At 43.4% G+C, this 72,089-nt stretch overlaps 1 protein-coding gene across 1 annotated transcript; it reads left to right on the plus strand.

The window, feature by feature from the left end:
- Positions 1-14,117: 14,117 nt before the first annotated feature.
- On the plus strand, positions 14,118-56,198 carry LOC115463788 (RE1-silencing transcription factor-like). The gene is made up of 4 exons (XM_030194558.1): positions 14,118-14,259; positions 18,865-19,793; positions 41,752-41,835; positions 52,606-56,198. Exons 2-4 carry the CDS (start codon positions 18,875-18,877, stop codon positions 54,879-54,881), a joined length of 3,279 nt encoding a protein of 1,092 aa, XP_030050418.1. The 5' UTR covers positions 14,118-14,259; positions 18,865-18,874; the 3' UTR covers positions 54,882-56,198.
- Positions 56,199-72,089: the final 15,891 nt, after the last annotated feature.

Raw genomic sequence — 72,089 nt, forward strand, 5'->3', positions numbered from 1 at the left:
ACTCACAACAAGAAGCAAAGAAAAGGATTTGACTTAAGTCAGAAAGGCAATGACTGAGAAGATTTTAAAACTGGTGGGATAAAACTATGGAAGGGGAGGATCATTAAACATGATGCTGGGATCTAGAAAGGTTATGAAGGCCAAGATAAGGAAAACTAAGCAAGAGTGAGTTACAGGCAGAATTAATTGTAGCGAAGCAACGTAAGTGAAGCAATTAGCCAGTGGGTGGAGGAATATCTGATCAAACAGGCCAGGGTTCTAACCCTTCTCCTACTTTTTAAAACTTAGAACAAGTCACTCCGCCCTCTATTGCTAAGGACGTCAACTAACTGATACATGCCATTAATACGTTAATGCACAAGAACAGGTGTTAATTTAAGTTAACTGCATATTAGTAAATAAACCCCATTGTCAATAATGGGGCTTGCTTTATTTAATGCAGGGGTGTCCAGCTTCGGTCCTCAAGGTCTTCAACCCAGTCGGGTTTTCAAGATTTCCCCAATGACTATGCATGAGATCTATTTGTGTGCAGTGCCTCCACTGTATGCAGATAGATCTCAAGCATATTCATTGTGGAAAACCTGACTGGGCGAAGGCTGAGGTTGGACACTCCTGATTGAATGTATGTCAAAACATGTTAATGTATTTAAATAAATTAGACTGCAAGACTCCTTGGAAAGGGGTCAATTGTTTACGAATTACAACTTTGAGTTCAAATTTGGACTAAGGATTTAAATATAAACTCCAGATCAAACGTTGGTGCAATACTGTAATCTGATACTAAACCGACACTGGGACAGATCAACATTTCAAGTCCATTTAGTGCAGTTCTCTTGAATTCTAGGCAATCACCTAGAAACAATGAATAAGATGTACAGTGGGGGAAATAAGTATTTGATCCCTTGCTGATTTTGTAAGTTTGCCCACTGACAAAGACATGAGCAGCCCATAATTGAAGGGTAGGTTATTGGTAACAGTGAGAGATAGCACATCACAAATTAAATCCGGAAAATCACATTGTGGAAAGTATATGAATTTATTTGCATTCTGCAGAGGGAAATAAGTATTTGATCCCCCACCAACCAGTAAGAGATCTGGCCCCTACAGACCAGGTAGATGCTCCAAATCAACTCGTTACCTGCATGACAGACAGCTGTCGGCAATGGTCACCTGTATGAAAGACACCTGTCCACAGACTCAGTGAATCAGTCAGACTCTAACCTCTACAAAATGGCCAAGAGCAAGGAGCTGTCTAAGGATGTCAGGGACAAGATCATACACCTGCACAAGGCTGGAATGGGCTACAAAACCATCAGTAAGACGCTGGGCGAGAAGGAGACAACTGTTGGTGCCATAGTAAGAAAATGGAAGAAGTACAAAATGACTGTCAATCGACAAAGATCTGGGGCTCCACGCAAAATCTCACCTCGTGGGGTATCCTTGATCATGAGGAAGGTTAGAAATCAGCCTACAACTACAAGGGGGGAACTTGTCAATGATCTCAAGGCAGCTGGGACCACTGTCACCACGAAAACCATTGGTAACACATTACGACATAACGGATTGCAATCCTGCAGTGCCCGCAAGGTCCCCCTGCTCCGGAAGGCACATGTGACGGCCCGTCTGAAGTTTGCCAGTGAACACCTGGATGATGCCGAGAGTGATTGGGAGAAGGTGCTGTGGTCAGATGAGACAAAAATTGAGCTCTTTGGCATGAACTCAACTCGCCGTGTTTGGAGGAAGAGAAATGCTGCCTATGACCCAAAGAACACCGTCCCCACTGTCAAGCATGGAGGTGGAAATGTTATGTTTGGGGGTGTTTCTCTGCTAAGGGCACAGGACTACTTCACCGCATCAATGGGAGAATGGATGGGGCCATGTACCGTACAATTCTGAGTGACAACCTCCTTCCCTCCGCCAGGGCCTTAAAAATGGGTCGTGGCTGGGTCTTCCAGCACGACAATGACCCAAAACATACAGCCAAGGCAACAAAGGAGTGGCTCAGGAAGAAGCACATTAGGGTCATGGAGTGGCCTAGCCAGTCACCAGACCTTAATCCCATTGAAAACTTATGGAGGGAGCTGAAGCTGCGAGTTGCCAAGCGACAGCCCAGAACTCTTAATGATTTAGAGATGATCTGCAAAGAGGAGTGGACCAAAATTCCTCCTGACATGTGTGCAAACCTCATCATCAACTACAGAAGACGTCTGACCGCTGTGCTTGCCAACAAGGGTTTTGCCACCAAGTATTAGGTCTTGTTTGCCAGAGGGATTAAATACTTATTTCCCTCTGCAGAATGCAAATAAATTCATATACTTTCCACAATGTGATTTTCCGGATTTAATTTGTGATGTGCTATCTCTCACTGTTACCAATAACCTACCCTTCAATTATGGGCTGCTCATGTCTTTGTCAGTGGGCAAACTTACAAAATCAGCAAGGGATCAAATACTTATTTCCCCCACTGTATCCTTTTAAAGGCTACTAAACAGTTGGGGTTTAACTGAGGACAGGGGTCCTCAGAAAAAGGGGCAAGAAATACTGCCTCTGTTCACAAAACATCCATATAAGAAAGCTAGGCAGTGGGGTGAATGAGATTTTAAAGAGTGCACATCACAAGAGTGGAGGACTAGCCTAGTGGTAGTGCAGTGGACTTTGAACCTGGGGAACTGAGTTTGATTCCCACTGCAGCTCCCTGTGACTCTGAGCAAGTCACTTAACCCTCCATTGCCCCTAGTACAAAATAAGTACCTGAATATATGTAAACCACTTTGAATGTAGTTGGAAAAACCTCAGCAAGGCAGTATATCAAGTTCCATTTCCCTTTTCCTTCCTTACACAGCAAAGAAAGGCAGTTAACACTTCCACCAGCTCAAGCCAATCTCTCCTCCACTCCTTCCAAGCCAGCCCTGCATTCAAATGCTAATTCATTTAACAACCATGGATAGCTTACAGCTAAATAGACACAAAAATATTACACACAGGCTGGTGCCACTGTTAGAGAGGAACCAATTTATTGCAGCAGAAACTTTTGAAGACAAGTATCCCCTTCCTCCTGTTGTCCTGGAAAGCTCATACCTCAATAAACTGGTCAGTCAGGTGCCACCAATCATTGTTGTTACTAACACAATTACCCCTGTGGAAATTTTCATCAAAAATGTTATTCTAGCACACGTGCCAACAATAATCTGAGTAAGAAAAGTTGATTTTCCTGCAGTCAAAGCCCTACATCATCTATGTTCCCAGGGTATAAGCTATTAGACCAATGGTTCCCAAACCTGGGCCTGGAAGCACCCCAGGCTAGTCAGATTTTCAGGATACCCACGATGGATATTCATGAGAGAGATTTGCATATAGTAGAGGTAGTGCATGCAAATCTCTCTCATGAATATTTATTGTGGATATCCTGAAAACCTGATTGGCTTGGGTGCCTCCAGGGCTAGGTTTGAGAATCACCGTATTAGACTTTATTTAAATATAATACTAAGAAATCTTGGTCGGGGGTAGGGTGGAGATATGTTGATTTTACTATATGCTTACATGTACAGCCCTGGTAATCTAAAATATTTAGCACAAAGTAGAACAGAAACAATCCTATGGAATGAAGACCAATCCAACAGAAAGAAGGAATGGGTGATGACAATTACAGAACCATACAAGGCCAACAAGGATGCCAGAATGACAGTTTATTCAGAAAACACCAACAAAAAAAGTACTACTGCTACTACTAATAAAAATATTTTAAAAATATATTTTTATTTATAATCGATGAGAATCCACAAGGTATACCAGTAACAATCCAATTTTAAAAAATGTAACTGACATCAAGTTGCAAACCTTGCTCTGTGTATTGATGCTAATATACGTTGCTGTTTAATTTTTGTGAATTACTACCCCCTTGATAAACTCCATATCCCCCTCCCCCTCCCTCACCTTCCCTCCCATCCTGTCCAGCATTTGGTCTAATACAAACAGGCTTATTTTCGAAAGAGAAGGGCACCCATCTTTTGACACAAATCGGGAGATGGGCGTCCTTCTTTCAGGGTCGCCCAAATCAGCATAATCAAAAGCCGATTTTGGGTGTCCTCAACTGTTTCCCATCGCAGGGACGACCAAAGTTCCCGGGGGCATGTAGGAGGCGGGACTGGGGCGTGCCTAACAGATGGGCATCCTCGAGCGATAATGGAAAAAAGAAGGGCGTCCCTGACAAGCACTTGGCCGACTTTACTTGGTCCATTTTTTTCTTACAACCAAGCCTCAAAAAGGTGCCCGAACTGACCAGATGACCACCGGAGGGAATCGGGGATGACCTCCCCTGACTCCCTCAGTGGTGACTAACCCCCACCCTGAAAAAAATATCATACTAAGGTCCATCGCAGCAGTATGCAGGTCCCGGGGGGGGGGGGGGAGTTGTGTGTGTGTCAGTGGAGGTATAGCGAAGGTGTGGATGTCCTGAACTGCCACCCCCCCCCCCCCAACAGGGATGGCCAAATTTCAAGGGCATGGAGGAGTGGCCTAGTGGTTAGAGCACTGGTCTTACAACCCAGAGATGGGTGGTTCAAATCCCACTGCTGCTGCTTGTGATCCAAAATCCAAATAAATAAATAAATAAAAGGGGTGTCAAAGGCAGGGACATCCTTCTCACAGAAACATCCACATTTTGGACGTCCTCAACTGCCCCGTCAGAGGCATGACGTCCCTGACGAGCACTTGGATGTTTTCACCTGGACTTGTGTTTTTTTTAAGGTTGTAGACGGCTATTATACCCGCAGCTTGTCTGCGTGTATGAAGCCGTCTTTGGCATGCACAGAGCAGCCACCCATAATGCTTGGCTGCTTTGCACTGGCTTCCCCTCCTTAGGAAGGAAATCGTGTGCAAATGAGCTAACAGCGAGCAGCTCATTTGCATGCGATTTCCTTCATGTATGCCCGTTCCTTTCCGAATCGCTAAGGGATCGGTAAGGGAAGGGCTTTTCCATTCAGTTAGTGCATCAGTTAGTCCACTGCAGTGCCCCCTAGGGTGCTCGGTTGGTGTCCTGGCATGTCAGGGGGACCAGTGCACTACGAATGCTGGCTCCTCCCATGACCAAATGAGTTGAATTTGGTCGTTTTTGAGATGGGCATCCTCGGTTTCCATTATCGCCGAAAACCGGGGACGACCATCTCAACATTTATGTCGACCATCTCTAAGGCCGACCTAAATGTTGAGATTTGGGCGTCCCCGACCGTATTATCGAAACAAAAGATGAACGCCCATCTTGTTTCAATAATATGGGTTTCCTCACCCCTTCGCGGGGACATCCTGCAAGGACGCCCTCAGGAAAACTTGGGCGCCCCGTTCGATCATGCCCCTCCACGTGTCCTCAGCCATTCAGCACTCTACTTCAAGCCAGGGGAGTCAAAGTGTCCCAGAAGGGTGTCCACATCTGTATAAACGGATCACCTTGTATGTCTCTACGCTCAAGCGACTAAGTCAATCATTAATGCACGTCATTGCACTAGTGTTGGTGCATCAGGTGTAAGCCAGCAGCTAAGGATAACCTTTTTACCTATCAATACTACTCATCGCAGAAAGGCTTTCATACCTGCAGGCGCAGGGCCCCTTGAAATAAAGACGTCAAACAATAATAAGGGGATGGTTTTCCAAGCAGTGTGCCAAAAGCTAGATACATGCGCACGGAGCAGTGCCCAAAAATAGTATACTGGGGATCAACTCCAGAATATGTGGCCCAAGTGCGCACCCTCACCTGCACATTTAGGACAATCATCCGTAGGGCGTAATGTGGACCTATAGGCTCTGTGTGGAGATATTGTAAAGGGGTGGGGTGTCCGCTTCCTCCTCTTGGGTGGAGCCAGCAAGCTTGCGGGGCTCCCAGGGTTCCAGGACAGAATGCTGCTGATACTGGGACTCAGGGCCAAAGTATTTTATTATCAAGGCAATTTCATACCAGAAATCATAATATATTCTTCAAAACAAAAGGTACAGCCCTCTTAATATAGTCTTCAAAAGAAAAAGGTACAGTCCTCATAAGATAATCTTCAAAAGAAAAAAAGGTACAGTTCAGGTCCCAAAATCCCTCAGCAAACCCTCATGTCTTCTATTAGGGCATTAGCTTTCCCTTCCCCCTCCTTCAGAAGGGTTTAGTAAGAGTTCAGCACACTTCCAATATAGCACAACAGTTCAGAACAAATCTTCATTGACAGTCTTTGCACATCAAACCAATACCACAAATCACCTGCCTTTTCACAGCACAGAGTAGAGAGGTGTGGTAGCCTCCGTGTTAGTCCACTCTTAAAGGTTAACAATAGAAATCAAACAAAATAAAACATGGAAAAGAAAATAAGATGATACCTTTTTTATTGGACATAACTTAATACATTTCTTGATTAGCTTTCGAAGGTTGCCCTTCTTCGTCAGATCAGAAATAAGCAAATGTGGTAGCAGATAGTATACAGTGGTGGAAATAAGTATTTGATCCCTTGCTGATTTTGTAAGTTTGCCCACTGACAAAGACATGAGCAGCCCATAATTGAAGGGTAGGTTATTGGTAACAGTGAGAGATAGCACATCACAAATTAAATCCGGAAAATCACATTGTGGAAAGTATATGAATTTATTTGCATTCTGCAGAGGGAAATAAGTATTTAATCCCTCTGGCAAACAAGACCTAATACTTGGTGGCAAAACCCTTGTTGGCAAGCACAGCGGTCAGATGTCTTCTGTAGTTGATGATGAGGTTTGCACACATGTCAGGAGGAATTTTGGTCCACTCCTCTTTGCAGATCATCTCTAAATCATTAAGAGTTCTGGGCTGTCGCTTGGCAACTCGCAGCTTCAGCTCCCTCCATAAGTTTTCAATGGGATTAAGGTCTGGTGACTGGCTAGGCCACTCCATGACCCTAATGTGCTTCTTCCTGAGCCACTCCTTTGTTGCCTTGGCTGTATGTTTTGGGTCATTGTCGTGCTGGAAGACCCAGCCACGACCCATTTTTAAGGCCCTGGCGGAGGGAAGGAGGTTGTCACTCAGAATTGTACGGTACATGGCCCCATCCATTCTCCCATTGATGCGGTGAAGTAGTCCTGTGCCCTTAGCAGAGAAACACCCCCAAAACATAACATTTCCACCTCCATGCTTGACAGTGGGGACGGTGTTCTTTGGGTCATAGGCAGCATTTCTCTTCCTCCAAACACGGCGAGTTGAGTTCATGCCAAAGAGCTCAATTTTTGTCTCATCTGACCACAGCACCTTCTCCCAATCACTCTCGGCATCATCCAGGTGTTCACTGGCAAACTTCAGACGGGCCGTCACATGTGCCTTCCGGAGCAGGGGGACCTTGCGGGCACTGCAGGATTGCAATCCGTTATGTCGTAATGTGTTACCAATGGTTTTCGTGGTGACAGTGGTCCCAGCTGCCTTGAGATCATTGACAAGTTCTCCCCTTGTAGTTGTAGGCTGATTTCTAACCTTCCTCATGATCAAGGATACCCCACGAGGTGAGATTTTGCGTGGAGCCCCAGATCTTTGTCGATTGACAGTCATTTTGTACTTCTTCCATTTTCTTACTATGGCACCAACAGTTGTCTCCTTCTCGCCCAGCGTCTTACTGATGGTTTTGTAGCCCATTCCAGCCTTGTGCAGGTGTATGATCTTGTCCCTGACATCCTTAGACAGCTCCTTGCTCTTGGCCATTTTGTAGAGGTTAGAGTCTGACTGATTCACTGAGTCTGTGGACAGGTGTCTTTCATACAGGTGACCATTGCCGACAGCTGTCTGTCATGCAGGTAACGAGTTGATTTGGAGCATCTACCTGGTCTGTAGGGGCCAGATCTCTTACTGGTTGGTGGGGGATCAAATACTTATTTCCCTCTGCAGAATGCAAATAAATTCATATACTTTCCACAATGTGATTTTCCGGATTTAATTTGTGATGTGCTATCTCTCACTGTTACCAATAACCTACCCTTCAATTATGGGCTGCTCATGTCTTTGTCAGTGGGCAAACTTACAAAATCAGCAAGGGATCAAATACTTATTTCCACCACTGTATATAAGAGAAACATCAAAGCATTACTTTGACAGTCTGACAGAGTGGGAGGGTGGGGGTATGCATGGGGACATCAAAGCATTTCATTGATATTCTAACAGGATGGGTGTTGGTAGGTGAGAGGAGGGTAATAAACAGAGAAATAAACAGAGAAATACAACTTTATGGTTTATAATGGGTTAGAAAACCCAGATTCTTATTAAGTCCTGTCTGTTGGGTGTTAAAATATTCAATCATTTTTATTTCAAAGGTCTTACATTCCTGTATTGTTTTAAAATTACCTTTCAGTATTCTTACTGTGAAATCACTGGTGCAGTGTTCTGGTCTTGTAAAGTGTTGGCCTACAGGGGTGGGGGCTTGACTGGCACTGGCTATTTTCATGTGATGTCTGTGCAGATTGAATCTTGTCTTAAGCATCTGGCCTGTTTCTCCAATATAGCATCCTTCGTTACATTTTTTACACTGAATGATATATACCACATTCCCTTGTGAATGACTGTGGGGTCTTGTGAAATGTTTGGCAAAGCTTGCAGTTGGATGTGTTACAGGGAAACGTGCCCTTTTCTTTTTCAGTCTGTGTTGGGAGTTTACTTCTGATCAGCTTGTGTTTTAAGTTTGGTGGCTGTCGGAAGTAAACTCCCAACACAGACTGAAAAAGAAAAGGGCACGTTTCCCTGTAACACATCCAGCTGCAAGCTTTGCCAAAACATTTCACAAGACCCCACAGTCATTCACAAGGGAAAAATATTCAACATAAAGGACTATTTTACATGCTCATCTTCCAATGTGGTATATATCATTCAGTGTAAAAAATGTAACGAAGGATGCTATATTGGAGAAACAGGCCAGATGCTTAAGACAAGATTCAATCTGCACAGACATCACATGAAAATAGCCAGTGCCAGTCAAGCCCCCACCCCTGTGGGCCAACACTTTACAAGACCAGAACACTACACCAGTGATTTCACAGTAAGAATACTGAAAGGTAATTTTAAAACAATACAGGAACGTAAGACCTTTGAAATAAGAATGATTGAATATTTTAACACCCAACAGACAGGACTTAATAAGGATCTGGGTTTTCTAACCCATTATAAACCATAAAGTTGTATTTCTCTGTTTATTACCCTCCTCTCACCTACCAACACCCATCCTGTTAGAATATCAATGAAATGCTTTGATGTCCCCATACATACCCCCACCCTCCCACTCTGTCAGACTGTCAAAGTAATGCTTTGATGTTTCTCTTATATATACTATCTGCTACCACATTTGCTTATTTCCGATCTGACGAAGAAGGGCAACCTTCGAATACTAATCAAGAAATGTATTAAGTTATGTCCAATAAAAAAGGTATCATCTTATTTTCTTTTCCATGTTTTATTTTGTTTGATTTCTATTCACAGCACAGAGGGAACCCTGCAAGGAGCAGGGTTGGCAGTTTCTCCCACCTCTCAGCACCACACCCTGTGTGGCCTCCTCCACTGCCTTCAAGTGCTGGGCAGGGTAACCTTTGAATTCTCTCACTCCATGGTAGCTGGCTCCTCTCCCTTAGGCAGCCCTAGTGGCAGGCTACTTCCTTCCTCCACATACTCCATGGAATCTCTCTCTCCATTCGTCTTCCCTCTCTCCTGGTGACTGAGAGCCTCCAGGAAATCTGCTCTCCCCTTCTCACAGCTGGGGGGAATTATATACTGATGGTGAAGCCAGGGGAAACTGAGCTTCATCCTTCTCTCGCCCTCTAGTGGGGAAGGGAGTAACAGGCTCACCCTGCCTCGAGCCATTGCTCCCCCTGCTGGGACTGGGAATCCATCTTTTAGGACTACTCTCCTCACTCATCCTTGCAAGGACTTCTGAGACCTGTAGTTCTGGGCTCAACTGCGTCACTGGGGAGTCTCTGGGGCTTGCCTTGTCACAATATGTAAAAGCGTAAAAGAAATTTAAATTGGAGCTCCCAATGGGTTGCGCTTACTGTATAGGAATGGATAGTAAGTAGGCTGGCTTTGACCTGTGAGCCCCAGACAACAGACAACAACTCTGCAGACCATTTCTGTGCAAGCACATCGTATCTTATGGCTGTCAATCCTTCCCTCAACTGCCCATGATAACATTTGATGGGGATGGACAGTCGAGTGTCTAGACTCAGAAGTTCATTCAGGGTATCCCACACCTTTGTTGCATTTGCCGTATTGAAATCATTAGCGCAGCTTTTTAAAAGGAGCCTTTACTATGCTTTCCTATATAGAATAGGATCCTACCAGGCACACTCATGACACCTAATTATTTATTACATTTTTTTATAGGCACAAAGTTATAGAATTACACCCCACTGGATCTGATTCATGTTTTAAAAGCCATACAAATATGGAGATAATCACATCACAATCATAAATTATTGAGGCAGCAGAGATAGTTCAATGTAAAATGCATTTAGGAATGGTTACTGAATTTAGTATGTACACAGTTGATTTATTTCAGCATTGTATGGAAAGAACCTAACTTTCCAAAATGCAAAGGATGTAATTTAACACCTGCTCTAGGCATTGAGGGCTGTCTCTGTTTTCTTGTTTATATGGATTTAAAATACAAATGGGAAAAGTGAAATTTCATATGGAGCAAAACTTCATTGACTGATACACGAGCATGCTGAGCTTTTGGAGGACATTTCTTAACCATAGAAATAAAAAGGTACAATTTGACAAGCTCTCTTTTGGGCCTTTTATAGATTTGGAAGTTAATACTTAATGCTTTTGTTGGTGGAAGAAGAAATATTCGCTTTTCTTAAAATAAACTGGGGAACATCTGAAGGATTGAATAACTCATAACACATTATCTAGATGATATTTTTGGAGGACATTTGGGAGGCAACAGTTTGAAAGAAAAATATTGTCTGGGACTTGATAGTTCAGAGTTCACAAAGCAGGCAGTAGCCAAAGTGGGGGAGTGTGATGATAGATTAGTACACCTAGAACAAGTGGCAACTATGGGAAACTAGGTGGTGACAGGAGTGGCCTACTGTATGTTAAAGGTTGTCTTCCTTTGTGTAACAAGAGAGAGTCTATGGAGAACGTAAATAGAAATATGAATCTAAGTCTTATATTTTCTGCTTTTGGTCCCCTTAGAACTGTGGAAACTGTATTTACAGTGTAATTTGAAATAAACTAAACTTGAAGAGATTGGGGTTTGCACAATGTACCATCTACCATTGGGGAGAAGAACGGGGACTGGGAGTGAGGGTGGTGGATGGACTCCTTTGAGTCCACTGATAACTTGTTATCTAATTTCCGAGAATCCTCTTTTAATGCTGCTTCAACAAGGGTCACTTTGCTTTATGTTCAGAGAATGTCATAAGTTTCAGTTTTAGGAATTATTTTAAGCTTACAGATGATCTGTTTGTAGCCAAAGGGTGAACCTGCTTTCCAATAAGTTGGAAGTCCTTCCTTCAGCTGAAGCCAGGACCAGTGCGAGGGCATTAGGCACCCTAGACCAAGCCACAATGTCACACCCCACCCCCTCAAATTATCTTTTAGGCTCCTTAGACCCCCAACTATGAATAATCTGGGTAAAAGGGCTATTTGAAGACTTCTGTCCTCCCTGCTGGTAAAAGTACCTCCTTTTTTTTTTTTAGTTTGAGTGGTTGTCAGGAAGAAGTGGTTGTCAAGACCATGGGATGCTTTTCTGAGGGCTGCTGAGGAGAGATGGTATCCATCTAGCAAAGAAGTGAACAAGTGTTTTCAGCAGCTGATTGGTTAACCTACAGAAGAAGGCTTTAAACTAGAATAGTTGGGGCAGGGCAATCAAAGCCCCCAGGTAAGTATTACAAGCCCTCAGGTAAGTGAAACATAAAATATCTCTACACAAATGGGGAAAGGGGGCAATGTCTAGAAAGCAGTATATACTAATTTTTGAGGTATGGGAAATAAGGTTTTAGATCTTGAGGCTGTGGTGGAAGAGTCTGATTGAGATTTAGTGACAATCACAGAGCCATGGCTCACAGTTATACCAGGCTAAAATCTGTTCAGGAAGGCAGGGTAGGAAGGAGAGGAGTAGCATTATATGTTAAAGTTAATATTTGCTTGTTTCTCTTTGGGTAGAGGCAGGTCATCAATTAGAAACACTACGTTTTATAGTTCTTTATCAGGTGTGTGAGCGTCAGGGAGGTAATACACCCCAAAGGTTACACCATATGGAACAAAAGCTGATCTACTCTTTAAACACAGTTGAGCCTTATGGGCTTAATCAGGAAATAGAATGGGAAACTATAAGTTAATTGACTAATTTAAAGGTTTCTCCAGTATAAATTGGGTAACATCCCTTGTCAATATGCTTGCGTTAGCATTTTCTGAGGTCGGTCAAACAGAAGGAATACTTGGAGGTCTTCAAGTTGTGTCCTGCTACAAATGTTGAATTTCTTGTTATTTGGTGAGTTAACTTACTATAATGAAAACATTTCTTTTTATGTATTAGTGTTGTTATATTTTATAAATTGATGATTTTATGTGTACAGGTTGACAGCTCCTGAGGACGCCCTTGTGGCAAAACACAAATTTGTGTTCAGTTGGAGAATATCTTAAAGATCAAAGACACTTTCAAGAGCTGGAAAATATTTTATGGACTAGAGATGCTTTATAATAACTTACTGATCTTTGAAGAGTGGATTCATGGACTTCCATGTTAGAGATTATATTACATTTGCCAACTGGACAATTGGTTTTGACGCAATTAGGTGAAGTTTGCACATGTAATAATTGAAGGATAATACATGGAAGAACTCTTTAGGTTTTAGGACTTATTGTTTGATCTAATACATTTCCAACTTGTATATTAATAATTCCGAAGCCCACACCTTCTAAAAGATATAAATAGGATGGAATTGGTTCAGAGGGCAGCGACAAAAATGCTAAGTGATCTTCATCATAAAGCATATGGGGGTCAGACTTAAAGATATCAATATGTATACTTTGAAAGAAAGGCGGGAGAGGGGAGATATGATAGAGACATTTAAATATTTACACAGCATAAATGCAAAGGAGATTCTCTTTCAATTGAAAGGAAGCTGTAGAATGAGGGGACCTAGGATGAAGGTGAAAGGGGATAGACGGGACTGTCTCTGTTCGTGTTTGACTGTACAGCGCTGCGTAAGTCTGGTAGCGCTTTAGAAATGTTGAGTAGTAGTAGTAGACTCAGAAGTAATCTGAGGAAATACTTCTTCATGGAAAGGGTGATGATTTTGTGGAAAGGCCTACTGGTGTAAACGGTGGAGACAAAAACGGTATCTAAATTCAGGAGAGCTTGGGACTAGTACATAAGATCTCTAAAGGAGTGATAGGGAGAATAGATGGCATGGATGGACAAACTGCATAGGCCAAATGGTCGTTATCTGCCTACATGTTTCTATGTTTAAAGTGTCCTTCACAGGAAGTTGCTAAGCCAGGGAGGCTCTGGACAGCTCCTGCTCTACTGACTGCATTTCTTTTTCACCAGAGCAGGGGCACCTCCTCCTCTCTCAGCTCAGTAGTGCCGTGAGCAGGGCAGGGTGGAGATGGAGGGGGGGAGGCGTGTCTGCGAAGGATGCTTCCAGTTCCAGCCTTTTAGCTGGGCAGGACAGGGCACGATAGGGAGCGCGAGAGCAGGAGTGGGTGGAGATGGTGCCACCACCGCCCCCCAGTCCCCCACCTCGGAGAGCTCGCAAAGCAGAAATGCAGAATGCTATGCTAACAGAACAGCAGCTTGAAGTTGCATCGGGACGTGCGCGTTGCTTAAGTTAGACATACACAAGGCGTGTGAAAGGCAAAAATGAGCCGTAGTCGGTAGCTAGTGGTTATTATAGACGGGAAGTGGATGGGCGCGCGCATACTGACCCCCCTCCCCTTTACTGTATAACAGACACGTTAGCCGTGCTGGAAGCGAGTGAGGGAATGTGCGCGAGAACGCGCACAAATCGAACCTCTTGCATGCGTTTCGTTTGCTGAGATAGAGAGGGGCGGCGCTTGCCATTGGTTGGTCGGAACTTAGGGGGCAGGGCAACTGGTGTCTGAGGTCTGTGTTGGAATGCGGGCTCGGCTGCCTGCCGCCGCCAAGGGAGAACGAGCGCGAGGGGTCCGGTAGTAAACGCACCCCCCCTCCCTGCGCGCACGCGTGCCAAGCACGGAATCCTCTGCAGCGGCGTCCATCACAATAGCCACTTTAAGGAGCCGCTAACGTGCGCGCGGCGGTAAGTCTTCGTCCGCTTCCCTCCCCACCCCCCCAACCTAGCGGGGTGACTGTCTTCTTTTTTTTCTCCACTCTCGGTAGTTATTAGGTGGGTCTGGGGCTGTGTAGAGCGAGCGAGTGGTCAGTGGGTAGACAGAGAAAGAGCGAGAGGCGCTGTCCAGGGCTGCTCTGCCAGTCCCCGGGGAGGGAATGGGGGAGGGGAGCGGGATTGGGCTGGCGGGCGGCGCAGGATCAGCACCAAGGCTAAGGGGAGATGGGGGAGGGGCAGAGGCGCAAAGTCTGGGTTGCAGTCCCCGCTTCCCGGTGGAGCAGCTGGGAGAAGGGCGGCCGTCTCCTCTCTGCTTGGGAGAGGGGAGCTGATCCTCTCTCCGCAGTCCTGAAACTCGTGAAAAACTTTCTCCTCGCTCCGTGTCGCTGATTTCCGGCCCAGGCTCGGGGTGTGCGAGTGTCTCTCCACCAGCAGGGAGGGGCAGAGCTTGTATGAGCTGGACAGCGGCTTATTCCTCTCTGCAGTGCCTCGGGCGCGAGTCACCTTCCTCCTCTTCCCCCCCGACCACTCTCCTGAAAACGGAGAAGGAGAGGCCGTGGGGAGGGGTTGAAATTGAAAACAGTGATTAATTCTCTCTCTCCGGGCCGAGGCTGTAGGAGGGATTTTCTCTTCCCTCGGGTGCTGCTGACTTGCACTGTTTGACCTTGCGCTGAGCCGCGTTTCTTCTACTCTTCACCACCCCCCCCACCCAAAAAAAAAGAATGTTCTTTGCAATTCGATATGAAGTAAATGCAATTATTAGGGGAGAGAGAAGTCAAATTCTCTACTAGGTCTTTATCGTCTCCTCCCTTCCAATCCTTGCACTTTAATGTTTGTTTATCAAAAAAGTTGATATGCCCTCTTCTAGTAGAGCAAATCAGAACAAAAAGCAAACACAGTAGAAGAGTTCAGAGTTGGAGGCAGTTTGGGGCAAATAAAAGAGTTGATGAAGTGAAAATAGGAAGGCCATTAAAACTTTGATAGTTGGGGCTCAGCATGACGTCGCACGCACACCAACTCAACTGCAACGTCGTGGAGGGGGGATATTTGGAGGAGGGGACTTGAAAGTTAAGTCTGAAAATAGGGCGCCGTCGGGTTGTTTTTGTTTTGTTTTTGGTCTATTTTCACTTTACGACCTGGATCCAGGTTTTACTTTGAATATAGTGAAGTATGGCAGGAGAGGATTGGGAGGAGATCGCTATGGCTTGCTGAGCACTGCTTTGTGTTTGCTATTTGAGAAAATGGCCGCATGCCTGTTTGAGGAATGCAGAGGCAGTAGCAGTGGGTGCCACACACAGGAATGTTGCAGACAGTTGCTCGTTGAACCTTACTTTGTTCCTGCGAGCGCTTTTCATTTGGAGGTCTGGACACCGTTGATGATTTTTTTTTTGTTCTGTTTTTTTTTTTTAATTCGATAAAGCAGGTAGACTTCAACTTCATGTTCTGTTTACTTCTGTTCCCCAGGTTGTTAATTAAAGATTGATAGGATTACTGGTCTGATCATTCCTATAGCTATTAGACATAGGAATCACTGCCTCTTTATTTATTTCCATTTTAAGTGTCCCTTTATAATAAACTCAGTATAGTGTGCATCGTCAACAAGGAGCCCTTTTACTAAAGTGCAGTAAAATCTGGGCTTAATGCGGGACTTTCCAGGGTGCTAAATCCAGATTCAATGTGATACTTTTTATAGGACTTTTTCTTTTTTTTTTTTTTTATTTGCAGGTGGTGCACTAATGTCCCCTATTTAGGAGGTGCTAAATGCGCCCACATTATCTCTACAGTATCCAGTTGCACACACTAATCATAATACACTTGATAGATAATGCAGGAACACCTACTCTCTGCCTGTGACATACTCCCCAAAATATTTTTTTCTAAATAACTAATGTGCAGGTTAGAATATGCAAACGAGCAAAATACCACAAGATGTTTTAATGCGGTCTCCTGTCAGCAAGCACTAACTGCATGTTAACCGCCAAATTCTATAAATGGTGCCAAAAGTTAGACACGCATGTGGGTGCGCAGTTATAGAATAGGGTCAGTTATGTGTGTAACTTCATTTGCTAATTAGCGCTAAATTGGCAGTTAATTGGCCTTAAGCTCTAATTGACAATGATTTGTAGTTATGCACATAAGTGACTTACACCCCTGTTCTATGAACTTGAGTGCCTGATTGCTATGATTCACACCTCCACAGTGCCGTAGCGAGGGCGGCTGCCACCCGGGGCAGTTCGCCACTGTGCACCCCCCCCCCCCGGGTGCAGCACGGCGCACCCCCCCCCCCTCGGCGCGCATCCCCCCCCCCCCCGGAGTGCATTCTTACCAGTCGCGCGCGTAGGAAAGGGAGCGGGCAGGAGGGCCACCCCGCCCCGAGTGTACGTCGCTGGGAGCTGTGTCGGCTCCACTGGTTCCCTGCGCTCTCTGCCCCGGAACAGGAAGCAACCTGTTCCGGGGCAGAGGGAGTGGGGAACCAGCGGAGCCGACACCCCCCAGCGGCGTGCACCCGGGGTGGACTGCCCCTCCCTCCCTCCCTTTCCTACGCCACTGCACCTCCAAAAGGGGTGTGGACCTGGGGAGGGGAATGAGCAGGTTTGGGGCGTATCAAACAATTAGGCATGATGTCATAGAATACTGTCATTTATGTGCCTAACTGCCAGCACTTAGGAGTGAGCATTTAAACCAGCCTTTGAGCTGGCATAAATGCTCACAATTAAAATGCAGACACGGGCCCTTTTACTAAAGGGTGGTAGGGCTACTGCCAGCTTGGTGTGTGGCCAATCGGTCCTACTGCTAGGCTTGCTCAGGAGCCCGGCAGTAGTTCTGGGTCTCCCGCACGCCATTTCTGGCGTTAGAAAATAACCTTTTTATTTTCTAGCGCCGCTGGGTTACTGCTGGAGGAGGTAAGGGCTCCAGCAGTAAATGGCCAAATAGCAATTTTTTTTAATTAACACATGGCCATTTACTTGCCCTTTAAAAAAAAAAGGCCTTTTTACCAGCGGCAGTAACAGGTAGCCTCGGCGCATGGCAATGTAATGCGCCAAAGCCACTGCTGGCCACCTATTACTGCCATTTGGTAAAAAGGCCTCTTAAACTAGTATTCTGTAACAGTGGTTCCACGTGGAACTGCTGTTATAGAATTCACGATTGGTGCGCATTATTTTAGTACCATTTCTTGAATTTACCCGGTAGTGTTTAACACCCTTTAGTAAAAGGGTCCCTAATTGATTACAAACATAATAGAACAATATTTTCCTTAAAATATTGAATATGTGTATACTCCATAAGTGAAAATAGTTTTGACTGTACTTTATTCTTGAAGGCCAGTGGTTAACAATGATGTTTTTCTATGAAAAACATTTTTTTTCCAAAACATTATAGCTTATTCAGTTTAAGGAATAAAAGTTAACAGAAAATGCTTTATTTTCTATGATCATTTTTGTGTATATTTCTGTGCAGATGAGTTTTAATCAAATCATTAAAACAGACTAGTCTGATGCTTTTGGGGGATGGGATGTTGCTTGGAATAGATCTTTAAATACTTTATTTAATTGACTAGTAGCCACAGTTTTGCACGGTGATTTCCTGACTCTTATGTTGTGCCATCTCAACTAGGGCTTTCAGGCTGGCAGAGATCTAAATCATCATTTGTGTGCAGCTAAACAAGCTGCAGAATTTGTTACCTAGCCTGGAATCTAATGCTAGAGGACGCGGTCAAGGTGACTCAGCAGGGGTAGACTGAAAATGAGCTAAAGAAAGTTCATCTACTTTTTGGGAGTTCCCGGTTTGTTGTGACCTGGACTGGCCACTGTCCGAAAGGAAACGCCTGGCTCAGTCTGACTCAGCATGGTTTTTCTTCTGTTCTTGCAGAATCCTTAAACAGTTAAATTATTATTTCTATTTTTGAATTTTGAAGGACAGTTTCTGTCTCTAGTTGGTGTATTGAACCGAGAACCTGGAGACTTTAAATTTTTTTATGTGCCTTTTATGCTTGCTGAGACCCTAGGCAAGTCATTTTATTTTCTCATGCTCTTTAGTGTGAGGATCTAATTTGTTGTGGAGCTTCTTGGTTTAGGGTGCTATGGAAATGCCAAAATAAATGAGGCAGTGTGAACTTTAAAAAGAAAAGTCCTTTACAATTGGAACGTTTTTATTGTTCCTGGGAAACTACTTGTGTACTTTCAGTGATCTAAAAAAAAATAATGAGGATGCCAAAAAGCAGGTCTAGGGATAGTAAAAAAAAAAAAAAAAAAAAAGGTAGTGTCTGGAAATCCATCCCAGCATGATTCCTAGAGGAACAAAGAGGGCCCATCTCCAGTGAAACTCATTAGGTAGTATATAGGACAGGAGTAGAATACCAAATCCTGGATTTTAAATACTTTATTTTATAAATTTTCTTTATTTTCACTATGGGTTCAGCAATTTTCGTGTCATTGCTTAAATTCAATATTTCAATGAATTGTACTTGATTCAGTCTATAGTTCTTTGGGTTTTTTTTATAGGTTTTGAATGAGCAACAAGTAGAATACTTTTATTTGATATATTTGTGTTTGTTTGTTTTTTTTTATTTCTTTTCAGATTTACCATAATGGCTACACAGATTTTGGGTCAGCCTGGAGGCAACACGCTATTTCCTGGAAATTCTAATATGGGGATGGCACTTGCCAATGATATGTATGGTTTTCATGATATTTCCAAAGCTGAGCTGGTAGCCCCTCAGCTGATAATGCTTGCCAATGTTGCTTTGAATGGAGAGGTTGGAGGCAGCGGCTGTGATTATCAGGCTCAGGAAGAAAGACAAATGGCAGAACTGACTACTGTTGGCTATACCAGCCTTTTGGATGGTAAAGAAGAAGAAGAAGAGGAGGAGGAGGAAGGTTCAGTGGAGCTGGAGAGTGATTCTGATGGGTTTGAATACATGGAGTGGGAACTTTCAGAAGCTCCCAAAGGGGAGGCTCAGAAGGAAGCGACAAAAACATTTCAAAGTCCCAGTAATTGCAACCCGCAGCAAGATGTTCCGGTGGAAGACTCAGGGACTCCAGAGAGTGCAGATGACAAAAGCAAAGGTTTGAAGAGTAAACCATTTCGTTGCAAGCCATGCCAGTATGAGGCAGAGTCTGAAAAGGAGTTTGTCCATCACATCAAGGTCCACAGTGCCAAGAAGTTTATTGTGGGGGAAGATGCAGAAAAGCAATCACAGATAAAGGAATCTGACACTTGCACAGCAGAAGAGGCCGATTTCTCCAAAGGACCCATTCGCTGCAATAGGTGTGGATACAACACAAACAGATATGACCACTACCTGGCTCACTTAAAACACCACAATAAAGCAGGAGAAAGTGAGAGAGTTTATAAGTGTACTATCTGCACCTATACCACAGTCAGTGAATATCACTGGAAGAAACATCTGCGGAATCACTTCCCAAGGAAAGTGTACACTTGCTCACAGTGCTCATACTTTTCTGACAGAAAGAACAACTACATTCAGCATATACGGACGCATACAGGTCAGAAAGTGTTTGTTTACATTTGGTTTTGTTGTTATTTAGTATTATATGCAACAACTAGGTAATTGAGGACTTAGTCATTTTGGGGTCTGTTACTAAAGTGCACTAGCCCCCTGATTCTATAAAGGTTGCTCAAATTTGAGTGCAGATCTAAGATCAGTGCCCAAAATTATCACTTAATGGGCTCCAATGATTTAATTACTGGACTTAACAAGCACTTAATTGACACTAACTATGATTTTGGTACCGATCTGGCCACATGCTATTCTGTAACAATGCGTGCCTAAATTGGATGTGTAACTCAAAAAGGGGTGTGGCCGTGGGATTGGCATGGACGGGTCAGGGGCAAGTGTTACAGAATAGTAAATCCTCATGTCCAATGCTGTTCTATAAAGAGAGCTCATCCCGAAGCACCCTTTATAGAATAGCGTTGAACAACAAATTTTAATGGCACTGAATTTTTGGCAGCATTTATAGAATCTGGCTCTAGGTGTTTAATGTAGATTTTAACACAAATTAAAAAAAAAAACAGTTGATATTAAATATCTAGTGGAGAAATTCATATTAGGGGGCAGGAAAAGGGTGGAACATTTACCCTACAGTTAACATATTTTAACTACCAAGAGCAGATAACGCAGAACCGTTTATTACACCTCCAGAGTTGTACTTAATCTCTATCTGTGTTAGAGGTCATACTATTAATGTGCAGTAGGGACCATTGCTCCATGTTAGCAGTATGACTACCTTCCTCAATGTGCCTGGTTACTGTTTAGGTTTTGCAGCTGCTGTGGATTAGCCTTTGCTGTTAATGTGTGTTTCTTTCTTTGGAGTTAGCTCATACCTTATTCAGGTGAGCAATGTTTGTGTATGCTATGGATTTCCATATCCCTGGAGGGCTTACAATTTTTTTTTTTAATACCCGAGGAAATGGAGGATTAAGAGCCTGGTCCAAGATCACGACAAGGGCAATGGAATTTGAACCCTGGCTTCCATGGTTACTAGTCTGTTGATCTAACTATTGCTCCTGGGGGAATTCTGTGCAGATTGGCAATACAGAACGTGCAGAATTCTGCCGAGCTGCCACCATCAGATCTCTCCCTGGTCTGTCTCCTCCTCCTTCAGATGTTACTTAGCAGGAGGAGGAAGTGAACTGCTGCACTTTGGATCACTTCTTCCTCCACTGCAAGCATAGACCAGACTGTTTATATAAGCCAGCAGAGGAGGAGGAAGTGACCCCATGTGCAGCTGTTCACTTCCCATCCTTCTGCCCCCCAATCTCTGTGGAGGAGAGGGAGAGCCGGCATCATTTGCTCCAAGTGTACAACGAGGTGGGAGGGGTAGGCAGAAAAAGGTGAATGTGCCATTGGAGAAGGTTGGACTGGGGGGGGGGGTCAAACAAAGGTGAATGTGCCATTGGGATGGGTGGGGGGCATACAAAGGTGAACATGCCATTGGCAAACAGATGAATGTGTTATGTAGTTAGTGGGAGGGGGAGCGAACAAAGTTGAATGTGCCATTGGGGTGGGTGGGGAAGGGGAAACAGGTGAATCTGCTATGGAGGTGGTGAAGGGAGGAGCGACGAAGGTGAATGTGCCATTGAGGAAGGTGTGGCTGGGAGGCAAACAAAGGTGAATGTGCTATGGAGATGGTGGGAGAGGGGGAGTGGCAAAGGTTGAATGTGCCAAGGGGAGGGCGGGAGGGGGCAGAACCAGGCAAATGTGCCATAGAGGGGAGGCAGAGCAAGGTGAGAGTGTGCCATGGGGAGTGTTGAAGGGGAGGCAGAGCAAGGTGAATGTTCCATAGAGAGGGATGAGTGGAGCAGAGCAACAGAGCAAGGTGAGTGTGTGTGCTCTGGGGTTTGGGTGGGGTGGAGCAACAAAAGCTGAGAATGTGCAACTGGGATTTTTGAGAAGGAGCAGAAAAAGCTAAGGGTATACTGTGGTGATGGGAATGGGCAGAGAAATCTGGGTATGCACCAAGGGGATAGAAGAGACGGCAGCCAAAGCTGAGTGTGTGCCACAAGTGTAGGGAGAAATCAAGCTTGAGGGTGTGCCATGGGGAGGATGAGGGATAAATGATAGCTGGGGAGAGGAGAAGAAGGAATGAGAGGTGGGGATGTAGGCCTGGCAGGAGAAAGAATAAGAGGTAAGGGTGTGTGCTTAGGAGGGAGGGAGAATGAGAATTTGGGCACTGCATGTGGGAGAAGATGTTGGGGTCAGACTTGTAGGAGCCAGCTCTGTGGGTACTGTGAGTACCCCTGATGTTAAATAGACTCTTTGACTATGTCCAGCATAAGGGGAAAGGGAATGGGGCTTGATATACTGCCTTTTCTGTGGTTTTTGTAACTACATTCAAAGCAGTTTACATAGTATATACAGGACTTATTTGTACCTGGGGCAATGGAGGATTAATTGATTTGCCCAGTGTCACAAGGAACTGCAGTAGGAATCGAACCCGGTTCCCCAGGATCAGAGTCTGCTGCACTAACCACTAGGCTACTCCTCCACTCCTCCAGGGAATTGCCATAGAGTTTAGCTCAGCCAATAATTTTGAAAAGTTGTCTCCTATGGGTCTTACTGAGCGTTATAGGGAGAAAAAACTGCTGTTGGAGTGAGAGATGGAATTGCAGAGGCTGGAGTTTGAGGAGAGAAATGGGAGGAGGGAATTTCAGGCTTTGGGATGGGGAAATTCTGTACAAAAACACAATGGGGCCCTTTTACTAAGCAGCGCTAAAAAGTGTCCTGCACTATCCCCGGTGCGGGTCTTTACCCCACGCCAAGCCCACTTTTAGTACCACCAGAAAATGGCCGATTTTTGTATTTCAGCAATAATGGCCATGAGCTAATTTTTCTATTAGCATGTGGCCATTAGTGGGTTGGCGCTTACCAACACCTATTTGGGTGGCATTAGGTAAGGGCTCCCGCACTAATCGGCTAGCATGCAGCAGTGTAGCTGTGCTAACCCATTAGTTCAGAAGAAGCCTACTCTCTGCCCCCAGAGCTAAAACATAAAAACTATTTTTTAGCATGTGGGTAGCACACACACATGCAAAAGCTACCGTAGGATGCCTGAACATGAATCTGAGGCCTAGAATTTTAACTTGCGTTAAGCATGTGTTAGTACTTACTCCAGCTTAGTAAAAGAACCCCTATAAATAAATAGTGCAGAATTTTCAAATATTTTGCGCAGAATTCTCCCGGGAATAAACCATTAAGATTACTCCTCCTTAACTGCAAAATCTTAATGTGGTGTAGTAAATAGACCTCTAAATGTATTCTTATGTTAGAATATATCTTATTGATGAAATGTTTGTTTCTTTCATATTTACTGTACCGCCTCATCTGGGGAACAAGTCTAGGCGGCTTACATGCTAAAAACATAAAAGCCAAGAAAAAGAACTCCAGTTTCAGATAGGACAGTGGCAATCATTCCAAAGGAACAATGGCTTATTATGGGACCATTGTACTAACTTGTGGGATTTCCCACAGGTTTTCAACGCTTTTTTCTTGAAGTCTTACTACCCATGCTAGTAAACTGAATTGCAAACTTACAACTTACATAGGAACATAGTAAATGATGGCAGATAAAGACCTGAACCATCTAGTCTGCCCAACAGTTAGTAATTATCAACAGTCATGATTAAACCAACAATGATTTGATAATTGTGCTGATACAAAAAAAAGAAAAAAAAAAAGACAATTACACCTCAATGAGATGAAAACTGGCCAATGAACATATTTTTCCCTGCTATTCTTCAAAAGCTGTTAAATAATGAGCTGCTTTTTATAGCTTTTACATCTCAGCAGTTTTTTTTAATTTAAGCTTACTTTTTCAGATAGAAAACTATGCAAAAGTTTTCTGCAGAGCTGCAGTTTTCAAATTATTTTGTTAAAGGGTGTAGTACACAAAAAATGTGCAAAAGGCCAACCTTTTGACATTTTTTTGTTTGCTGTCATAGTGTCATTCTAAGAATATAAGTGTTGCCATACCGAAGGTCCATCAATCCCAGTATCTTGTTTCCAGCAGTGACCAATCTGGGTCACAAGTACCTGGCAAGATCCCAGAACAGTAAAACAGATTTTATGCTGCTTATCCTAGAAATAAGGAGTGGATTTTCCCAAGTCCATCTTAATAATGGCTTATGGACTTTTTTTTTTAACTAATCAAACCTGTTTTAAACCCTGCTAAGCTAACTACTTTTATCACATTCTCTGGCAACGAATTCCAGAGTTTAAACATTGAGTGAAGAAATATTTTCTTCGATTTGTTTTAAATTTACTACTTAGTAGCTTCATTGCATGCCTGCTAGTCCTAGTAGTTTTGGAAAGAGTAAACAAGCAATTCACATCTACCCGTTCCACTCCACACATTATTTTATAGACCTCTATCATATATCCCCTCAATCCTCTCTTCTCCAAGCTGAAGAGCCCTGTCCGCTTTAGCCTTTCCTCATAGAGAATTCATACCATCCCCTTTATCATTTTCGTCGCCCTTCTCTGTACCTTTTCTAATTCCATTATATCTTTCTTAAGATATGGTGACCAGAATTGTACACAGTATTCATGGTGTGGTCACACCATGGAGCGATACAAAGGCATTATAACATTCTCATTTTTGTTTTCCATTCCTTTTCTAATAATATCCAACATTCTATTTGCTTTCTTAGCTGCCGTTGCATACTGAGCAGAGGGTTTCAATGTATCAACAATGACACCTAGATCCTTTTCCTGGGTGGTGACTCCTAATGTGGAACCTTGCATCACGTAGCTATAGTTTGGGTTTCTCTTTTTCACATGCATCACTTTGCACTTGCTCACATTAAATGTCATCTGCCCTTTAGATGCCCAGTCTCGTAAGGTAAGTTTTCACAATCCTCTTGTGATTTAACAACTTTGAATAACTTTGTGTCATCAGCAAATTTAATTACCACAAAAACTATTCCCATATCTAGATCATTTATTAATATGTTTAAAAAATGGCAGTCCCAGAACAGACCCCTGGGGAATCCCACTATCTTACCCTTCTCCATTGAGAATACTGACCATTTAATCCTACTCTATTTTCTATCTAGTTTTTAATCCAGAATAGGACATTACCAACTATCCCATTGTTCTCTAATTTCCTCAGGAGTCTTTCATGAGCTGCTTCGTCAAATGCCTTTTGAAAATCCTGATACACAATATCGACCGGCTCACATATTCACCCCTTCAAAGAAAGGTAGTAGATTAGTGAGACAAGATTTCCCCTGGCTAAATCCATGTTGGTTTTGTCTCATTAATCAATGATTATGTATATGCTCAGTAATTTTGTTCTTTATAATAGTTTTCACCATTTTGCCTGGCACTGACGTCAGGCTCATCAGTCTATAATTTCCTGGATCACCTCTGGAACCCTTTTAAAAAATAGGCATTATATTGGCCACCCTCTAATCTTCCAGTACCATGCTTGATTTTAAAGATAAATTACATATTACTAACAGTAGCTCTGCAAGTTTATTTTTCAATTCTATCAGTTCTCTGGGATGTCTATCATTCGTATACCATCCGGTTCATTTGATTTGCTACAGTTCAGCTTGTCAGATTGCCCCATTACATCTTCCAGGTTTACAGAGATTTGTTTCAGTTTCTCTGACTTGTCAACATTGAATACCAATTCTGGTATTGGTATATCTCCCACATCTTCCTCGATGAAGACCAAAATAAATAATTCATTTAATCTCTCCACTATGGCTTTGTCTTCCTTGAGTGCCCCTTTTACCCCTTGGTCATCTAGTGGTCCAACTGATTCTTTTGCCGGCTTCTTGCTTCTAATATAACTAAAAAAGGTTTTTACTATGTGTTTTTGCCTTCAATGCAATCATTTCAAAGTTTCTCTTTCCTTCCTTATCAGTACTTTGCATTTGACTTGCCCTTCCTTAATCTGTTTCCTATTATTTTCAGTCAGATCCTTCTTCCATTTTCTGAAGAATTTTCTTTTAGCTCTAATATCTTCGTTCATCTCACTTTTTAACCATGCCAGCTGTCTTTTGGCCTTCCTTCCTCCTTTTATGACACATGGAATATATCTGGTTTGGGTTCCAGGATGGTATTTTTGAACAGCATCCATGTCTGATGTAAATTTTTGACCTTTGCAACTGTTCCTCTGAGTTTTATTTTCATCATTCTTCTCATTTTATCATAGTCTCCTTTTTGAAACTTAAATGGTAACGTATTGGATTTCCCGTGTGTACTTACTCCAGAGCTTATATCAAATCTGATCATGTTATGATCACTGTTATCAAGAGGTCCCAGCACTATTTTATCCTGCACCAGATAACGCACTGCACTAAGGACTAGGTCTAGAATTGTTCCCCCTCTTGTTGGTTTCTGGACCAGCTGTTCCATAAAGCAGGCCTTGATTTTGTCAAGAAATCGTACCTGCCTAGCATGCCCTGATGTTACATTTATCCAGTCAATAACAGGGTAATTGAAATTCTTCCCTTTTGCAAAAAGAAATTTGAATTTTAGTACATTGGCCTCAATTCTGGTTACTGTTATGTAATCACCATGCCATAAAGATATGTAAAATTATGGAATGTTATGCTTTTTAGCTGCTTGTTATAAGCTCTCAAAAGAACAGTATAATGCAAACTCACATTAATATGCAGCATTTATTCTGGAAGATAAACAGTAGGGTGGCCTTTGGTAAGGCATGCCAGTGGTTTGTGCAGAGTGGACAATTCTATAAGAATATCTGTGCACCAAGATGCCATTATAGAATGCTAGTGAAAACCTGAATTGGTGTCCCAGAATTTAGGCACAACCATTTATGCTATGAGCTGGCAGGTGTAAATGGGCATACCAAAGAGGGGCATAATCGAAAGGGACGCCCAAGTTTTGTTGACGACGTCCTCACAAAACGTCCCGACGGAGGGGTGGGGAAACCCGTATTATCGAAACAAGATGGACGCCCATCTTTCATTTCGATAATACAGTCGGGGACGCCCAAATCTTGAAATTTAGGTTGTCCTTAGAGATGGTCGTCCTTGATTTTCGGCGATAATGGAAATCAAGGACGCCCATCTCAGAAACGACCAAATGCAAGCCCTGAGGTCGTGGGAGGAGCCAGCATTCGTAGTGCACTGGTTACCCTGACATGCCAGGACACCAACCGGGCACCCTAGGGGGCACTGCAGTGGACTTCATAAATTGCTCCCAGGTACATAGCTCCCTTACCTTGTGTGCTAAACCCCCAAAAACCCACTACCCACAACTGTACACCACTACCATAGCCCTTACGGGTGAAGGGGGCATCTAGATGTGGGTACAGTGGGTTTTGGAGGGCTCACATTTACCACCACAAGTGTAACAGGTAGGGGGGGGGGGGGCCTGGGTCCGCCTGTCTGAAGTGCACTGCACCCACTAAAACTGCTCCAGGGACCTGCATACTGCTGTGATGCAGCTGAGTATGACATTTGAGGCTGGCACAAAATATTTTTAAAGATATTTTTTGAGGGTTGGTTGGGGGTTAGTGACCACTGGGGGAGTAAGGGGAGGTCATCCCTGATTCTCTCCGGTTGTCATCTGGTCAGTTCGGGCACCTTTTTGTGCCTTGGTCGTAAGAAAAACAGGACCAGGTAAAGTCATCCAAATGCTCATCAGGGACGCCCTTTTTTTTTCCATTATGGGTTGAGGACGCCCATGTGTTAGGCACGCCCCAGTTCCGCCTTCTCTACGCCTCCGACACGCCTCCATGAACTTTGGTCATCCCCACAACAGAAAGCAGTTGAGGACGCCCAAAATCGGCTTTCCATTATACCGATTTGGGTGACCCTTTGAGAAGGACGCCCATCTTCCAATTTGTGTCGAAAGATGGGCGTCCTTCTCTTTCGAAAATAAGCCTGATAGTATACTACTTACAATGTCAACACAATATGTAATAGAACATTTTAATTGACAGTGAAGGATATAAGCAAAGATGGAACATATGGATAGGTAAGAGAGTAATAAGAGTTAGAAAGCAAGGCGACGAATTTAAAGAAAGTTGCACATGAGGTCAGAGAGATGGTTAAATATTATGTCAGCTAGGGTAGGAGTGGATAAACATGTCCTGCTGCAGTATGTGCAGACGATGCCACTCCATTTGTGTGTGAGACTATCAAGTTAATTACTTCTTCCATTAAAGGCCTGGTTGAAGAGCCAAGCTTTCACCTGCTTCCTGAAGTAGAGATAGTCTTGTGTTAAGCGGATCCTTTCAGGTAGTGCATTCCAGAGTGTGGGGGCTATACCGGAGAAGGCTCACTTGCAGGTATCACATCCTGTAATGTCTTTTGGAGAGGGTGTGGTTAGTGATAGTCCTTGAGAGGGCCTTAGTGTCCTTGGCATTGTGTAGAGGATCATACTATTCTTCAGGTGCTTGAGGTCATTTCCTTTAAGGGCCTTGAAGATCAGACATAGAGTTTTAAATTTAGCCCTGTATTGTACTGGTAGCCAATGAAGTTTTTGCAGAAATGGTGTGATGTGGTCACATCGCTTGCAACCTTCTATTCTTGCTGCAGCATTCTGAATCAGTTGGAGCTGGTGCAGACCCTTTGTAGTCAGACCGTTGTATAGGGGCCCCTTTACTAACGCATGATTATTTTTGTTGATAAAATGTGGTTCAGAGTCTGATCGAATTTCAGTTTTGGATTTGTCTCCGAAACTGACTTGAAATCCGGGTTCGGTGTTTGGCTGACAATGCTTGTGCATTTTTGGTGGAAACCAAAACTGGCCTTCCTCTTCCCCCCCCCCCCCCCCCCCACCAGCCTTCCCCCTTCCCCTCAACGGAGATCCCAGGCCACCCCACTACCTCCTATCTGTAGGCCCTCTCCAGGCCTACTTTCTAAAAGGCCTCTAAATGGCATGAGCAGGAGCAACTGCGGATTTCTCCTGCCCATGCTGGTTTCAATCCCAAAATGGTGGCCGTGAGTTTCTGCGGCCGTCATTTTTACAACGCAGCCAGTGGGGGCAGTAGCAACTTGGGATGCTCCTGTCCCAAAGAGACCACTAGGGCTTTTAGAAGGTAGGCCCAAGGAGGGTCTACGGGTGGGGAAGACGGTTTCGATTCCAGCTGAAACCGAATGGCTAATTTCAGCGGCAGATTTGGTTTTGATTCACATCTAGCACAGTTAGTATAAACACTTAACATATGGTAAGTGCAAAGGCAGTGCAATGATTGTTGAGGGCATGCCCAGCATATCCTCTGCAGTTACTACATAGAAATATTTATTAGCACATGTTATATCCGGTTGCAGTTAGCACAGATCTACATAGCATCTCCTTTTGAGGAGGCAGTAAACAAACCCTTAACTGTACAAGTTCCAGTTAACATGCAATAAGTACCTTTCTCCACCCATGATCCGCTTGGTTCCCATCCCCTGACATAACATGCAGTTAACATACCAATTATTGCATTGTCATGCTACTGCATTAGCAGTTATTGCGCTTGTCCGGTAATAGATACCATGTGCTAATTCACCCATTAGCTGCTTAATGCGCAGAGTGCAGCTCTGAAAAATTTTATTGAATTAGAAAGTTGCACAAGGACAGATATTGCATCCAACCCCGCGTGACCCCACTGGAATCTAACCCATGCCCATCTGTTTCTGCTAAGATCTATTCCATCCCCACCCATCCCCACAATTAATCTCTTCCATCCACAACCATACCCACAAATACTTCCTTCAATACACTACCCAAACTTTCCTCTACCCCATTTCCTCCTGACCTTAACAGCCCTGCTTCCTTCCTGGAAACAACTTATGTGATTTTCTTTTTTTTTTTTGGGGGGGGGGGGGGGCAGTATTCACTATTCAACCAATGAGTGTTCCAAGCCTCAGACTGATATTCCAGTAGCCTCTCTGTGTGTTTCAAACCTTATTCTGGTGTCACCAGAGATTTTGACTACATTTCCACAGGAAACCCGCAGCAACTTCTTCCATCCCTGTGGGAATCCTGCAAACCGGAAGTCAGAACTGCAGGTTTCCCACAATCCTCATTCCCATGCAGCTCTCTACAATGAGAACTTCAGCATTTAAAAAATTTTAAGGTGTTTGATTATAATGATTCAAGATATTTTTTTGTGTGACTTATGAAGAGCAGTGTACCAAATTCTGTTAAATAAAGAGAAATGACAGTTTCAGAGTAAGAATTGCACAGAATAATTCATGTATAATTAACATGAAGCATTTTGTTTATAAGTAGTTACATACATTAATAGTAGTTTTAGCAAACTCTCAGGTTACTGCTTTTGTGGTATTAAGGGGTCTTAAAGAGGGACCAAATCTAGGTTTGGATGTTCAGACTGGGCTAGGAACCCTCAAGAGTCAGGAGCCACACTTGGTGGTAGACAGAAGCGTGGATATGGAACTTACAGGTAGTAAGAGCTGGAATGGAACTGGATTTGGTCCATGGCAACAGGTTTTGATTTGAAGTTAGTAGGCAAGTCATAAGACTGGAGCAGGAACTAGTAGCAAACAAAGAGGCCTGTTTCCTTAAAGTACTCTAAATGGCTCTCATAGTTCCAAATAAGGAGCCCATGGAGGTACTTCATAACCATACCACCATCATCGGTCAAAACACCTTAATTTTGTATATAAACTGTGACAATTTTGTATGTATGTAAACTTGTGACATATTCAAATTCTCAGTGCAAAATCACAATTACTTTACAATATCATTCATGTAGAAATACCCAAATAGTCATGAACACATATCTTATGAAACAAATCTGTTGCTATTAAGTTCAACGGAGCCGTCATCATCACAGTGTATATAAAAGCCAGACAGAAGAGCTGAAAAACACTGCAAACCAGCGCAACGATTATGTGCTCATGAAATCTAAAACACAAAGAAATAAATAATGACCACATGAAAGCTTTAAATACATATATATAGTTCTTAGACAGCAAAAGGTTTTAAAACAGTGATTACTTACATAGAATTGACTTCAAACAGCAAATTGCATGTTAAGGAATGTCATCTCTGAATGTAGAGAATGCTGCCCCGGAAGTTCCTTATACAGTGGTGGAAATAAGTATTTGATCCCTTGCTGATTTTGTAAGTTTGCCCACTGACAAAGACATGAGCAGCCCATAATTGAAGGGTAGGTTATTGGTAACAGTGAGAGATAGCACATCACAAATTAAATCCGGAAAATCACATTGTGGAAAGTATATGAATTTATTTGCATTCTGCAGAGGGAAATAAGTATTTAATCCCTCTGGCAAACAAGACCTAATACTTGGTGGCAAAACCCTTGTTGGCAAGCACAGCGGTCAGACGTCTTCTGTAGTTGATGATGAGGTTTGCACACATGTCAGGAGGAATTTTGGTCCACTCCTCTTTGCAGATCATCTCTAAATCATTAAGAGTTCTAGGCTGTCGCTTGGCAACTCGCAGCTTCAGCTCCCTCCATAAGTTTTCAATGGGATTAAGGTCTGGTGACTGGCTAGGCCACTCCATGACCCTAATGTGCTTCTTCCTGAGCCACTCCTTTGTTGCCTTGGCTGTATGTTTTGGGTCATTGTCATGCTGGAAGACCCAGCCACGACCCATTTTTAAGGCCCTGGCGGAGGGAAGGAGGTTGTCACTCAGAATTGTACGGTACATGGCCCCATCCATTCTCCCATTGATGCGGTGAAGTAGTCCTGTGCCCTTAGCAGAGAAACACCCCCAAAACATAACATTTCCACCTCCATGCTTGACAGTGGGGACGGTGTTCTTTGGGTCATAGGCAGCATTTCTCTTCCTCCAAACACGGCGAGTTGAGTTCATGCCAAAGAGCTCAATTTTTGTCTCATCTGACCACAGCACCTTCTCCCAATCACTCTCGGCATCATCCAGGTGTTCACTGGCAAACTTCAGACGGGCCGTCACATGTGCCTTCCGGAGCAGGGGGACCTTGTGGGCACTGCAGGATTGCAATCCGTTATGTCGTAATGTGTTACCAATGGTTTTCGTGGTGACAGTGGTCCCAGCTGCCTTGAGATCATTGACAAGTTCCCCCCTTGTAGTTGTAGGCTGATTTCTAACCTTCCTCATGATCAAGGATACCCCACGAGGTGAGATTTTGCGTGGAGCCCCAGATCTTTGTCGATTGACAGTCATTTTGTACTTCTTCCATTTTCTTACTATGGCACCAACAGTTGTCTCCTTCTCGCCCAGCGTCTTACTGATGGTTTTGTAGCCCATTCCAGCCTTGTGCAGGTGTATGATCTTGTCCCTGACATCCTTAGACAGCTCCTTGCTCTTGGCCATTTTGTAGAGGTTAGAGTCTGACTGATTCACTGAGTCTGTGGACAGGTGTCTTTCATACAGGTGACCATTGCCGACAGCTGTCTGTCATGCAGGTAACGAGTTGATTTGGAGCATCTACCTGGTCTGTAGGGGCCAGATCTCTTACTGGTTGGTGGGGGATCAAATACTTATTTCCCTCTGCAGAATGCAAATAAATTCATATACTTTCCACAATGTGATTTTCCGGATTTAATTTGTGATGTGCTATCTCTCACTGTTACCAATAACCTACCCTTCAATTATGGGCTGCTCATGTCTTTGTCAGTGGGCAAACTTACAAAATCAGCAAGGGATCAAATACTTATTTCCACCACTGTATACAACACTTACCAGAACTTAAAAAAAAATGTCTGCCATTCAACTACAGCATTAAGACCCTGCGGTTCAATGGTCTGTAATCTATTGATCCATCTCTCCCCAAGTTGATGTAATTTTTTACCCCAATTTCCACCCCTTACATTTGCCTGTTTTGTCTATAACAAAACATTTCAAATCAGCCATATTGTGCTTCATACTTAAACAATGCCTCACAATAGGAGCATGCAACTTTTGACAATTGAGACATGATTTGTGTTCAGCGATCCTGGTTTTGAATGTTCGCACAATCTTTCCAACATAAAGTTTTTGACAAGGACATCTGATAATATAAACCACGTGGAGGGGCATTTTCGAAAGGTCGTCCAAGTATGAATTAGGGCGTCCTTGCAAAGTTGGCCAAAATCAGGTAGGTATAATCGAAAAAATAGTATGGACGTCCTTAGACATTCCATTATCGCAGCGTGAAACGCCCAAATCAGGGACGCCCAAAGTATAATAAAAAAGGACACCCATCTTCCAGCACCACCAAAGGTCGTTGCCAACATTCACTGTACTTGCCAACATGTCATTTGAAGGTCTTTCGGCGGTTCTACGAGAAAGTCGTCCTTATTACTACACTTTGGACTTCTCTGATGTATCTGGTTGTTCCGCAAGTACAGTGCATGTAGTTGTGGACATCCAGGTAAGGGAAATATAAGGAATATTCGTAAGTGCAAAGTACAGTAACAAGGATATGTTTCTTGCAGAACTGCCAAAGGACGTCCATCTTACTAGGCCCGCCGTTATACGCTGGGGGTGCCCATCTCGTAACGGCGCCAATAACCCCCCCCCCCCCCCCCCCCGTGGGGACGACCATAGATGAGCGTCCTCGCGCTGAGGATGCCCTTACGGCCCTGTTTCGATTATTGGATTTGGGCAACCTTCTTTCACGGGGATGCCCATGTGCCTTTTGTGTCATTTTTTCGATGCCCTTCTCTTTCGAAAATGAGCCTGAAGGTCACTCAAATAATTAGTGCAAAACCGCAGTTTGTATACTTTCTGATTAACAGGTTTTCTAAATTGTGTAAGTTCTTCTGTGAGATCACATAAAGTACAATTGCCACATTTAGAATGACAGCCTTGGAAGATGCTTAAATTGAAAGAACGAACGTGATAGACTTAAAATTCCTTTCAAATTGCGTCCTCTGGCAAACGCTAATCGCAAATCAATATCAGAAAAAGAGGATAACTCTGAACTATATCCCAATATTTACGAAGTATGTTAGTGCACTGTCCACTTTTTGCACTAAATTTCAATACACGTCTGATATGAATCATCCATTCGGGCACCAGTATTACCTCTTAATAACAAATCCCTATTATAGAATTTTCCTCGTTTGTATGCTCGTTTGAGGTCCTGTAATTAAATCTTTAGATTTGTCCTTAAAATCTTCAACACACTCTTCTATATCGTAACATTTGTTAAAACGGAAGACTGGCTTTCAGGTTGTAAGGATGACAACTTTCAAAGTGCAACATAGAATTGGTGTCCATGGTTTTTTTGTAAATTTTAGTTTCAAGATCCATTTTACTTGCAAATATCAGGTGTAGCCATGGGTGCCACCTTTGCACCATCAGCTGCATGTCTTTAAATGACACAATTTGAATCTTTATGGTTATCGAAGGCACCGAATGCTGCATCTTTATTCAAATGAGTCCATTTCATAGATGATGGGTTTTTGTTGTGGAAAGGTTCTAACCAACAGCTAGAAGATTTTGTACAGTTTTTAAATATGTGTAAAATCCACACATTAAGTTTGTTTACTTTTCAATCATCTGTGGACTATATAAATGTTTTGGATGTTTTGGTGTTTCAATCAAAAGATCATTTTGAAACTAAAATTAACAAAAAAAACTACGGACACCAAGTCTGTTTTGCACAGAGGAGTTCCATGGTAACCTCGGCTCCTGTGCGCATGCGCCTGGCAAAACCCGAACATAAAGCACACATTGGCGTCTGTTTACTGGGGGCTAAATAGAAGTGTTTAAAAAATTTTTTTTTAGCTTGGATACTTGTATTTGAACACAGGAAACAGACGCCAGTGTGTGCTTTCACTTTTGGGACTGCTGTGATTTACGTGCTTAAGGGCTTGCACTGGCTTCTTTCTGCTTCCAAAAGCAATCAAAACTGGCAGATCTCAAAGAAAGAAGCATGAGAAATCCTCTTTTCCAACACCCTAACGCCTGCTCAGAACTGGCATTATTTTTTTACAGCGGTAAGGCAACTTTGTTTTGGGTGATCTTTTCTGAGCATTGGGGAGGAATACAAAATTACCTCATTTACGTGTGCTTGACTACATTAGCATACTACTTGTGCTGTTCGTTTGCACACTCATTCGTTCCTACACTCCGTGCCTCTGAGCATTCTGCGCAGGTAAATACAGGCACTAGTCCAGTGCTAATGGCCTCTAGCGCCCTCATTTACTTTTGAGCATCTTGGCACCAGTGCTTTTTTTTTCATGGAAAAAAACGATGCTGCTACTCACATACCGGGGTCAGCTTTTGAGGTTGGGTGAATGGTCACGGTTCCGACCCCATAGTGGCTTGCTGTCTGCAACCATATTTGGACATCAGCCGCTTAAAAATATTTGAAGTTTGAAGCTTGGTGTCAGCTCAGTCACATCTGCACAACTTCCCTTCAGGCCAACTGTGAGGTACATTATGAAGTGCTACAAATATTTGTCCATTCAGAGCCCATAGCAAACCTGCCATACTATAACAGCACTGTCAGGATTCAAACAGCACCAACCCTACCTATTGAAAGGCAGCATTGCAAATATTACATCAAGGTCTAGAACAGTACAGCGCCTACTGAGAACATAGGAGAAGCAGGACTGCCACAGGTTCTTACAAAGAAATTACAAAGTATCAGAATTTGTGTGCAGCAGGAAATCTCAGTCTTAAATCATGCTTCGTCCCAGCATAGTGGAAGAGAGCCCACACCTCCTTGTTTTTTTATATAAAGCATGGCAAATTAATTCTCCATATGTATTAAGACTGATTGATCCTGAAGAAGATGAGCAAATACCTTGAGAGAGTAGAATATTGCCCTGGGCTTCAGATGATTGAAACATTTGTTTGGGTGGTGTTGGCACCATCTGTTGTGAGGACGGAATAATGCTCAGGTTGATATCTGGCATCCAGTACTATTGGTCCTGCTGCACCATCCTGTGAGCCTCCCTGGAAGACTTTGGTTCAAGGTATTCATTGAGTTCTCTGCTTCTCTCTCTGGTGGTGTTCTAAAAGAAATAAATAACATTTTTGGTTGTTTATTGAATTTAATTATGCCTGCAGTGGTATGGTATATGGGATCTTTCTCTGATTTGGCAGAGGCCTAGCCCTTATACCAGTGATGTAACCAGAGAAGTCAGTTTTTCTACTTCCATCTGCAGGTAGGAAGGGAATATAACCCAGTCGTACAGGATGGTGCAGTAGAGCTAAAGGAAGAGCAGTTAACAAGTATGACCAAATTTCAACTTCTTGGGCTCTTAAACCCTTCTTTAACTGGCAGGTGATATTACCTCTCGACCTCTTCCAGAAGAAGTGGATAAAGCCTACCCTGGACCTTAGAGCCTTGGAGGGTGGCATCTAGGATCTCCCACTCCACCAGCATCATGTGAGAGAAGACCTTGTGCAAGATAAAATTCTTAGGGGAGTCTCTGAGCACCTCTAAGATAGGGTCCCCTTCTTCCAGGTCTGCTATCAAGAGAGAGGACAGCAGCAAAGTCTCAGAGATTAGGTCAGTCAGCCAGGGCAACTCCTCATGGTGAATTAAGTGGATGATTGGAGGTCCTCTTTATCCTACTTGTTTGGAGTAGTATATCTCAAGGAAAGGAAATTAACGGATTTGACTAAATTTCACCATCTATATATATAAAAGGCACCACTGAAGCCTCCAGCCGGAAGTGTGAAGCGCCAGAGATATCCGGTTTCCCCATGAGTGAAGGAAAACAGCACAGCAGGAAATCCCACGAAACTGTGAAGGACTCAGAGGGGGGAGGGGAGAGAGATGCCCTCACTCTCTCTCTAACAAAAACACAGAACAGCAGGAAACAACACTGAAGGACTGGACTCGGAGGGGGGAGGGGGAGGGAGAGAGGGCAGAGGGCAGGGACACACACACTCCCACATGCACACTCTGAAGAAAACCTTGCTAGCCCCCGTTTCATTTGCATCAGAAACGGGGTTTTTTTACTAGTAGATTAATATGTCTCACAGTATTTAAAACCACAAGATCAGCTCAAATTTCCTGTACCGTGCAGCTCAAGGTTAGAGAGAGCCAAATTGCAGTGCAAATGTGAAAGACACACTGTTTGTGAGGTGGCTGTGGAAAACAAACAACATTCAGGGGCATGAAATCCCAGGTGTGGGATACAATTTTTAGGTGCCATGCTGACCTGACACCTGGGATTTGTCAAATCCAGCTGTACTGCTTCCCATCCTGAGGTTACCACCGCAAGGATTCTCCAGCGTATATCGTCTACTGCGTGTTGCTTCTCTGCCCAGTGTTGTACCAAAGAGCCGACATCACCTGGTTTACAATCTGAGACTTATGTGCATTTAATCTCGGTCTGATTAAGTGGGTAGTATGTCTCACGTACATGAAAGTAACAGCACAGAGAAGGGTCTAAAGTACAGAACAAAGTCCAAGATACAGTAAAAAGTACCAACAGCCTTTAGAAATGGGACACAGTATTATAAAAATCGATTTTCCAATATGGACCCGACGGGCCATATTTTGGCGCACAGCACCTGTGTCAGGGGTCAAATATGATCTAATATGAAATGAATACTGTGTGCAGCAACCAAACTTCTTCCTTATGAAACAAAAAGGAATTCCGTCTGCTGTATAAAGTGGTTACTTGACGCACTGAGAGCAAAAGTCCCTTCGTTCTTTGATAAAGGAACAAACCCTGAAGCCTCGTGGTGCTTTTTGCTATATCACGTACATGAAAGATCAGGGACAGTTACGTATACTGCATTGGCAGATTTGCAAAATACAATATTCTTCAAGAAGATTTTTTGTTTAGTATGTGGGTCTTCCCAATCCAATCTTCTTTGATTGTTTTTGCACACCATTGGCATCTCCAAAATTTCCAGTGTCCCGCTATTTCTAATCTCTTTTCTTAGCTTCAGCTCCACTGTACTGCACGAATGGGTATTATTCCTTACTTCCAGCAGATGGAGGTAGAGAAAACTGAATTCTGCCAGTGACTTCACCTAGTGTAAGCATAGGTGCTCCCTGGAACAATCCAACATTTTTCTCTAACTTCGTCAGGTGGCAGGTCATTCTGACGGTGCTCCTGTTCCTGGCCTAGCTTCCTGCTCTTTTGGCCGTGGTCGCACAGCATGGTCGAGCCTAATGGCCGCTCCCAGGTCACAGTCTCGGGACTGTACCTGGTTGAGCTCGGAGCTTGGTCCTGCAGCCCCCATTTGCACTGTGCCACTGTGTGAGGCTTTGGTTCAGTCCTGCAGGGCCTTGCCTGAGGGGTGCGGTCCCAATCCTCTCACCCTTCTTGCTCATTCCCTCTATTTGTGTGTGCTCCCTAAGGGCTCCCCCCAGGCTTTCCAAAAGAGCTCACATCAGCAGCACATACACACACACACACACACACAAAAATTAATTTGGCCTAGGTAGCTCTGTTACCTTTGTCAGGGGACTAATGCTACTGTAAAGAACTAAGAATGGAATTTCCCTCTAGGCGTACCCAGAGAGAGCTGGGAATAATATGCCAGAGCCCCAGACCGAGGTAGGCCGAAACAGTCAGGCAAGCCCTTGCATGTCAGCCGCATGGCATGCTGGCCAGTACAAGCTACGTGGTCTGCAGAGTCAGCAGCTGAGCAGAAATAATGGATTAATTTTATAGTGTATAAGTGTGGTTCATTCAGTCTGTCTCTCTTTTCTCTCAGTGAACATTTTATATGTGCTCTCCCCCTCCCCTCCCTCCTTGTTGAAATGGATACATTCTTCTGTTAGTGTTCCTGCCAAGGCACATTGGCAGTTAGAATCCTCCCTTCTTTCTCAATTCACTCATCTACTATAATAATTTGCACCTCCTACTACTACTACTACTTAACATTTCTAGAGCGCTACTAGGGTTACGCAGCGCTGTACAATTTAACAAAGAGAGACAGTCCCTGCTCAAAGAGCTTACAATCTAACGTTCTGAAGCTGACTGCCAGGAAGTTGAAGCCCGGTTCGTAATGTCTGAAGCCTTCCAGTGACGTCACCGCGTTGCCTGGGAAACCGTGACGTGTCTCAAGCACGGGCGCTACGAGTTCGCACCACCATCTCCATCCCCTCCCAGTTCAGCAGTCTGCCCCCCCCTTCCGAGTTGCAGGATGCCCCCCTCCCCTTCCCAGTTGCAGGACACCCCCCCCCCCACTTCCACTCCCTTCAGAGTTCCACGTGCCCCTCTCCCCCCCCCCTCCCGCCTCCCTCCCTCGAAGTGCAAGCAGGACCTGTCCTCCGTCAGCCCCTCGCCTTCCTGCGTGCCGGCTCTAATTTAAAAACTGTTACCTCGGGGTCTGGCGTCAGCATTGAAGGTGAGCGCGGCACTTCACACTGCCTTCCCATCTGAGCTCTGCCTCTGGTCCCGCCCTTCCGGAAACAGGAAATGAGGGGGGGACCAGAGGCAGAGAGCTCAGACAGATGGGAAGGCAGTCTGTAGCACCGCTCGCCTTCAGTGCTGATGCCGGACCCTGAGGTAACAATTTTTAAATTACAGTTGGCACGCAGTAAGGCAAGGGGCTGCCGGAGGACAGGTCCTGCTTGCACTTCGAGGGAGGGAGGTGCGGGGGCATTGAACTCGGAGGAGAGGGGGGCATGGAACTCGCAGGGGAGTGGAGGGAGGGGGCGTCTTGCAGCTTGAAGGGGAGGGGGGGCCTTCCTGCAGCTTGAAGAGGAGGGAGCCTGCAACTCGAAGGGGAGGGGGTCCTGCAACTCGAAGGGGAGGGGGGCCTGGAACTCGGAGGAGAGGGAGGGGGGCTGGAACTCGGATAACAGGGACAGAGGGATGGAGGGGGCCATGGAACTTGGAGGGGAGGGGGGCTGGAACTCAGACGACAGGGAGGGAGAGAGGGAGGTAGGGAGGGGGCGTGGAACCTAGCTAGCGCCCGTTTCGTTCCTCTACGAAACGGGCCTCTTTTACTAGTAGGAAAAATAAATCCCTGGTCATGTGATGGGTTTTTTTCAGTCCTGCCCATCCCAGGTCCCTCTGCATGTGGGATCTCTGGGGGTCCCTAGTGGTCCCAGTGGTTTTTTGGCTCCAGAGCATGACCCAGATGGTTAAGTAGGCTCTGCATAGGTCCCCTCTTGGGACATAATCCTAGCCTTATCCCTAACCCTCATACTCTTGATGGGAGGCCTCATTGTGAGGTCACTGCCATAGAACAGATCTGGTCATTCCGGAAGGTCTGGGTTCTTCGGAGGGAATAGATGAGGACTCAGTGGTTCTCTAAGGCTCCCAGTCCCCCATGGACTCCAGTTCTGAGGACCCTCCCTGGGTCATTCCATGCCAAGTGGTCTAAAATTTAAAAAATGTTCCTACCATCATGTTCTCCAATTTTGTTCAAATTTTATCTGTTGCGCGAGTCAGGTGTTAAACGAAGTTTCCCAAAATTTGAGGTCTCTAACTGCAATAGTTGCAGATCTAGACCCCCTTTTCTGAAAGATTGTCAGTCCATGAGCGCGCGACATTTACCAAAATGCCATTTTTGGGGTCTAATAAAATTCAAACACATTTATAAGAATGGCTAAAAAATTCAAATCCTATACAGTTTTTGATGCTAATTCCGATGAAATACATTTTAACATTATGGATGCAAAATCCAGTCAAACAAGTTGACTCAAAATGTGCATCAAAATTGGTTGCGACTCATCGGAACATATTTGGACCAATATTCAGACTGCAACAACTTCCATGTAAACAAAGATATGGACTTGAAATTTTGAACAAGCATTATGCTTGTGCTGGACATAATACTGCCAGATTTGCAACTAACCAGCATCTATAACCACCCTGCAGGATCTCTTCAAAGTTGGCACTGTGAGCGCAAATGGTAAAATGTACCAAAGTTCAAAGCCAATTATTAAAAAAGAGTCTGCCTAAATCAGCTTGTGAACAGTATCATCTGAAAGAGAAAATTGTGCTCTACAACACTGATATGTTTTTGTTTTGCAATGCCACCATTAAGTAGCCATTTACTCAGGTCAAAGTATGTTATATTTAGTCAGCCATTTACTTACAAAGTGCTTTTGCTTCATTATTTAGAGACTCTGCAGAGTGGGAAGTAAGTTTAGGTTTGACAGGTATGTGCCTTTTATGCTGGCACACATTGGAACTAGATTTAAATGGGTTACTTTGTATTTGCTCAAAGGATGGATAGGATTGTGCTATTAGGGTACACTTCATACACCAGAAAGTACTTTTAAGCAGAAAAATAATTTCTGGCATTTTGCTGCTTGAATAATAATTGAAAGTTAACTTGGAATCATTATAAACTAGTAAAAAAAAGGCCCGTTCTGTCAGAAATGAAACGGGCGCTAGCAAGGTTTTCCTCGGAGTGTATGTTTGAGAGAGAGTGTGTGTGAGAGATGGCGAGTGTGATAGACAGAGAGTGTGTCATAGAGAGTGTATGTGAGAGACAGAGAGTGAGTGAGTGCCCCCTCCCTTTATGGTCTGAGGCCCCCCTTCCACCCCCACCTCCTCTCCCCTGCCCCCCACTGAGACTTCCAGTGGCAGACTCGCAAGACTTCTGCTGAAGTCTTGGAGGCTGCCGTTGTAAGTATCGGCGGCCATTTTGAACAACGATCCGGCAGTGGGGGAGCGTCAGCGCCAGCATCGGGCAGGCAGGACCGGAGATCTTTCCTGCCTGCCCCGAAGAATTGTTTACACAACCTGGGTGGATGAAGGAGGGGCAGGTGAGAGAGCAGAGTCGTTGGACATGGGTGGCTGGAGGGGGGGGGGGGCAGGGGAGAGGAGGGTCGTTGTTTGATGCGCCACTCCCTGCCACTTGCTTCGCATGTTTCCCTACTCCCCCTGCCTGGGAATCAGCTGTGAGTGACGTCAGCCTGGCTACAGAGCCTAGCTCAGCAACTCCGAAGGTGCCACGGACACAGGCAGACACATTAGAACGTTGGTGGTGAGAATTATTATATAGGATGAAGCTAGTTAGATTGGTTTCACTTCTCATGCATAGATATTTTGGTACTTGAAATAAAAAAATAGAAACATTCATATATTTTGGTGTCCTTTTCTTAATACAGTATTTTTTTGTTGTTGCAGGAGAACGTCCATATCAGTGCAGCATGTGTCCATATTCAAGCTCACAGAAGACTCATTTAACTAGGCACATGCGTACTCATTCAGGTTGGTAGCAAAGCAGCATCTATTTTTAAAAACTCTGGGCCTTCTTCAGTAAAAATTAGTTTTCTGGAGGATCTCACCTTTGAGAGACCTTTGCTGAATATCATCATCAGTAATTACTTTAGATAAGTTCTGTGCACCTAGATCTCTGTTACATCTGCTGTATTCATAATCTTATATTCATGTCATCGCTGCTGTTTGAATTTATCCATAACCATAGCTGGCATCTGAAACAGCAGGGGCTTTGATCAGACATTAGTAGAGAAGGATATGGGTACAGTAGCACACATAAAACCGTACTCACACCTCAGCGCAGAAATTCTGTTTCCGACCTTTCTCCTTTACCAATGTCTTAGAAGAAAAACATAAAGTAGCACAGAAACAATTCCCCCGATATTCAGCCAGTGGCGGTGAACGTTTTGCTGCCTACCACGATATTCAATGCTGGGTTCTGTCCGGGCTTCAGTATTGAATATCTGTTTGATTGTTTTTTTAAACTGGCTAACATATAGCCAGATTAGTCAATATTCAGCCCGTGAGCTCATAAGCCAAACCGCTTAAAGATAGGACTGCTATTTATGTGGCCCAATTTAAGTGGTTACTTATGCATATATTGGCACTTAACCGAACTCCGTCCCTGGAACACCCACAAGTAGCTGCTTTAGAGTTCAGGGCTAAGTGGTCGTTTTCAGTGAAGATAACCAGTTAAGTGCCATTGAAAGTGACCGAATAGCCAGGAACAGCAGTTTAACCAGTCGTTGACTGTTTCCGGCTGGTTAAATCATTTTGAATATCAACCGGACTTTTTAGTATGAGAGTCACAGTATATGGCATTGGTTCCCAACACATGTACGCGTACCCCAAGGGGTACATAAAGCATCAGCAGGGGGTACGCAGCACCCAGTTGGTGCCCAACCACTGCCTTCCCCTCCCTCTAACCCGCCACTTGCTCACCTGCAGGGCCACTGCCTTCCCATGTATGCAGTGGCACCAAGAAATAGAAGCTGTATCCTTCTCCTCCATAGGGATGTTGAATGGGGAAGACAAGAGAGACAGAGGAGCTATGTTGGATCAGGAGGAGAGAGAGATGAGATCCTGGATGACCAGGGCAGAGGAGAGAAAAAGAAATAGAGGACTGATGTTGGATAGCAGGGGAAGGTGGGAGAGACAGAGAGAAGCTGTTGCATGATGTAGGGGAGAGAGGAGATAAACACACAGAGAGGAGATGCTGCTTGGCTGGGGAGAGAAATACATACAGAGAGAGGAGATACTACACACACGTGCGCACACACACAGAGCAGATATACTGGCAATGGAGAAAGATAGGAAAACAGAAAAGGGAGATAGATGATGGACATGGAAAAAGAGACCCTGGCAAGGGAGTTAAGAGAAGACAGAGAAAAGCGGAAACCAGATACCGGAAATATGAATAGAAAAATAAAATGGTTAGAATATATCAGTTTTTTGAATGTACATATGCCAGTGCTGATCAGAGCTTGGGGTTACTCAGTTCAAATTTGTTTGACTTAGGGCAGGGGTGGGCAACCTGTGGCCCACCATTGAATTTTATGTGGCCCCTAAGACCATGGGATGTATACACAGAAAATGTCATTAACTAGAGTTTTGGCAATTTTACTAATACTTTCAGAATAGCTACTCTAGCAGTTTGCTGGCTTTTATCATTTTTTAGTTACATTTGTACTTATTTATCTCAGAAGGTCTATCCGATTATGATATTATTTAATGTTTCAGCCCTCTAGGGGTAGTACTGACATTCATGTGGCCATCTGTGTATAAAGGTGACCCACCTTTAACTTGGGGATACTTGGCTTGAAGATTTTGGGGAATACTGGTATATAGATTTCTTGATTCTAGAAGGAGCAGAGGAATAGCCTAATGGTTAGAACAGTGGGCTGAAAACCAAAAGGAGCAGGTTCAACTCCCTCGACAGCTCTGTGTCGCCTTCCGGAGTCCTGGGCCACAGTTGACCCTCAGGTAGATGGGAAGGCTCGTGAGTGCCAGCCTTGTGGCTGAGCATGCCAGCAGGCTGGCACTTTGTGACCTGCAGGCGCCAGCTGCTGATCACAGCTGGCCTTCTTTCCTCTCCTATGATTCACCGTTTCCACGGGCTGGGGAGTTCCCTTGTACCATCAGGGGCTTCTCCTGCCACTGCCTTTGGTGGGAACGGCAGCCATGTTAAGTTCTGCTGCAGTTTCTCTGCAGCAGGATTTCTTTCAACCCCCATTGGACCCTAGAGTTGGTCCTTGACCTGCGCTAGGCCTAGGCACTGGGGGGCCCTGACCCTAGAATGGCTCCAGCATTCGGTTTTCTGGTCAAGCAGGCACTGGTGATTGATGCTCGCCCACAACCACATCTGGGCCCCACAGGAGGTACCTCCCTTGTGGACAAACATCGTAGAGGTTACTGTATTTTGTTTGTGTATTCCCTTGACTGCTGGAGTTGGTCATGAGGGAGGGGGGAGCTTCAGACGCCCCAGTTGTCTCCAGTTTGGATTTGGAGGAGGATTCCACTCCACAGGGGGAGGAGGAGGAGGAGGAACACTCTTCAGCCATATGGCTTTTTTGTTGGAAAAAACTTTCCCACCTTAATCAGTTTTGGAGGACTTGGCTCTCTCATTGGTCAAGCACTTGAAGGAGGGAGACCCTATTCTAGAGGGCTTTTGGGGGGGCTGTCCATGTTCTTTCCCCTACATAAAATGCTAACCCGCATGTTACTGGCAAAGTGGGATTCCCAAAATGGGGTCATCCAAGGATCCAAGGTATTGGACAGATTGTATTTTTTCTCTTTGGAGGAAGTGGATAAGTTTTGGACGTACCCCAAGGTGGGTGCTCTGGTCATAGTGATTATTAGAAAGATTTCTGTCCCAGTGCAAGGGGAGGCGGCTCTCGAGAAGTAAAAAAAAAAAAAAAAGGTGAAACAGCAGTTGAAGCTGGGTTTTTCATCCATGGCAGCTGAGGTACAGGCCACCACGTGTGGCAGGTACGTGGTGAGCGGTACGTTACAATGGCTACAGCAGCTGTCAGAGTCCCCAGAGGTGGCCCACTTGGAGTCCAGGGTGGCCTTTCTGACTTGATTTACTTTGATTTGATGCGCATCACCTCGCATTTGGTGGCCTCCACAGTGGTTGCCTGAAGGTGGCTCTGGCTGCATCATTTGGCTACAGATGCAGCGTCCAAGAAGCTTCTCAGTGGCTCTTCAAGGGCCGGTTGCTGCTTTTTGGGGAGGATTTGGAGAAGCTGATCAAGGACACAGGGAAGGTTCACCTTCTGTAGCTACCCTAGTTGTGCAAGAAAGGGACATAGTGTACCCCCTTAACAAAGTATCGCTGTCAGGGTGGTAGTCGCTTCTAGTTAGTGACATTCTGGTTCAGTCCTGGGATATAAGGTACCCTCTCAACAAACTCTTGCTGTCAGAGTGATAGTTGCTTCTAGTTAGGGACAGTTTCGTTCCGTCCCAGGGCCTAGCCAGCCTTCAAATAAGGGGCCCTTTTTGTTTTTGGTCCCAAATGATCTGGAGATCGGAGGCTCCAGGAATTCCCAGTGAGGGTGGGCTGGGCTGGGTCCCTTGATGGCTCAGATAGATAGAGGGCAGACTGGTCCTCTTCAGCCATGAGTGAGCCGTATCACCTTGGACCAGTGGGTATTCAAGGGGCTACCCCTAGAGTGCATTCATTTTGTGCTGCGCAATTGCTCAGAATTCCCTCAGGGGGAGTATTTGAATTAACAGTAAGGAAAGATGCTGGGCACACCCCCAACAGTTAATACATAGTCTTTGCGGTTATTGTATGGTAATTTGGGCAGTAAGGGCCCCAAAGTCTTTACAAAACTCATAGAAAGTGTACGATATAATCTATTATCCAATAAAGGGGGTTAATTATCAAGATGTCTTACAGCCAAAACAAGCATTATTTGCCCCTTAATGTTTGTTAACAGGTACTAACGTACTTTATATTACTGTAATGCACAATATTTTAAGTTTTCTTGGGTAACATGGTAATGAGATTCAACACATGCAAAACAGCTCATTACTTTCTAAATTCAGTAACACGTCTTACAGTAAACACATCAGTATTGTCCCTATCTCCCACTTATCCAGTATTCATTCACATAATATTGAAACAAGTAGTAAAGAAGATGTTCCTAGAAGTTTGACAAATACAGAATGTCACATTTAGCCAAATAGTGCAATATTGAGCGCTACTGGGTTAAATCAGTTTGAATAAGTCAGTTTGCACAAATAACTGGAATAACTGCTCAAGATTTTATTTGGATTTTCATCTGCATTTCTACCCAGACACATTTAGCCGAGTGTTTGGACAAAGTTAACTGGACATACTTGTCTGGATAAGTTTGTCCATTGACTGCTGGCCGACTATGGATCTCTGTATAAATAGATTTTAGAAATTTTTGTTTGATACCTTATTTTGTGCTTTGGTTTTGGATTGACTATATGGCTACTTTGTGGCTTCTTTCTCTGGATCATTAATATTAAAGCATAAGAGTCCCAAAGTTTCCTTACTTGCTATAGTGAGTTTTAAATAATTCACAAAAGAAATTACATTTTTTATCAGCCAAAAAATTGATTTTATCTAATGAGGAGAAAACGGTTTCTTAGCTTCTCCAAAGGATTAGTCCATACTTGTGGGTTGTGCCCATCTACCAGCAGATGGAGATAGAGAGCAAATTAGAACTTTAAGAACATAACATAAAAGCATAAGCGTTGCCATACTGGGACAGACCAAATCCATCAACTGCGGCCAATCCAGGTCACAAGTACATGGCAAGATCCCAGAACAGTAAAAACAGACTTTATGCAGCTCATCCTAAAAATAAGCAATGGATTTTCCCAAGGCCACCTTAATAATGGCTTATGGACTTTTTCTTATAGGAAATTATCCAAACCATTTTTAAACCCTGCTAAGCTAACTGCTTTTACCACATTCTCTGGCAACGATTCCAGAGTTTAATTGCACATTGAGTGAAGAAATATTTTCTACAGTTTGTTTTAAATTTATTATGCATGCCCCCTCATCCTAGTATTTTTGGAAAGAGTAAACCAGAGATGATTTACCTCTACCTATTCCGTTCCACTCAGTATTTTATAGACCTCTATATCATATCATATCTCCCCTCAGCCGTCTCTTCTCCAAGCTGAAGAGTCCTAGCCGCTTTGGCCTTTCCTCATAGGGAAGTTGTCCTACCCCTTTATCATTTCCGTTGCCCTTCTCTATACCTTTTCTAATTCCACTATATCTTCTTTGAGATGCGGTGCCCAGAAATACACACAGTATTTGAGGAGCAAACACACCATAGAGCGATACAGTGGCATTATAACATTCTCATTTTTGTTTTCCCATTCCTTTCTTAATAATTCTTAGCCGTCACTGCACACTGAGCAGAGGGTTTCAACATATCATCAATAATGACACCTAGATTCTTTTCCTGGGTGATGACGCCTAATGTGGAACCTTGCATCATGTAACAATAGTTTGGGTTCCTCTTTTCCACACGCATCACTTTGCACTTACTCACATTAAACATCTGCCATTTGGATGACCAGTCTCGTAAGATTCTCTTACAATTTTTCACAATCCTCTTGCAATTTAACAACTGAATAACTTTGTTTCATCAGCAAATTTAGGGCCTCTTTTACTAAATGCCACTAGTGATTCCCGCATTGCAAATGCAACTAAGTCCATTCGAATTGGGTGGATTGCTTCACATTTGCCGCACCAGGAATCACTAGCGTGGCTTAGTAAAAAGGGCCCTTAATTACCTCACTAGTTATTCTCATCTCCAGGTCATTTATAAATATGTTAAAAAGCAGCAGTCCCAGCACAGACCCCTGGAGAACCCCACTATCTACTCTTCTCCGTGGAGAATATTGATCATTTAGCCCTACTCTCTGTTTTCTGTCTTTTAACCAGTTTTTAATCCACAATAGGAATTACCTCCTATCCCCATGGCTCTCTGATTTTCTCAGAGTCTTTCATGAGGTACTTTGTCAAATGCCTTTTGAAAATCCAAATACACAATATCAACCGGCTCACCTTTATCCACATGTTTGTTCACACCTTCAAAGAAATGTGGTAGATTGGTGAAGCAAGATTTCCCTTCATTAAATCCATGTTGGCTTTGTCTCATTAATCCATGATTTTGAATATGCTCTGTGTTTGGCGGGTTTTTGAGTACTGGTGTGGGAAACGAGACCTTTCCCCCTGGAGGGCTCAGTTTTCCAACATTTTGGGGTTCCTGCAGCAGGGGCTCGCCTTGAGTTCCCTGAAGGTCCAAGTAGTGACACTTTCCAGCTTTCGAGAGAAGGTGAAGGGCATATCTCTGCCTTTGCACAGGGATGTGGCCCATTTCCTGAAGGAAGTAGCACACTTGCACCCTCTGCTTCATCCTTTCTTCCCTTTATGGGACCTCAATTTGGTTCTCCGGGTGTTGTCTGGGGTTGTGTTCAAGCCCTTGTGCTCAGCTTCCATCAAGAACCTCACACTTAAGACTATCCTTAGCGTGCTGGGACCAGTATCTGTTCTTTGCGGAGGATTCAATGTCCTTTTGTTAGGTCCCATCCTTTCTGTCAAAGATGGTGTCTCCATTCCCTGTGAATCAGGAGGTGCGTTTGCCCTCCTTTGGGGCGGGAGATTCTTCTCCTGCAAACCAGAGGCTTCACAAACTGGATGTCCAGAGGGCGCTTCTCTGGTACCTGGAGGAGACAAATAAGTTTTGTCTCTCTGATCACCTATTTGTGCTCTTTCATGGCCCTTGGAAGGGTCAGGTGGCCTCCAGGCCCTCTATTTTGAGGTGAATTAAGGTGGCTATTAAGTCCGCCTACATCGGTATGGGTCGTCAAGTGCTTAAAGACTGAAGGCACAGTTGGCCAGGGCTCAGGCAGCATCTTAGGTGGCGGCCCAGGCTGTTTCACCTGATGAGATTTGCAAGGTGGTGACATGGTCTTCGCTCCATTCCTTTGCTAAGCACTACTGGTTGGATTTCTGGCCATGGTCTGTTTTGACTTTGGCAGAGCGGTCATTCAAGGGGTCTTGTCTTTATCCATCCATTAGATCTGCTTCAGTGCATCCCATTGGTTCAGAACAGTGTAAGCTGACGCTAGTAAAGAAGAAATTGTCTTACCTGATAATTTTCTTTTCGTTAGTCAGCGTCAGTGTTCTGAAATCCCGCCCTTGGAAGACATCGGCCTGGGTTTCTGGGTGTGCTCTGTTATTGGAAGTAGTTGAAGAGTAATATCTGATTCTAATTGGCAGCCATACGGGGTTCCCGTGACGTGACTATTGCCTGGTATTTGTAGGGTAGCAAATGCCACTTGGTTGTGTTTTGCTTGCTTGCTAATCATTGCAGCTGCTGTGGTTGATGGGGCTGGGTGTGTTACAGAAAGGGACCTTCTGCTGCTTGGGCAGATGCATACTTTTGTTCAGAGCACTACAGATTATAACTGGTGATGTCACTGGTTGAATTCATTTTTTTCCATCTCTATCTGCTTGTGGGAAGGGATAACACCTTCTGGTGCAGAACAGGGATGCTGACTAAAGAAAAGAAAATTATCAGGTAAGACATAATTTCTCCTTTCTTTTGCTCATCATCTTTGAGGGAAGCCAGTGAAGATTCTGTCAGACAACATGGCAGCGATTCCTATGTCATCAGGCAGTGGGGAGCCAAGAGTGTTCTCTAGCCACAGAAGTAGAGATTCTTGTCTGCTGGGCCAAGGTCCACATTTCTCTAATTTCAGCAGCTCCTATTGCAGGAGCTCCAAATACTCAAGCAGATTTTCTTAGCAAACTTTCTTTGGATCTGGGGAAGTGGCAAGTAGTGACAAAAGTATTCCATCTGATTACATCATGTCAGGAAGTCCCAGGAATAGATCTAATAGCATCTAGGAGGAATGCTCAAGTCCGTAGATTGTTCAGCCATTGGAAGGACCCCAATGTAGAGGGTCTGGATGCTCTTTTACAACAGTGGCAAACAGATTACCTATATGTTTTTCCTCCGTGGCCAGTGTTAAGCAGAAAACTTCTTCGCATTGCTCATCATCCAGGGAAAATGATCCTTGTAGCTCTGGATTGACCAAGATCTGTTTTTACTACATATGCTCAGGTATGGAGAACCTTTGAATCTTGGTGTGCAGAGAGAAACTTTATCTACTCTAAAGTGTCAGTGCCATAAATTTTAGTCTTTCTTCAAGAAGGGCTCAAGAAATATCTTCCCCTCAAAATTCAGGTAGCAGCTCTGGCATGTTTTTTGTGGTCGTATCCAACAGTCATCTTTGGTAACACATTCAGATGTTGTGTGTTGTTTGAGGGTTGTTAGTCACCTTAGGCCTCCATCAGACAGGTCCCTCCTGAATGCAACCTTAATCTTGTTCTTAAGGCCCTTTAAAAAAAAAATCCTTTTTGAACCCCTACACAAAGCTACTTTTAAGGATCTTACTTTGAAAATGGTTGTACTGCTATGAATTTACATCCTGCTTCACTGACACAGACTACTCAATAATTACTGTGGATTCTTTTGGATTCGTATTAGGTAAATGAGACCTTTTATTAGAGGTTCTGAAATCTACAATGATTAAAATATATACAATGATTAAGCTATATACACACAATGATTAGCTATATAACTAAAAAGAAACAATACCTATCTATAAACAATCATTACATCACTGGTCTCTATATCTAAGCAATGCTAAGAGTTCCTAGACCAGGAAAAGAAGCAATAATACACTATATACAATCATCACTGGTCCTTACATCATCCAGGCTCTTATCATCAGCTGGGGGGGGGGGGGGGGGCCTGTTCACAGCGAAAGCCAGGAGTTTCTTTGACCAGGAAACATGGTTCTCTGTGCAGTTCGTATGTTACTTACAGATGAGCCCCCACTTTCACTGAAAGAAACTCCCCTTTTATTAGGCTTAGGACTCATGTTCAGAGCTAAGGAAAATTACAGAAATGCTTGAGAAACAAGCCACACTGGGGGAATATGGTCACATGTTTCCCAGTCCAGGTGGCCAATCTGAACTCGAAAACAAGCCCCATCTTTCCCTTCACATGACAAAGTAATTAGAGCTGTGTCTTATCTTCTACATTCCAACTTATTTTCACACAATCAAAGTTAAACAATCATTTTTAAACAGAATTGCTTCTAATCACAAATACAGACCCTGAGTGCACTTGTTGGTCAAGGCAGATAGAGTTGAAAAGCAATCTCTAAAATCCTTTTTATTACAACAGTTTTCTTAGTAGCTATGTCATCATCCAGAAGGATCTCGGAGCTTCAAGCCTTATCTTATAGAGACCCCTTTCTGTGTTTTACTGAAGTTGGGTTGTCTATCCATACAGTCTCTTCCTTTTTACCTACAGTGGTTTCTGCTTTTCATGTTAATTAACCTCTGTATTTACACTCTTTTTCTGAAGAGGATTATAGATAAGAGTTTTCCTCATTGCATCTCATTGATATTAAGAGTTCTTTTGCTCTATTTAGAGGTCACTAATGATTTTAGGCACTCAGTTTATCTTTTCATTCTTCTCTTGGGACCCAAAAAGGGTTTGTGCACTTCTAAAGTGACTATAGCTCGTTGGTTAAAGTATATTATACTATCTCTTCAGCCTATCTGTTAGCAGGGAAAAGAACTCCTTCCATCTTGAAGCTCTTTCTACAAGGATGCTATCTGCTTCCTTTGCGGAGGCCCATACTGTTTCTGTAGATGAAATTTGTAGGGCGCCCACAGTCCACATTGTATACATTTTCTAATCATCATCTTGCTAGATGTGGCAGCTAGGGCAGAAGCTTCCTTTTGGAGCTTCTGTTCTTGTGGAAGGGTAACATGTTCCCTCCCAACTTGAGGACTGCTTTTATACATCCCACAAATATGGACTAATCCTTTGGAGACACTAAGGAAGGGAAAATTAGTTCCTACCTGATCATTTTTCCTTTAGTCCCAGAGGATTCGTCCAGATCCCACCCTTCTCATCTCCTTCTGTTTTGTTGATTTTCTTGTTTCTTAGGCACATGGTTAGTGTTCTTCAAAGTTTATAAAAATTTGTTAAAGAGGCAGGAGTTCTACTTCTTTTCCTCCATTAACTTCTTACTGCTTGGCTATCCGAATACTGAATGGAACCTAGTGCACAGCAGCCTTATGTGACAAAGTACTAATTTGCTCTCTATCTCCACCTGCTGGTAGATGGGCTTAACCCACAAGTATGGACTAATCATTACTTTGGGACTAAAGGAAAGAAAATTATCAGGTAAGAAAATAACTAATGTTTCCTTCTTTATTACTGTTTGAAAGAAGTTCAAATGACATAATTTGGAAATTTTCTTTCTTGATCATACTTGATAGAACTTTTTTGAATATACAGAGACTAGGTAAATTTAATTTTTCTGATATGTGAAAGAAGACTTTTATCAACTCTAATTTCTGTTTCTCTACAATGCATTCAATGGACCAGTTGGGTATGGATTCAGTTTACTAACATAACTATTGAATGATCAGTCCTGGTAGGTATTCTTACATATGATAATAATTTTGCCTTATTATGTGTAAAATATATGAACCTTTTAAGAGCATCATCCTCGGATATAAAATGACACTTAATTTTGTTAGAGTGATTTGCATGCTGTGCAGCTTGAACAAATAAGCATGACATCTGTCTGTGTGTGGTGTGTACAGTATTTTCATTGATCAGTAATAGGGTTATCAGTGCTTGGCACTTTACTAACATTTATCTGTTTCCTTAGGTGAGAAGCCATTTAAATGCGAACAGTGCAGCTATGTGGCGGCAAACCAGCATGAAGTGACTCGTCACGCAAGGCAGGTTCACAATGGTCCTAAACCCTTAACCTGCCCACATTGTGACTACAAAACGGCAGACCGAAGTAACTTCAAAAAACATGTAGAGCTTCATGTAAATCCACGGCAGTTCCTCTGCCCAGTGTGTGACTATGCTGCATCCAAGAAATGCAACCTACAGTACCACATAAAATCTAGACATCCTGACTGCTCAGACATCACAATGGATGTCTCCAAAGTGAAACTGCGGACCAAAAAATGTGAAACAGATTTTTCAGACTCTGCTACCAGTGAGAAATCGGACAGAGAGCACAAAAAGTTTAAAGGCGAGGCAGAGGAAAAGAAGGAGAAAGCTGTCAAACCAGAGAACAGAGAGAGCTCAAAAGATAAGAAAGCAAGCACTGGTGCTTGTGTGGGTCAAGTAACAACTAGAAGCCAAAAGGCAGCCCCTGAGCTCAAGAATGTGGTGGATGAGAGAACTGAAAAAAGCAAAGTTAAATTCAGTAAAAGAAAAGGTGTCAAAAGAAAAGCTGAAATTGAACCCACTTCAGTAAAGCAGGATTTCACAGATGACAAACATGTAACAAAAAAGAAAATGAAGCTAGAACACAAAACCAGGGATTGTCAGGAAATACAGAAGAAACATATCAAACGTAAAGCATCCAAAAAGCAAAAGTCCTGCCTTAAGAAAGGCAGGAAAAAGAAAGTTTTAAGAAACAAGTACAAGAAGAAAATGAAAAAACTTGCTGCTTATGGAAAAGGCAAAGAGAAATTAATTCCTGAGAAACCCGTGATGGTGAAGGAAGACAGTAATGGAATACTTGACTGTTCTGATGATAATCGGCACAAGGAGTCAGAATCGACTGCTGTTGCTTCCATGACAGTAGAGTATGTTGCTCATGTTGTTAATGCAGGTAGGAGCAAGAAGAATGAACTGCCCATACATGAAGCTGTAGAGATGGAAGTGAAAGGTCAGGAGTTGCCTGCCGAAGTTGAGCAGAGTAGAGAAATTACCAATCAGACTAAAACTGGCTACATTTCAGAGTATCAGGGTCTATCTAGCAGCCCCAAGGAACTTTCCAGTGCAGTACCTTGCGAGCAAATCCCAAAAGTTCTAGAAGCGCCTGAAAGGCATCCAGTGGGCCTAGTGGAGGCGCCTGATGGGCACCTTGCGAACCCCATGGAGGTGCCTGATGGTTGCCCAGCGGACCCCATGGAGGCACCTGATGAGCACCCCGCAAACCCTGTAGAGACACCTGACAGGTGCACTGCAGACCCCGTGGAGGTGCCTGATAAGCATCCAGCGGACCCTGTGGAGGCACCTGATGAGCACCCTGCAGACCTCATAGAGGCACCTGACAGGTGCACGGCAGAGCTTGTGGAGGCATCTGACGAGCATCCTGCAGACCCAGTGGAGGCATCTGATGAGCACCCCGCAAACCCCATGGAGGCACCTAATGGTTACACAGCAGACCTTTTGGAGGTGCCTGACAAGCACCCCTCAGACCCCATGGAGGCACCTGACGGTAGCACAGCAGACCTTGTGGATACGCCTGATGGGTACCCAGCAGATGCTGTGGAGGTGCCTGAGGAGCGCACGACAGATCTTACGGAGGTGCAAGATGGGTACCTAGCAGATCCCATGGAGGTGCCTGATGGGTGCCCAGCGAACCCCATGGAGGTGCCTGATGGTCGCCCAGTGGACACTCTTGAGATGGTAGATAGGTGCCCGGAAGGCCTCGGTTATGAAGATCATCAGAAAGACTCTGTGCACAAATCGTTTGAAATAAAGGACATGGCAAATCAAAAGCTGATAGAAGATCAGCCTAATACTGACACTCCCACTGAACAAATGACACAAACGCAATGTGAGCAGAATCCAAAAGAGGCAGTATTTGTGCACCCCCAGTGTAATACTGCAGTGGCTGAATCTGTGGAAATGGATGAGGATGAAGGAATCCACAGCCATGATGGCAGTGACATAAGTGACAATATTTCAGAAAGAAGTGATGATTCTGGGTTAAATAGTGCTCAGTCCATACCTGAAATAGTAGAAAGTAAAGCTGCTGTACCAGAATCTGTTAAATCCAGGGTGACTATGCAGAGGTTTATGTGTATATTTTGTGATCGTACTTTTAGAAAAGAAGGAGAATACAGTAAACATCTAAATCGTCATTTGGTAAATGTGTACTACCTTGAGAAAGCAGCAAAGGGGCAGGAATGAGTGAAAGCACCTTCATGGTGAGGTTTAAAATGTTTAGTTTTTAATTGCAGCTGCATATTATGTAAAGTTATTGTAGCCAAGTTTTGCTTTTTATCTTAAACTACTGTATCAGTTTGACTTGTTGATTTAGGTGGACACCTCTCTGCTGCCTTTACTATGTGATACTAAATTTATTAACCTAATGTGTGTCCCTTGTTTAGTAAGCATTGCTAAGGGACATAATGGTTTGTGGCCTGCTGATTTAGTGTAAAATTATAGTCTGGTTAAAAAGCAGATTAAGCTTAACTGAGTAAATATTTGTCTAAATCAGAGATTTAGTGAAGAAAAACTAGCCCTGTATGTCAGTTGTACCACTGGGATTCAAGTGGTAGTGGTCAAAGACTAATTAATGTTTGAAGGATAAGGTTTGTTTGTTTATTTTTATTTTTATTTTTCGGGGAGGGGGGGAGGGGGTTAACTGCCTGTTTATTTCCCAAATTCAGCTTCAGTTTTGTTTCTGACTCAATTATTTTGGTGTGCTAAGTGGTGAATTATTTTGAGTAGTTTATCAGATTCTAATAGAATGATCGCTTCTATTTGATAAAGTGAGCACTTTGGATGAAAAGAAGAGATTATCTTAGAGACAAAACAAAAATAAGTGTATTCTCAACTCACTTCACGCCTCCTAACCACAGACACTGAGACCTGGAGAACATATTGTCTCTGTTTCAAAGTAAACTTCTGACTGGATATCAAAAATTTTTTTTTTTTTGAAAGCACACTGGCTTGATAGATATTGATAGTAATGTTGGGGATCAAGTGATAGACTTTTAAAAAGACTTATCATGGTGCTTTAAGGGTTCACAGTATTGCACATTGCATTTTTGTTTTAATTTTACCTATGCAGTTTAAGATGTTAGAAGTAGTATTTGTGCTGTATACATACACTTTATTTGATATGCATGTTTATTTTCTTCATGTAATTTCTTTATTTTCAGACCTTCAGGTTGGTTGCTTGCCATTAATCAGGCTATAGTACTTTCTCCTTCAGTTTTGTATTTGATAACACATTCCCAGCTGTTTAAATTTTTTTCTAAAGTGACAGATAATTTTGCAGATTGATCTAAAGTTGAAGACAAACAATTCAAGCTAGAAGCTGCCTAATTTGCAGAAGTGGAGTTAAAATGTATTTACAGTTACATTAGATTTTATTTAATGATGATAGGGAAGTAGATAAATTGTGCCCTAGGAAATCTGTGTCCAGTGATGGTCATAAATTTTCTTCAAACCATCATTTAATTTGCTGAAGAACAGTTCATACATTGTATTCAGAAAAATAGCATTGCAATACTATAATACTATGTTTCATTTAAACTATATATACATATGCATATTTTATTATATCCTATATCATAACTGAAAGTACTGGTAAGCAGCAAGCCTGAAATTGAAAGATTTAGAATTTCCTATTGCTCATTATCCATTCAAGTTAATGGATTAAAATACCACTTGAGGCTACCAGACCATCAGGTACTAAAGAAAGATGGATAAGTACAAGGTGGCTTTTGATCTCCACCCTAATTATCATGTTATTATAACGCTGTACTACTTTGGTCCTATCTTCTCTGCGATCCTTTATGATAACTTTCAATATTAGTACCTGTTAATAGCTCAAATTCTGTAACTTAGAACTGTTAATAGCATAAAGTGGGCTTATAACTGCGTGTGTCACATTTGTGCTTCAACTATGCATTCAGAGAACAGTTCTATAAGATGGTGCCAACTTGTAGCCTATTCTTTAAAGAAAAGTACACACATACTTTTCATTATAGAATACCAATATAACATGTCAGTTAAAGTGCAATCACTTAGACCAGTCATATGCCTAAATTGCAAAAGATTATACAATTCCAGTGGTTCCCAAACCTGGTCCTGGAGGCACCCCAGCCAGTCAGGTTTTCAGGATATCCACAATGAATATTCTTGAGAGAGATTTGCATGCAGTAGAGGCAATGCATGCAAATCTGTCTCATGAATATTCATTGCTGATATCCTGAAAACCTGACTTGCTGGGGTGCCTCCAGGACCAGGTTTGGGAACTACTGTGCTATTCTATAATCTCTGCATGGAAATGTACATGCTTCCCAGATTCTGCCTGTATGAACGCCCCTGCAAACTATGCACCCTCATGTTTAGGCATCATTTATAGAATAGCTTGTAGCCAGAATATGGACATTTATGCACACATATGCCTGTATATTCCAGTATTTGGATCATGTTCACGTATTTCTGATGCTTAAATCTTGGCACTTTTATAGAATTATGCCCTCAGTGCATAGAACAGCAATATTCAATGTGTACTCTATTATACATTAAAATAGCACGATTTTTAAATGGAGTACAGGATTGTAAGATCTAAATTAACATTTGACTCTTTGAGACTGAGCTTTCTGCCACAGTGACTCTTGGAGTGAAGATAGGTACTACAGGCATGCTGTATACATTTGTAGATAATGCATATTTCTTACACAGGCACATGGATGAATATTTATAGACTGGAATGTGCTATCTACAGTATGGTGAGAGCTGAAATATTATGAAGAATATGAAACTGCCACATTCTTTAATGCCTGATGATATCTACAGATATCTGTACATTTAGAGGTCCTTTTATTAAAGCGTGCTAACGGATGTATTTTGAAAGTGGGTGCACATCTAACTTGAATGAATAGCATGCAGAGGAAAGACTACTTTTGCATATAGGATTCTTAGTAGAATGGGAGGCCAAAGATTTGAGGGAAAATATTTCCCTATGGCAAAAATAATTTTGTTTTATGATGTATAGTACTTTTTTTTTGTTTGTATGTGATTAGGTCTTATGGAATAGCTATCGCAGCTCTGACAATCATTGCCAACTGAAGATCAAGTTGCAACTATATTTATGTTTAAACCTTTAAAAAAAAAATAAAGCTAGGTAATTTTATTTTGTCTTTCTGAACATCCGGTTTTAAGTTCCTGCTTTTCCAATTTAAAATGTTGCCACCTTTTGTAAGAGATTTGAACAGAGACCAGGAATTCCAGTACCATGTAAAGATGTATACATCTCTTCATATTTATTTAAAAAAAAAAAAATGAACTTAAATATATGTGTGTGTGTATTTGTGGGTGTATATTGGTATACACCAATACTTATATTTCAGAATCTTCCAAAGTACCTGACTAAGGAATAGACTGTCTCATCTTGTTTCCCCCTAGTTCTGTCAAAGAACAAGGCCTACAGTAGGTGTGTCCTTTACCTAATAATGCAGTGGTTCCGAGACTTAGTTTGAGCTATGACAAAAAGAGCACGCCACAAAAGCAGTACTCTAGTGCTGAATGAATTTGAGGCATGTTTGCAACATGGCTGAGTAGTTAACCCATATTAACTGCACTAATAAATGCTTAGTAGTTACAAAACCTCTGTGGTAATTGTAAGGAAGCAAAGATTATGTGCAATCAAGTGCCCATTCAAGCAAAAAGTTCTGATTTTGACTCAACCATTATGTGAGTTCTGAATATTATGCATGCATGAAAATCTTGGAATTCCTAAATCTCTGTCTCTCTTAAGTAGAATGGTAGGCACATAGTTTGGCAGTATGTTAAAGGAAACTAGCAAAAATTGTGATTTACTACATGTAGCTCATTGTTTCTAACTTAATTGATATGCCAGCTAACATTTTATGTAAGGTATAAAGCTGATTAGTATGTATTTTATTTTACAGTTCCGTGTTGCAGTGCATTCTTGAAGTTTTCAGTTTCGTACTCTCTTTCTCTCACTATATGCTTTCTACTCGTAAACAGCTTTACATTAGTACCTGTCTTGCTTGGATGAACTTAGCTATAAGAAGAGAACTTAGTGTAGATATTCAAACTTTGGCATCTCACTGTATCAGCAACAGTAATATTGAGTAGACTTCTGTGTTTAGATACACCTGAGTGTCACAGATACAGATTCAGCAGTAACTGCTTGAGGAAATATCCCTGGCAAATTCAAGATCAGTAATGTCTTAGCCTTCAGGATTTCCCTTTTTGTAAACTAGACATGGTGGGAAAATTGCTGTCAGTTCAGCTGCTCACTTCATCTTCCTCTCTTATGTGGTAACGAACAGCGATCCACTTGGCTGGTAAACATTTGTTCATGTGAAAGAAAACTACACATTCAGGGGCCCTTTTACTAAAGTGTTGCCGCACAGCAGCCCGGAACCACCACCAGCCCAACCCCCAACGGGCGCCATTTACAGTGCTACAAAAATTCAAGTCTGATTTTCTAGCACGGGAATTATCCATCAGTAATCGGGCAATGCCATGCGCTACCTGGTTACCTCAGGGTTAGTGCAGGAGCCTTTACCGTCACCTCAGTAGGTGGCGGTAAGTGCTCTCCCCCCCCCCCCCCCCCTGAAATGGCCGCTCAGCAAGGGTTAACTTACCATACGGCCGTTTCTTTTTTTTCTTTTGGCCTTTTTACCCACTGTGGTAAAAAGGGCCCTGGTGTGCAGCAAAAATGGCTGCTGCTGCTAGTGCAAGGCCCCTTGCACTGCAGCTTAGTAAAAGGGCCCCTCATTCCGTATAAAACTAATTAGAATTGTTTTTCAGTTGTACATATGCTTTCCCATCCTTTCCTCATTACAGTGACATGAAATTTTTCTAAGCTGGTTTTTTTTGGAACCATGTTGGGAACGTTTGTTTTTTTGTTGGTTTTTCTTCTTTTTTTTTTTTTTTTTTTACAGTGCAATACTTTGTATTATTTTCTGAATTAAACCAAAGGTTTTTTTTTTTTCATATTTCTAGCTATCAACTGTAGCAGTACTCTTAAGAACGCTGAAAACATTTTGTAATTGATATTAAGATAAACCAGATTGCAAATCCTGTTTTGTTCTTGAACCATTTACAGATCTTTAGTTCAGCATATAGTGTGAAATTAAATTGCATTATATTAACTCTTTCAAGTGTATTTTCTTAATTATAGTTCTGATTGAATAAACCTTGTTATGACATTTCTGACTTTTTATGAATGCACTACTGTTGAGTACTTTTCCTGTCTTGGCAGACCTTGTTTTCTATATTTAACTATTTGATCTTATATACATAATAGATGTTTTTTTTATGCATAAACTGTATACCAGTGCATTTCAACTTTATTTCATGTATAAATATAGTATATATAATAATTAATTTGTGTTCTTGTATTTTACTACAATTTAAGCATGTTCTGTGGAACTCTACATTCTATCAGCACACCTCTGTATCTCTGGCATTTATTTGTTTATTTGGATTTAATTATGCCCAGCTGCTTAAGCCATTGCTCCAAAAAAGTAGGAAGGCATAACTGTACCTTCAAAGATCTAAACATTTTTATGTGTATCGTCGCCTATGTTTACTAAGTGGCGCTATGGGCACATCAGCATTTTTAACACACATAAATGGTTTATGCATGTTAAACGCTAACGCACCCATGGAAATGTATAGGTGTGTTAGCGTTTAACGTACCTTAAATTTACAGGCACGTTAAAAACGCTAACGCACCTTAGTAAACATACCCCTTTGTGCTTTATGAATGTACCAGGCTGAAGGAGAAACTGAATTTTATTTAGACTTATTCATTTTGAAGTTCATAGAGCTATCTTTGTTTTTTTCTTCACCATGACAAGAAACCTTCATGTATATATGACCATCTCTGAGAAAAGGTGACGTGGACGGGCATAATCGAAAGGGACGCCCAGGTTTTGCTGAGGACGTCCTCACAAAACATCCCGGTGGAGGGGCGGGGAAACCCATATTATCAAAACAAGACGGACGTCCATCTTTCGTTTCAATAATACTGTCGGGGACGCCCAAATCTTGAATTTAGGTTTGTCCTTAGAGATGGTCGTCCCTAGACTTGGTCATTTCTGATTTTCGGCGATAATGGAAACTGAGGACGCCCATCTCAGAAACGACCAAATCCAAGCCCTTTCGTCGTGGGAGGAGCCAGCATTCGTAGTGCACTGGTCCCCCTGACATGTCAGGACACCAACCGGGCACCCTAGGGGGCACTGCAGTGGACTTCAGAAAAAGCTCCCAGGTACATAGCTCCCTTACCTTGTGTGCTGAGCCCCCCAAATCCCCCTACCCACAACTGTACACCACTACCATAGCCCTTACGGGTGAAGGGCACCTAGATGTGGGTACAGTGGGTTTCTGGTGGGGTTTGGAGGGCTCACATTTACCACCACAAGTGTAACAGGTGGGGGGGGGGGGCTGGGTCCGCCTGCCTGAAGTGCACTGCACCCACTAAAACTGCTCCAGGGACCTGCATACTGCTGTGATGGACCTGAGGCTGACAAAAAAATATTTTAAAGATGTTTTTTTAGGGTGGGAGGGGGTTAGTGACCACTGGGGGGGGGGGGAGTAAGGGGAGGTCATCCCCGATTCTCTCCGGTGGTCATCTGGTCAGTTCGGCAACCTTTTTGTGTCTTGTTTGTGAAAAAAAAAAAAAAACAGGACCAGGTAAAGTCATCAAAGTGCTCGTCATGGACGCACTTTTTTTTTCCATTATGGGTCGAGGATGTCCATGTGTTAGGCACACCCAAGTCCCTCCTTTGCTACGCCTCCGACACGCTTCTGTGAACTTTGGCCGTCCCCGTGACTGAAAGCAGTTGGGGATGCCCAGAATCGGCTTTCGATTATACCGATTTGGGCGACCCTGTGAGAAGGACGCCCATCTTCCGATTTGTGTCGAAAGATGGGCATCCTTCTCTTTCGAAAATGAGCCTGTAAGTATCAAATCCAAAATATTGAGAACGGCTGATTTTTTTTTTTGTGTGTGTGTGTATCATGGGCCCATAAGCAGCCTGAAGAAGTTGCGTGTTTGAACTTCTCTACATTTTTTGTTATTGTTTTCATGTAAAAAGATGGGGTTTGGACTGTTGTATTACAAATTGCTCTAATAGAATTCGTTAAATCCCTCATTTTTTGTTTCTGGTGACTTTATTTCCCCTTTTTCAGAGATGGTCACATATATTCTATATTGTTGAGTTTTTAATATTGCACTCTTTGGGCTTCTTTGACAAAGCCGCTGTTGCGATTCCTGTGTGGCAAATGAGAGGAAGCCCATAGGATTTGAATGGGCTTCTTCTCATTTACTGCACAAGAATCACTAGCATTTCTTTGTAAAAGAGGCCCGTTGTCTTCTGGGCAATAGAGTAATTGTCTTAAGGCAAATTTTCAGACATGTTTAACTGGTTAGGCTTGCAACCGGAAATTATCCCTAATCTAGCGGATCCTGATACAGAATTTTCCAGCTGGATTTAAGGCAGCTATTTGGTGTTACCAGAGTTTTGGGGTACCTAGTTAATGCTGAAGATACGTGCTAACCAGCTAAGTGATCCTTTTACTAAGCTGCAGCAAAAACTGGCCTTAGCGCACTCTTACACGGGTCTTCCCGCAAGCTAAGACCATTTTTACTGTAGCCATAAAATGGACAACTTTCTATTTTATGTATTAATGGCCTTGTGCTAATGTTGCGATTAACTCGCAGCCATTTATAAAATTACCGCATGAGCACTTACTGCCACCATTTTTGTATGTATGTGTCATGTTGTGCTTCAACTGTGAATTTAGAGAGCAATTCTATAAAAAGGCGCTCATGCGGTAATCCTGTGCTAAGCAGTTAATACATATTAACTGTTTAGTGCAGAAATACTTGTTTGTTTCCTGACAAACACCCTCCCAAATAATTACAAATATTTGTAGTGCCACATACTAGATGGTTTTGCGCTCTGTACATTTATCGTTTTAGTCTGTTTTTGGAGAAAAAAAAGTCCAAGTGCAAACACACAATCAAGTCAGTGGGATATATAGGAGGAGCCCGTAATCTTAGTAGAGTGGCCACACAGACATCCCAGGAAAGCAATGGGGTACTGCTGTGGACTTCATATAAAAGCTCCCAGTACACATCCAGGGCCGGAGTAACAATATATTGGGCCCTAGGTAAACATATTTGTGCTCCCCCTAGGATTACCATATAGCTCCATTAAAAAGAGACAAATTGAGCCAGTCTGGATCCCTTCACCCCCCACTATTTCACCTTTCCAGAAGTAGCAGGGAGAAGTACAGAGCCTAGCTGCGGATATGATAGCAGTAATAGTTTGTGAATGAGCAAGGGGACTATGCAAGCACATGCTTTGAATGGAGAGGCTTCAGAGGGAAAGATGACCTGCCAAATTACCCAGATCTAGAATGGAAATTCTGAGCCAGTTCTGGATTTCTGCAATACTATCCTGGTACATTATAGGATTCGAAGAGCTGATTTCAATTGGTGGTATCAGAGACTATAAATAGATCACTGACTAGGGATATAAGTTCAAAAACAGGACTGGCCATTCCAAGGGTGGACTGCCCGAACGAGTGAGATTTAAGCATTGTATCCAAGATATAAATGTACAAAGTGGAAAAAAGTTCACAAATAGAAAACCAAAATTAAATATTTTAGCATTTTTTGGTGCTTCTGAAAGAATACAGGCAGAGTGGAGGCAGCATTAGACAGTGTTCAAAAGAATTTGCCTAAGTAATTTGATATTCAACAGGATAAATGCCCTGGGCTGAACATTTATCTTCACTAAACTCTGTCCAAACCCAGATTTTCAAAGGGAATCTTTGTTTATATGAAACTGTCCCCAACAGAGACATCCATCAATACATGCATTTTCAAGTTCTCTTTTAGAGGTGTAGGACATTCTTCAGTCCTACACCTTTTCATCAATCTCCCCCCTCCTCCCCAGAACAGTCACCGGTTTTCCCTAATTACTCCAAAAATCCTGTGCAGAGGTCAGCTTCCCCCACAGGCCTTGCAGCTCAGCCCCTCCTTCCTGTGACTAGAAGCTTTCCCATTGGCAAATAGAGAGCTATAGTGGACTAAACTCTGAAAAATATCCACATACAGCCATCTTTCTGGTTTTGAGACAGGTAGTTTACGAATTTTTAGAATCCTGAAAAAATCCAGATAGTTGGCAGTCCCCCGCCTCTTGAATCCTGCGCACATCTGACAGCCTCCCAAAACGTTTGGGCCCTAGGCATGTGCCTACTTTGCCTATGCCTTAAATGGGCTTAATACGCATCTCACCATTACCCCTTTGTCTGTTGGGCCCTCTAAATCACACCGCCCCCAACTATACACCATTACAATAGCCCCTTATGGGTGAAGGTCACCTGTATGTAGCTGGACCTTGGTGGGAGGGGGCCCCAGAGCTTGAGGTGGGGGGCACAATTTAGCCCACCTCCCCCAACCACTGACCCCCCCTGCTTGCCCCTCCCCCTTTGCTGCTGCCGCCGCCGTCAGGTACTTTTGCTGGCAGGGGTCCCCAACCCCTGCCAGCTGAAGTCTTCAGCGCCGGTCTCCGGCGCCTTCGCTGATCTGTTTCTGTGAGTCCTGACTCCTCACGTCCTGCATGCACGTCCTGCACGTTACATGCACGCAGGATGTCAGGCGTCAGTACTCACAGAACAGATCAGTGAAGGCGCCGGAGACCACCAGCAAAGGTACCTGGTGGCGGGGGGGGAGGATCGAAAGTGGCAGGGGACTGTAGGTGGCGGGGGGGGGGGGGGTCCAAAAGTAGAGGGGGCCAGGGCTAAATCTGTGGGGGTCATGCCCCCTGTGGCCCCACCTAGCTACACCCCTGGTATGTGGGGTACAGTAGGTTTTTGGTCAGTTTGGGAAGGCTCACCACTTTCCATCACAAGTGTGACAGGCAGAGTGAGATATGGGCCAAGGTCCCCTTCTGTACAGTGCCCTGCACTGACCACTACACTACTCCAGGGACCTGCTTGCTACTCTAATAGAACTGGCTATAACATCTGAAACTGTCATAGAAACTGGTATTATTTTTATTCACATCTTTGAAGGGTGGGAAGGGGTCAGTGGGGGAGTAAGGAGGAGGCATCTCTACAGTGGTCATTTAGGGCACCTTTTTGTGCCTTACTCGTTCTAAAAACAGGTCTAAATCAAAACATTGAAGTTTTAGCCCTGTTTATTCTAATATGGCTATAAAACGTCCAAGTGTTAGGAATGCCCTAAGCCCACATTAATCCCCCCCCCCCCCCAACATGCCCCCTTGTTATTTGGATGCATTGCAGATGAATTGTGTAGATAAACGTCCTCAAAATAGGTTTTGAAAATACCGATTTGGATGTGTTGAGAAGAAATACGTCCAAATTCTGCTTTTTGACACTTTTTTGGAGGTTTTTCTCTTTCAAAAATGAGCCCCAAAGTAACATAGTAGATGACAGCAGAAAAAGACCTGTGTGGTCCATACAGTCTGCCCAACAAGATAAATTTATAGCATAAGGTATGATGTGATTTTTCATATGCATATTTGATCTTGATTTGTCCTTGCTGTTTTCAGGGTACAGACTGTAGAAGTCTGCCCGACATTGGGCGTTGTTCTCCAACTATTGAAGCTGTCATCGAAGCCCCATTCCATCCCATCCAAATCTGTCAGCCATGATCAGAGCATAACCATAGAAGTCTGCTTGACAGTGGCTTCGCTTCCCAATTACTGAAGTTGCCATCTAAGGACAGCTAAGTTTGGTTCCATTCTTTACGTGCAAGATTCCTTTGTATTTATCTCACACATTTTTCAATTTCCATTACCATTTTCATCTTGACACTGGAGGCTTACAGCTGCCATTTAACAGATAAACAGCTGTTTCCTTGTGACATTGTACATTGTTCGAGTTTGAACCATAGAGACTAACCTAAACCGCTTTTTATCAGTCCTGAACTGAAACAGCAACAAGACTGTCTGAAAGCTTCTTGGTTTTGGCTGAAACCTAAATTGAAAACTCAAGTTTGGTTATGTGAATGTGAACCAGTGAGGGCTGCTGTAGATTAAGAAAGACCATATTTTTTTTTTTATTTCCAAGCAAAAAAGCTTCCACACACATAGCTAATGAAAACTGAAACTAAAAAACCATGCTGCTGGGGAGATCACGTGACGCGATGAGCTGAACAGGCGTGTTCTGCTGCAGCTTGAGAGCCCTCGCTCCTAAATCTTATAAAACTACTGCAAAGTATAAATCCGGAGACCCGAAATCGGGCGAAGTATATCTGTATGGACAAATATCTTAAACAATCTCCCCCTGGAATGGCGCTGCGAATGGGGAAAAAAGAAAAAGACAAGATTAAAGCGCCCACTCTGGAAAGCAAGATGGCGGAGGACACGCTTTCAGTAGGCCAGACCTTTTCGGCATCGCAACTCGAACAGTTAACTATGGCGGTGGCAAAGGCTTGGCAGCCCAAATGGGACGCATTAGATCAAAAGCTGGACGTTTTTCACACAAAGTTGGAAGGCTTAGAGACCCAAACGGAAGACCTTGAGACCAGGGCATCTGCCCTGGAAGATGATCCCGTGGCTATGGTGTAGATCTACGTGATATTAAACAACAGCTTCAAGAACATGCAGACAAATTAGAAGATCTTGAGAACCGTTCCCGCAGAAACAACGTGCGGATCGTGGGTCTATCAGAAAACATACCAGATAAAAAATTTGGTGGAGTGGCTTAGCGGATGGCTATCTAAAGAGCTGCGTTATCGGACTCCTTTGGGCCCTTGATCATCCGAAAGAGCACATAGGGTGGGCCGCAGCAGGGAGCCCCAGGGAAAAGACCACGAGTGATCATAGCAAAGCTGTTAATTATCGGCACAAAATGGAAGTTACTGCAGGGATTTAAGATCCCGCAGGGGAGAGTTAAAACATGAAGGACGACAAATCCTGATGTTCCAGGACTATTCAATTGGAGTTCAGGAGCGGAGACGTAAATTTCATTCTCTGTGTTCCACATTAGCTCAAAAACAAATCCGCTTTGTTCTCCAATACCCAGCAACCCTGAAAGTCCAAGGACAATGGCGGTCATTCAACACGCCAGACGAAACAAAAGTTGGTCTCCGTGATCAGGACGCCTTGGAAGGAGACTAGAGTTCATGGTAACCTCACTGAACATAAGACTATAAATGTATACTTGTAGTGGTGAGCAGATAATGTTAAAAGTTACTGTTTTACTGGAGTTGAGGGCTCGTGGCACTTCAGGTGATCTCTTGCCAGCTCCGGGCTTGGACCTAGGAGCATGGCTATAGGGCTGGATGTGAGAGAGGGGATTAAGGGAGGTTGGGATACAGGGGTTAAAAACATTAAAGGAATAGCAGGACACCAGTGGGGTAGGAACATACTTAGGCTGGGTCGATGGGGGATTTGCTTGAATTAAGGGGACTACTAGTGGTATGTTCTGGGAGCGAGATCTTGGAACTGGGGGGCACTCATAGTAAACTGGGAATGAGGAGAATTTGGTCACTGAAAACAGAAGCTCTGAGAGATGTCCACTAGGATAATATCTTGGAATGTTGGGGGTATTGGCTCCGCAATTAAGAGATCTAAGATACTCTCAGCATTAAAGAGGCATAAAGCTGATATTGCTTGCCTACAAGAAACACGCCTTACTGACCTAGAACATTCTAAACTGCAAAAATATTGGGTTGGTGAGGTGTTTGCGACATCATCCCAGAGCCGCAAAGGAGGGGTGGCAGTGTTGTTCAGGAAAGGATTTCCATATAAAGCAACTGTGCTAGATAAAGGAGCCAAAGGAGATTACATATTGTTAAATATATGGCTGCCAGGCAGGGAATTGCTACTTTGGTTCTTTATGGACCTAATAACCATGATGCATCTTTCCTCACAAACCTAGCAGGGAAATGCTTGCAAAATAGAAATGGAAATTTGATTGTAGTGGGAGATTTTAATGCGGTGATTAACCCCCGGCAGGATTGCTCAAATATAAAAGAGTCACAATATAGGGGAACACGGGCTAGAGAGTTTCAGTCATTCAACAAGACCCTTGACCTGGTAGACCCTTGGAGAATACATCACCCAGGAGAGAAAGATTACACGCACAGGTCGAGAGCCCATGGTACATTTGCTCGGATAGACTATATTTTGCTGACTCGCTCCTTGTTTCACCTTGTAGAAAAAACATCTATAGGCCCAGAGGAAGTGGCGGACCATGCGTTGGTGTGGATGGATCTTAACATTAACACGGAGGCTAGGGGGAGCAGGGGGTGGAGATTCCCAGCACACCTATACCAAGATCCGCACCTGCGGGTACACGTGCGAAAAAGCTGGGAACAATATATGACGCACAATAACTGGCATGCTACTTACCAGCCTGAACTGTTTTGGACCGCTTCTAAAGCAGTTATAAGGGGGGCTATTATAGCTTATTGTAGCGTTAAAAATAAAAAGAGAACAGCAGCCATCCTGAGATTAGAACGCCAATTGCAAAAAGCAAAAGAATTCATCTTCACCACCCGACGGCAGTAACTCTAGAAAACCTAAAAGTTGCTCAGGTGGCGTTGAACAGTATCCTACACGAAAAGAAATGAAGTCAGCTCTCTTTTATAAATATAAATTACAGAGGCATGGTAACCGGGCAGGTAGAATGTTGGGGCGCCTAATTAAACTTCGGGAGCCCCAAGGACGGTTACCACACTTACAGATGCTAAAGGAAATTACTAACTGATAGGCAAAAGATTGGGCAGGCATTCACAAAATATTTTTCAACATTATATGAAAAGAACCCATCTCCCCCTGAATCGGAAATACGAGAGTATCTATCCCAGGTGGGGCTACCAAGGGTAACAGAAGCACAGCTAGAGAATTTGAACAAACTCTTAACAATGACGGAGCTACAGCACGTGATTAAAACGTTGAAGTTGTGGTCTGCTCCTGGACCAGATGAATTTTCTGGGGAATACTATAAATTGTTGACAGGGGAGGCCCTGGCTTCTTTGCTGGAATATTATCGGGAGGTGGTGGGAAAAGAGGGAATTCCCGAGATATGCCAATTCAGCGCTTATAACCTTAATACCAAAGCCCGGAAAACCTTTAGATAAGGTAGAATCTTACCGGCCGATATCACTACTAAATGTTGATACGAAGATCTTGGCAAAGATAATGGCTGAGCGGTTGGCGGAATGCCTCCCATCACTAATAGGTTCAGAGCAGGTTGGGTTTGTGAAAGGCCGCCAATCGGGCCACAATATTAGAAAGATCTTGATGGCCATGGCTGCTAGCCAACAGGCTGGGGCACCCACCCTAATACTGAGTTTGGATGCTAAAAGGCTTTTGATCAGGTTGGGTAGGTGTTTATGTTTCAGACTTTGGCGGCCATGGGCATAGAGGGGTGGTTTAGTCGGGCGGCTCAAACACTATATGATCAACCCAGGGCAGCTGGGCTAATAAATGGTGCCAGAGAACCGGAGTTTCAGATACATCGCGGTACAAGGCAGGGATGCCCCTTGTCTCCCCTATTATTTTTGTTGTCTCTGGAACCCTTGTTGCGAAAGGTCTCCTCAGCTCCAGATCTCCAGGAGGTTAGTTTGGCAGGACAGGATGTTAGAATTTTAGCTTATGCAGATGATTTATTAGTAATTTTGAGAGAGCCTTCTAAAACCCTAAAGAATCTGCTAAAGATAATTGTGCGGTACAGGAAGTACTCTGGTTTTAGATTAAATTTACACAAATCCATGGCTCTTCCGGTGACCCCGGAGGTGCGGACAACATGGTCAGGAAACTTTCCTTTCCAATGGACACAAACTTTTTTAAAATACTTGGGAGTAAATATTACTATGGACTTGTCAAAGCTCTATGAACATAATGTGCAGCGGTTGCTGCAAGACAGTAACAAACAACTGGAGTCCTGGGGGCCCCTTCCACTTTCTCTTCTGGGAAGAATTGCCCTGTACAATATGGTCATAGCCCCCAGGTGGTTATACACCTTTCAATCTCTCCCATTGTATTTTAAAAAGGAAGGATGAGCGGAAGCTGATTAAAATGGTGCAAGCTTTCTTGTGGAAGAAAAAAAGGCCTCGTCTTCCTTATTCTACATTATGTGTCCCAGTGGAGTATGGCGGCTTGGGTTTGTTAAATATAAAATACATGACTGTGGCTAGTGGAATGCGCCATATTAATGATTGGTTCCGGGGAACTCAGGATTACACTGATACATCAATAGAATTGTGCTTGTACCCGGAAATACATTTTAGCAGCTACCTACACGCAGCCGGGCCCCCTATACCATACATATTAAAAGAACAGGAATAATGGGCTCGGCAAAAGCTGTATGGAAATGGATTTGTAAACTGCATAACTTTTCTGCAAAAACTACTCCGTTCCTATCAATCTGTGGGAATCCAGCTTCCCCCCCCCCCCCCCCCCCCCCCCCCCGGGACCTTATACCCAGCATTTCAACGTTGGAAGCGAAAAGGAGTGGTGTACTTATTACAAGCTGTCACTCTCGAGGGACGGATAAAGCCTTTCCGGGAGCTCCAAGTGGAGTATGGACTGTCCCCCTCAGATGAATTCCATTACTGTCAGCTCAGGCATTATATACAATCCTTATCTTGGGAAGATTTGGCTGAGGACGTCCAAGAAGAATGGCCTTGGCGTATTCTTTAACGGCACAACAACGGGTGCCACTTAAATTTCATCACAGACACATCAGAGATACTGCTCAGGAGTTGGACTATGTTAAATTACTGTCCCAATGGAAGCAAGACATATCGATAGATCTTACACTGCCTCAGTTTACAGCACACGTACTAACTTTGAGGAAATATTCAGTTATGATTTCACATTGGGAGATGCAGTACAAAGTGGCGCTTCGGCTATATATCTCACCGAGAAGAGCCTTTCACATAGGACTTTCGTCATGGGGAGAATGCCCCAAGTGTGGAGAACCTGGGGCCACCCTGGGACACATGCTTTGGAAATGTAGAGGAATAGTACGATACTGGAAACAGATAATACAATACGTCTCTGACATTGGCAGACCAGGTGTAAATATAATTCGGGATTGTTGTTAGGCCATCCAATATTTGTCCACCCCATACCATCTGGATTTACAGCATTTGTACAAAAAACAATCATAGTCACTGAGCAAGTGATTTTATCGGAGTGGATATCACATCACTATCCATCTTACGCTCAGTGGCGGATTCGTATGATAACGCTCATGCGAACTGAACGAATGGGAGTGATAGACTTTAAATCCAAAACTGGACGGACCTTCCAGAATACCTGGAGCCCACTCTTAAATACCCTGACCTCGGCTGCCAGGAGCAGATTGTTGAATTTTTAGTGGTGTCTTGTTCTATGTATGATAACAGAGGGTGGGGGGTGGGGAGGGGAAGGTTGTGGGGGAAGGGGGGAATTATGGAGGAGGGAAGGGAGGGAGGGGGTGTTAGTAAGGGAGAAATTATGTTAAAATTTGTTGACTCAAGTTGATGACCTCTGTACATGAAGAGAACGGCAATTTGATATGATGTTATGTTACAATTTTCTATATTGGTACGTGTACAGGTTATTGATCTTTAATAAAAATGATTCATAAAAAAAAAAAAAACATGCTGCTTTTATAGTGGCTGACTTTGATGTCATAACTCCAAAGAGAGGCCAGTTCCTAAGGAGCTTATCCCAGATCTACAGACTTAAATTCTTGCTAAAATTTTGTATCAAAAGCATGTATTTGAAGCACTTTGTTTACCATATATTGTGCAAGATCATAACAGCATTACTTACAATCAAAAGAATATAAAGAGTAGCCCCCCCCCCCCCCCCCACACACACACACAGTTTTCTAATGGTGTAGTCAGGGCAGGAGTGATGCCCCAGTTGTGGCAGCCATTTTGAGAGCAGAGTTGGAATGGGCAAGAGAAACTACACCCCTATATCACCAATGGCAATCGGAGAGGAGGACTAGGTGGAGAGGCATCTCCTGTTGGGATGGGAGAGGGAGACAAATGTGACAATGCCACAAATTTTCTGCTTCCACTGAAAATACAGGTTCCTTTTTGGCTGAAAACAGAAAACATGGCTGAACATTAAAGTAACCTTCAGCTGAAACAAACTGGGCAGAAAAGGATTTGGGGCCATTTTCTGCACTGTAACCAAAACAAATTTGGTCAGTCTCTACCATGGAGAGCTTGAGCTTGTGTGCTATTACCATGAGACTGTAAGAACAGTTCAAGAGTCTGGGCCCCATGTGACTCTGAAGAAAATAACTGCCATTCTGGGGACAACATGGGCAGCAAACCTATGAAAAGGTAAGAGGAGATTAACAAACCAAGGAGGGGATCCTGGCTTGGAGGAGAGAGGAGGCTGGTTG

Source organism: Microcaecilia unicolor, chromosome 2 (assembly GCF_901765095.1).
Source record: "Microcaecilia unicolor chromosome 2, aMicUni1.1, whole genome shotgun sequence".
NCBI lineage: Eukaryota > Metazoa > Chordata > Amphibia > Gymnophiona > Siphonopidae > Microcaecilia > Microcaecilia unicolor.

What these genes read in the sequence shown, in the direction of transcription:
- LOC115463788 (XM_030194558.1), top strand. Translation starts at nt 18,875, where the DNA reads ATGGCTACACAGATTTTGGGTCAGCCTGGAGGCAACACGCTATTTCCT. An exon ending in GCATATACGGACGCATACAG is followed by an intron (nt 19,794 to 41,751) that starts GTCAGAAAGTGT and finishes TTGTTGTTGCAG; the next exon opens with GAGAACGTCCATATCAGTGC. An exon ending in GCACATGCGTACTCATTCAG is followed by an intron (nt 41,836 to 52,605) that starts GTTGGTAGCAAA and finishes CTGTTTCCTTAG; the next exon opens with GTGAGAAGCCATTTAAATGC.